Source organism: Humulus lupulus, chromosome 3, assembly GCF_963169125.1.
Source record: "Humulus lupulus chromosome 3, drHumLupu1.1, whole genome shotgun sequence".
Taxonomy (NCBI): domain Eukaryota; kingdom Viridiplantae; phylum Streptophyta; class Magnoliopsida; order Rosales; family Cannabaceae; genus Humulus; species Humulus lupulus.
Genome location: NC_084795.1, coordinates 34,044,844 through 34,113,076, shown reverse-complemented (window position 1 = coordinate 34,113,076; position 68,233 = coordinate 34,044,844). Strand labels below are relative to the sequence as shown.

Sequence of the window (68,233 nt, the reverse complement as noted above, 5' to 3'; positions counted from 1 at the left end):
GTTATTTACAACTCAAAATGGTCATTACTGTTTCAAATTTACAAACCCGCCGACCTAAGTGGCAAAAATAGGGTAAACCCCCTAGTTCCTCCGAGAACTCCTTGGCCGTGGTGGTCAAGTGGCCGCATATGTACACATCACCACCTAAGCTCTCCACTCAAGGCTGGGTGAGCTTTTCTTTCCCTTTACCTGCACCACATAGCACCCATGAGCCAAATCCCAACAAGAAAACACAGTATTGCATATACACATTATCAAATGATTATCATTATAATCACACAGAGCTTATAGCTCTTAAACAGATGAGTGAATATCACTTGAGGTTCCGATAAACCATAATGAGTGACTGATAAGCAAGTCACTAATTTAAACAGTTGAGTGATTGCTGGGTAAGTCACTGGCTTGAACAAATGAGTGACTGCTGGGTAAGTCACTAGCTTAAATAGATGAGAGACTGATGGGTAAGTCTCTAACTTGACAGATGAGTGACTGATGGGTAAGTCACACAAGCGCTTTTAGTTTTCATCGAACTTGAGGTTGGTCCGGCATTAACGCTCTTCCGAGTCATTTAATGTAGATGTCGATTAGATCTAATCTTTATTGGCTTGCGTTGAACATGCTAAGGCTGTCCTGACTTATAAGTCAGCACTGTGTGACCAGTGACCAGTGACCAGTACCACTGCCGAACTTGACTAATAAGTCACAGCTTCACAGTTGATACTGACACATTTGCCAATTCTGACTAATTAGTCAGTACCATGCACAAGTGAGCAAGATCTGCTAAGCATTCAATAACCAATCCATGTCCACATTTACACAACCAACATGTCTCATGAACAACCATGCATGTCACATATGGGGTGCAGTTCTCTTACCTTTGGTTCCAGCGAGAAATATAATAAGAACAACTCATGAGAACGATCGATCTTTGATTCCTTAGCGGTTACCTAATCATAACCAATTATAACCTCCATTAATGAAATTCAACAATGAAAGGGTCTTAACCTAAACCCCACTCTCGGGTCCTCGAAACATGCCCACACGGTGAGTAGATTCGATCCCCGGCCTTAAGGATTGAAACCCCAAGCCAAAAACCCTTAAAAACACCCAAAACGGGACTTTGAAGGAACAGAGTAGCGCTACAGCGCTGCTCCCTAGCGCCCCAGCGCTATTCTCAGGCACCCCAAAACGCCCAAATGCCTCCTGTGTAGTGCTGTAGCACCCTAGGGTAGGCGCTATAGCGCTACCTCCAGACCAGGTACCCCTTGAAACCTCCTTCTTCAACTCCTTCGATTCTAACTCGATTCCAAAGCTTCCAAATCCCATTTTTGGTGCCAAATGAACCCAAAAACCATCCTAACACACCCCAAACATCACAACCATAAGAACCCTAGCCAAACCTCCCAACAAAACCAAGTATTCAACCTAGAAATCTCAACTGCAAAACAGAACTAAAACAGGGCAAACCAGAGATTTCAATGGTTAGAAACTTACCCAAAGCTCAGCTTATGATGCTCTTCAATGGAGGAACACTCTCCCAAACTCCCAAGGCTTACTTCCCAAGCTTGAATCCTCAAGAATGGTCCAAAAATCTCAAAGGAAAACTGAAGAAAGAAGATACGGGAAAGCTTCAAGAACCTACTCTGTTTTTCCCATCTTTCACAGCCTAAAATGGCTTATATCTATCCTAGGGGTAAAAAGACCATTATACCCCTAGGTCAATTAAAATTTTCTAAAGGCTCCCAAGGGAAAAATTGGTATTTTCCACCTATCTCGTTAATCATAATTAACGCTCTCCAATTCCCGCTATTCTCGATAACCTCAAACACCAATAATTCATATTCCGTTACCCTTTAATTCTCGGTAACGCTCTAATTATTAAAATCACCCCGAGACTCATCCCGAGTCCCGAACTTAATCTTGTTATGACTAGACCGCTAACCAATAATCCAAGATTGTCTCATACCGAATAGCTCGAACAAACCCACATTATAATGTGGTCTCAACAATTTATCACCGACATGCATACAAATATACAATTATACCTTCAACGGGCCAATTTACCATCACACCCCTGTAATTAAAATATGGATCCACATGCATGCATATAACATTATATTATAATATAATTCACATATACATGCATATTATCAACTAATGACATAATTAAGCAAGTATGGCCCTCCCGGCCTACTAATCCCACCATTAAACAACATCGGAGAATTCAGGGCATTACACGGGCCAAATTGGGAAGGGCCTTACTAGATTGATGAATTCCTTCACCCAGGCACTTATAAACTTGCCTGCTTAAACGGAGATCTCGTTCCTCGCTATTGGAATGGAGAACACCTGCGCAAGTATTACCAATGAATAATTCTTCTTAAAGAATTGGCTTGTACAAATTTTACTTTTTGCAAGTTTCGGAAAAGTGTAAGATCTTATTGATCACTCGTAAAGACATGTTTAGTCCATTTATTACGACAAATAAAAGGGATTGTGCTCAGCCAGTCATTTCTTTCCAACTATTGTATTTATTACAAGTATTTGCTCATTATGTGTAATGCCCCAAATTTCCTAATGAGGTTTAGGACCTTGATTAGGAGGCCGGGAGGGCCATAATTGATTTATTATGGTATTTAATGATTATATGCATGTTTACGTGAATTATATTATTATATGATGGTGGATGCATGCATATGAGTTCATATTTTAATTATGAGGGCATTTTGGTAATTTGGCCACTATGGGCGTAATTGTGTATTTTGGGTGCATGATTGTGATTAATTAATATAGCCACGTTATAAGGTGGATTGGTGCGAGCTAATCGGCATAAGACGATCATGAGATGTAAGTGTTCGGTCTAGTCATAAGGGGTTTAAGTTCGGGGCTCGGGGTGAGTCTCGGGGTCATTTTGATGACTAGAACATTACCGGGGATAAAAGGGTAATGGGATATGATTTATTGGTATTTGGGAATATTGAGAATAGCGGGAATTTGAGAGCGTTAATTATAATTAACGAGATAGGCGGGAAAGGACGGTTTTACCCTCGGAAGCCTTTAGAGGGATTTATTTGGCTTAAGGGCATTATGGTCTTTTGACCTTAGGGATTTATATCAGCCTTTGAGTGTTTAGAAGACTGTGGAAAATAGAACAAAACAGAGCCCATCCTCATCTCTTCCTTTCTCTCCCGTACAAGTTCTCCTTCATTCTTTTCTTTGAATTTTGAGAGCCCATGTTGAGGAAGCAAGCTAGGGAGTCAAAGCTTAGGGAGTATAGTTTGAGTTCAGCCATTGGGAAGGATTCAAATCAAGCTTGAGGTAAGTTTCAGCCATGAATTTTATGGTGTGCTCTGTTTTTGAGCTTTAGTTTTCAGCTTGAGAATCTCTTGTAGAAAGTTTGGATTAATAGAAGTTTGGTTGATGTTTATGTTGGGTTTTGATGAGGGTGAATTGTAGATGATGTTTGGTGGTTGAATTGGGTGTTAGGTTGAGGTTTGGGACAGGTTTGAAGGGCTTGGTTCCAAGGGAAAACGCGGGGGAGGCGAGCTGGTGCGAACTGAGTTTTTGGCTGAACAGGGTATTGAGCCGTGGCATGGCTGTGGTGCGCCGCGGCTCAAGGCGTTTGGCAGGGAGGGTTGTCTCTGTCTGGGGGGCGCGCCGCGGCGCAGCTAGGGTGGGCCGCGACCCTTAGTGACATTTTGGACAGAATGGTGTTTTTAGCTTGGGGATTCAAGCCTTAGGCCTCGGGGTTGAACCTAGTACCCGGTATAGTGGGGATTGATGTCCCGGAGGCTAGATATTGGTTTGGGAACTTACGTTGATCATTTTTATTGATGGTATCTTATATTTGGTTATGACTAGGTGACCGCTAAAGGACTAAAAGTTGATCGTTCTTAAGGGTCGTTCTTTAAATCATTCTAGCTCGACTTTGAGGTATGAGAACTGCACCCCATATGTAACATGCATGGTTATGTTTGATGCATGTTGAATGTTTAAATGTAAACATTGATAGCATAATGAATGCTTGGAAATCTTGCCCATTTGCATATGATTATTATTGAGGCATGCTGGATGATTAAGTGTGATGCATGTGATGCACGAGATACATGAGGTTAAGGCATGCCATGAATGATGAATATGAGATTGGTCAGAGCTTGAGCCTCTGAGTTTGTGCATGATCATAATTATGCTAGCAACTGTTTAGTAAGCATGCTGAATGCCCTATTCTTGGATAATTGGCATATGATACACATTGATAGCATTGCTTACTTGTGCATGGTACTAACTAATTAGTCAGATTTGGCAAAGGTGCTAGTATTAACTGTGAAGCTGTGACTCATTAGTCAGGTTCGGCAGTGGTACTGGGCACTGGTCACGTTGCACTGACTCATTAGTCAGAACGGCCTTAGCGTGTATCACGCAAGCCATCAATGATTAGATCTAATCGACTATCAGCATTGAATGACTCAAAGAGCATTAATGCCAGACCGACCTTGAAGGTCGATGGATGAAATAAGCGCTTGAAGGCTAGAGGCTTACCCAACAGCCACCCTTCCATTTGAATTAGTGACTTGCTTGTCAGTCACTCAGTATGGTTTACTAGAACCTATTGAAGGCTAGAGGCTTACCCAACAGCCACCCTTTCATTTGAATTAGTGACTTGTTTGTCAGTCACTCAGTATGGTTTACCAGAACCTATTGAAGGCTTGAGGCTCACCCAACAGCCACCCTTCCATTTGAATTAGTGACTTGCTCGTCGGTCACTCAGCATGGTTTATCGGAACCTCAAGTGTTGCAACACTCATCTGATTAGGACTGACTTGGTAGTCCTCCAAACAGAAGGCCAGGATTTCTTATCCTGGATACCCCGGCATTTGTTTGAATTCGTTTGCATGCTGAATAGATCTATGAATGCTAGGCATGCCAGATATGATTTGAGATCATGATATGACTGTTTATGAGCATATGAGTTTTCTTGCTGGGCTTCGGCTCACGGGTGCTTTGTGGTGCAGGTAAAGGCAAAAGGAAGCTGGACCATCCTTGAGTTTGAGAGCTTAGGTGATGACGTGTACATATGCAGCTTCTCGACCAATACTTGGGTGAGGTTTGAAGGAGGAACTAGGGTCGAACACTATTTTGCCGCTTAGAACGGCCTATTGTAAATATCTTTCTGTAATAGACTTTAAAACTACGTTTTTTTGGGATCCCAATGTATATATTAAACGTTCTAGTGAAACGTTACATCTTAACCAAAATGTTTAATCCCTAAACTGCTAATCATACTTAGTTACACGTTTTTGGCCAAATGACTCGATTAGCGAGTCTAGCACTGTTTACAAGGCACACTGTAACGGTCCCTGGAGTTGGGGCATTACATTATGTGTGTTGTTTTGCTGTATTATAATGCTAATCATATTGCTCCAAGCAGTAATGTTCGAGCAGGTTCTAGTCAAGGCAAGTGACCAAGGACCTAAAGCTCCCCGATCACTTGAGGGGCATACAAGGTACAAGTAAGCAAAGCATATCGTTAAAAGGTATGTAAACACATGAGCAAAATAAGTGAAAACATGCTAGGGCACTTAGAGTATTTTTCAAAATTTTGTTATTTTGTTAAATCAAACCAAAGTGCTATGCTAAGTTCGGTCATGCGAACATATGTTATAATAATATGCAAATATATTATAATATCAAAATGAATCCTTTTACACCGCAAGCAGTAACTGCTTGGATGTAATTGTTCAAGTAAAAGTAAAAACTGCCTGTGCAGCAAACAAAAAATTATATTGTTTTTACATCACGACACATGGGTCGTGTAGTTAAAAAAGAAAAAACATAAACAGAAAAGACTAAGGAGCTCAAGGATTTTGAGGAGCCGGAGGATCTTGAGGAAGGTTCTGGTCGACAACACTCGCAGCCTCGTTGTCTGCCCCGTCCACCCCAGTGGCCAGTGAGATTTCAGCGGAAGCCGGAGCCCTCGATCTTTCTTCCTTAGCCAGCTGTGCAGCACAGCGAGCAAGCTCAGCATCTCTCGCATTCTCGGGATGGTAGTCGAAGTTGGCACCCTGATTGTGCTTCTAGAAATCATAGAAGCATCGAAGAGTGGCATTCTTGTACCTTTCCAAGTTGCCGGCGTTGGCCTTCTCCAACTCCTCAATCCGGCCCTCCAGAGTTGTGGTCTCCTGCCTGCTCGCAGCCAAATCCGCCTTAAGCTGTTGGGCCATGCGGTAGTTAAAGCGGTTGGATTCCTTAAATTAGTCCCTCTGCTCGCGAAATTTCTCCAGAGACCTCTGCTTCTCCTCCAACTCCTTAGCCAGTTGGGCCTTTTCCTCAACCACCACTGCCAGCTGTTCAGCATGTTTGGCCTCAGCAGCTTTAAGTTCATCCTCGTGCCATTGCTCAGAAGTTCTGGCCTGCTCGGTGACGGCACCCAAGCGGATTCGGCCGGCAGTAAGGGTCAGCATGGCTTGCAATCAGAACAGAAGTTAGGCAAACAATAAACTAAAGAAGACATGTTTCCGTAGAAAGAGATGACTTACACTGGTGAACTCGTTCAGGGCACGGTTCAGGATCGGGTCAACTCCCATCGTCTCCGTAGCAGCCATTTCCTATTGGCAACGGTCGTGCTTCGCAATCTTGGTGATCCTCTCCTTGATCAGTTTAAAGGCGCGACCAACCATCTCGCCCCCGGTTGAAGCAGGGTCAACCTGCTGAGGTTGGTCGGTCGGGGCCGCGGGAGGAGGAGTTGATCTGGCTGGAGCAGAAGGAGTCTGCTGCTCGCGAGGAGAAGGTGGAGTCGTGGTGGCGGAGAGCCTATCCTCCGAAGGGCTTGTGTTCCGAGCCTTCTTCACCTGAGGCACTTTGCTGCTCTTCCCGTGGTGTCTCTTGCTGGTTTTCTTCTTGGTTGGGGGAGCTGCGGCAGCCTCTGGAGTGTTGTAGATGTCGAACACATTGACGGATTCCATGTCTGAAAAAAGAAGAACAAAGTTGAACCGTGAGATAGCATGAATGACCAAGTACATTCCATCAGAAAAAGAAGCAAAAAAGGATTGCAAAGTCAAATACCCGAGCTATTATTACTGGTCGCTATCCTATAGACTCTACTAGTCTTATACTCACTCTTTGACATGAAGAAGTCTGGACCTAAATGTGGAGCATATTTAAAATTGTTGTCCCCGTCGAATAGATGACAGGGAATTGGCAAATTGTCTAAAAGCGAAATAATTGTACCATTATCATCCGACGAATCGTCAGAGAGTTCGACAGGCTCGGTGGCCTTCTTTTTTCCTTTCCCTAAGGGGGCCGAGGGCCTCACTGCTGGGGGAGTGCCAGTAGGTTCCCTGATCGTGACCCCAGTCGGTCTCCTTCGTCGAGGTGACGTTGGAGGTTACTGCTCGGGTTCCTCCTCGGCAAAGGCACTCCCTGCTGAAGGCACCCTCGTGTCCGGTTGAGGGGCCAAGAGGCCAACCAACCTAAGGTTAGCCTCCATAACCAGATGCTTGACGCTATTTTCTGCGTTAGACATGCTAGCTAGGAGCACCGATCTCAACTCCATGTCTGGAGTTGGGTCTGGTCGCAGCCATGGGCCTGGAAGACATTAACAGTTTAAGAAAATGTGGAGGGGAACACTAAGTGAAGAAGTAACAGCCAGTGATACGAAATTTTTACCTCCTTGTGCGAAGGCCAGGTTGTCTGCGATCATGTCAGTTGTGAGGAAGTACTCCTGATAGTACCTCCCGACATTTGAGATATGGGTGGTGTCAGTCAGGAAGGTGCGCCCAGTTTCCTGATGACAGAAGTGAAAAAACCCTGTGCCTTCTTGGTTGGGGTTGGATTTGAGGTCGAACAAGTAGTTGACCTCATGAGGCGTTGGCACAGGCCATTTCTTGTGGCTGTACAGGATATAGAGTGCAGCGAGCATCCTATATCCGTTTGGGATTATTTGAAAGGGGGAAACTCCAAAATAGTTGGCCACCCCCTGAAAAAATGAGTGAAGAGGCAAGGTAGCCCCTGCCTCGATATGAACCTCGACCAGGCACTGAAGGCGCCTCCAGGAAAATTCGCCCTTTGGTCTTGGTTGGGTCTGACTAGGGTCACCCCTGTGAGACCGTACTTCCTTATATAATTGGCGATCATTCTGATCGTCACTCTACTCTCAGGAACTAAGTGCCACTCAACACGGGGTCGAGCGAGTCTTTGGATGTTAAAGTCAGGAGCACTTTCATCTCAACCACTAGTCGAGGGAGCATCAGCCGAAGGAGCAGGCTGATGAGAAGGATCGGAGGTTCTCCTTTTTTGGGCTTTGGTTTTGGTGCGAGCCATATTTTGAGTCAAGACAGGGGAAGTGTTTGGATTGGCACGAGAAAATGGGATTTCGAGTATCAATGATGAGGGTTGTTCTTCGTCCTCGAGCAGTTGAGCTAGTAGGTCGTCGTCGATGGATTTTTCTCCTCCCCACGGGCCTTGCATGTAAACTGCAAACAGAGAAAGGAGGAGATAAGACGCACATCTTGGGAGCTTATGTTGAAAGTTGGAATAACGTTGCTCACGTCTACGACCAACAGCATTCTAACTGAAACACTAAGTTTTATGCGAATAGTTTGAAAAACGAATCAAAAAGTGAAAGTAAAAAAAAATTCTGGAAAAAGCTTTTTCAACTCCAAAGGGGCAGAAAAAACCCAGTTTTTCAGCTAGCCTAAAAATTGAATTTTTACTTCAATTTTACGCACTAAACCTATGATCCTGACTATCAAACTGGGTCCTAACTCCTACAGAGCGAAATTACACTACCCTATCAAGCATAATACGGTATACATAAAATCCTCACGAATTTTTACCCAAGAACACAAAGTTTCATAACTCAAAAGCATTATGCATGGCATCTCAAAGGGTTTAAAAGTTGAAGAAATTTACCTAGATGAAGGTTGGAGGTTCTGAAATGGAACAACTTTGGGCATGCAAACAAAGGATCCTTAGAAAAGCGACGGAAGACCTTCGAAGTTTTGAGCTCTTAGATGGAGTTCTTGAGAGTTCTTGGCAAGAAAATGGCGAGTAAAAAGTTAAAAGGTAAATGAGAGGATTATTTATAGAAGCTGAGATGTGTTGAAAAGGGGTAATCATGAGTTACCTTTTTCAAGGCATGGGGAGTGTAACAGCCGTTGGAAAGGTTACTTGGAAATCGAAAAGGCATGATTGGACGTGATTAGGTCACAGTTTTCGAGAACGCACGAGAGGCTCTGACAGATTTCGTGGGGTTATACGAAAAGTTAGTTTTCTAAGTTTACTTATTGTTGGTCGCAATAAATAAACTTGGGGGGCAAATGTTTATCCAAAAAACAGCTCTTGATGACGTAGTAAGAATTTTCGACACGTGGCCAACACGTAGCAGAGATACTGCTCACCTATCGACCAGAAATATTTCTACATGCGGAGATCAAGTTTTATATACGACCAGACTAGTCGTATACTCCGTTCATTTATGTAAAGATCTGTACAGTTGTAATGATATCCGAGAATATCTCTTCATTATGACCTGAAGATCTGTTTATTAAGGGAAGATATTATTACTTGACTAATGTAACCCTTCTTGAGCCTATAAATACACAAGAAATAACTTAAGGAGGGAGAGCTTTTTCTCTTTTTCCGAATTATATTACTATTATCCATCGTTTGTATTGTTTTCTTCTTCTAAGGTCTGTGAAACTCAGGAACCCTAGTTCTTTGATCACACCTTTGGAGCTCAATAATAATAGTAATATCAAGTGGGCGTAGGTTATTACCAATCATTGGAGCTGAACCACTATAATTCTTTGTGTTCTTTATTTTCCATTAGATTGTTTTCTCCAGCTTTATATTATTTTTGTCGTTTTCTTGACTCTGTGTTGTTGACCAAAACGAGGGTCAACAAATAGTTGGGATGTGAACTATCCATTTGTGTAATTTTTGTGAATAAAATATCCAAATAAATAAGTATGCATATTGGTGACTCTTGATCCTTCCCACTTGTTACCTATTGTTACATCACACTTTAGTCTATCTTTATTTCTAATATTTAAATCTCAAAAACAACAAAAATATCACTTGTTCTATTTTCCTCATATTATTTATCTCTAAACTTTATTTATTGATTAACTTTATTTCTTTGTCTCCTTGTGGAGTCAATCGCCCGATCTATACTACAATCACCGCTTAGTGGATGCACGTTTTGGGCGTTAAACAAATTTTTGCGTCGTTGCCGGGGATGTAATAGTAAAAAAAAAAATTCAACAAATTTTGCAAAATAGGTGAGTAATTCTATCATTTTCTTTTTGTGTATATTTCTCTAGGATTTTTTTTAGATTTATATTATTTACCCTTAAAAAAAGTAAAAAAAAAAAATCACTATCATCATTTTTTTTATTGTTCCTTTTTAGTTAGTTTTTCATTTTTTTTGTCATTGTTGTGCTAAAAGAAAAAAAATTGCTATCATTTCTTTTCTAGGATTTGTTAGTTTATTTTGTTATTTTTTGTCTTTTGTTAGTTTTTTTTTTTCTCTCTTGTTATTTATTATTGTTGTAAAAAAAAATTAAAAAGAAAAAAAAGAGCTTGTTGTGTGTGTAGTTAGTTTTTTTTTTTTTTTTTAATTTATTTTTGGGTAGCTTATTTTATTTTATTTTTTTATTTGTAGTAAAAAAAACTAAAAAAAATTGGTTGCTTATCTTTTGTTAGTTTAGTTTTCATTTATTTATTAATTTTTTTTAATTATTTGTGTTTAGGATTTGTTACATTTTTTTTTCTTACTTTTGTGATTTTTTTTATGTGTTTGTAGGGTTACTTTAGTTTTTCCTCTGTCTTTGAAAAAAAAATGTTACTTTCTTAGATTTTTTTTGTTTAGTCCTTTTATTTATTTGTGTTTTATTTTCTATAATATTATTTTAGGCTTTGTGAGCATCTTATTTCTTGTGTTTAGATAATTTTTTTTATTATTATTGTTAGATTTGTCTCTTTATTTAAGTTTTTGTTATTAGTTTTTTTTTTAATTTTTAGGTTTTAAATCTTAAAAAAATCATAAAATACAATAATAATAATAATAACAACAACAACAAAACTTGTTTTGTCAATATAAGCAATTTTTGTTTAAAGACCAATTTGAGTAAAGTTCCATCCATGCTTACTTAATAACATCGGGGAGTTCTAGTAAGTGTTGGTTGTAAGATGATCGTTTTTGTGAATTGTGACCCCTCCACAATTATCTATGAACATTGGGGAGTTCTAAATAAAGTGTGGGTCTTAAGTGAGACTGTTCTAAAAACCTCAAATCGACTTAGAAACAAGTAAAACAAAAAAAATCACAAAAGCAAAACAAATTAAAAAAAATAATGAATGCAGAAGAAAAGAAATGTTTTGAGATGTATTTTCCAATGTATTATTCTTTATTCGGAAACAATCATAATTCCAGTGCTACTGAGGGTACTAGCTGTTTTAGGAGTGCATACAAACTTAGTGCAAGAGAATATCGAGAACTTGAGGTCTTAGAAACTATGTTTGATAGAGAAAGTTACAAGGTTTCCGAGGTAGATTATGATGAATGTTATTGTGACTTTGCAAGAGTCGACCATAGGAATCATAATTCTAGTTGGACCAACCCCGTAGATTTTAGTTGGAAGCATGAGTACAACTACCATGCACCGCCTCACATGAATTTTGAGCATAATTTTTCTAACTTCCCCCATGAACCTCAATATAATGTTTGGACTAATAGGAATTCCTTAGAGGACACTTTACCTACATTTATAGAGGAGCAAATAGAGTTCAATAGACAATTTGTGGAAGATTTTAGGGAAACTAGTACTCAACTTTCAGAATTGACCAACGCTATTAATGCACATGCTCTAAGTCAATTACCATCTCAACTTGAAACCATAACACCATCATTTACTCCCATTCCTAAACCCGATGAGGATGATGCTATTACCATTTGGAGTGAAACTATTTCCCATATAGAAATTCTTCCAACCACTCCAAAGAAAAATGAGAGCTATCATATTGATGTGATAGACTTAATCGTTGAGGAAATCATACATATATTTGCAATGAAACATTCACCCAATTTCCGCCATAATTTTGAACCCAAACATTTTCTTATCCTGAAAATGTTACTAACACTTCTATTTTTGAGATGCAGGATAAAAGAGAATTCATTTTTGATACAAGATAGTACGGAAATATGTAGTTGGTAGACTTACCTGAGAGCGATGCTTTTGTCTACCAAAGACTGATCAGGTTTTATCTTTCTTTTTAGTGTGCTTTATTTTAATTTGTATCTTTATTTTCTATTGCAAATTTTACTTTTTGGGATTTTGTTTTTGTTTGTTTTATGGTTATCATATTCCATTTTGCTCCCACAATGGGCTTAACTTTAGACATTGAGGACAATGTCTTATTTAAAGTTGGGGGTAGTGGGCAGATTCATGTGTTGAAATATATTTTGATTACCATTTTGAAATTTTGAGTTAAATTTTGCAAAATTCATGAAAACAAAATTTTTGTGAGATAGTTTTTGCTATATTTACTATTAGGAAGTAATTTGATGCACAACAAAAAAAATAGACAAATAAAAAAAATTGTTAACACATTCAATTGAGAAAAAACCTATAGTTTAAAGCTTTTAATTTTTTGTGAGTTGTGAGAATAAGAAAACAACTTTGAAAACTTTTATTAATCATTTGAGTTGGTCAATTAATTTTTGGGAATTTAAAATATGACATTTACTAGAGGGATAATTTTTGTTTTAAAGAGTCTTTGTTGTATTTTATTGTAATTTTCCTTTTAATTTCTTGTAATTTTTTTTTCTTTATTCTTAGTTGTCTCTTGTCAAAAAAAAATTATATATAAAAAAAGAAAAAAAAGAAAGAAAAAAAATACATATAAAAAAATGAATGAAAAAAAAGAACAAGAGCAACATTTTTCATCTTCATCTTTTGTAGTTTTGTTGAAAAAAAATTTGTCAAATAAAAAAAAAACAAAATCAACATTACTACATTTGTTTTCAATTTATGTAATAAAAAAAATTTGTGTATTTTATTTTGTTCTTTATTTTGGCTCTTAATATCATTTTGTAAAATCCTGAAGGTTCTTATGCCATTTAGATTTCAATTAATTGATTAGCCTATCTTTTGATCAATATTCGTTAACATTGTTTGTCCTAAAGCGATAACATCCATTTTTTAGTGTTAATCGATAAATTTTCAACTCCAAGAATGTCAACCATCTTCCATAAAAATACTTTCAATACATTTGTGAGGATTTGGAGTTGAGACTTTATTCTTTGGTGATTTTTCAATATTGTGTGTGTTATAAATTTTGGAAAGAACGATATGGTTTGGTGCACACACACAAAGCTCTTGAATTACAACTTTGATAGTTTTAAATAGCATTTTATAAAATCTCACTAAACATTTTGTTAAATGATTTTGCATAATTTAGTTCACTAATTTATCTTGGTAATAATTTTTATCCGTTTGAATTGCTAGGGACTAGCAATAAGCTAGTTGGGGGTTGTGATTAGTGCCCAAAAATGTCAATTTATTAGTTTTATAGTGTAAAATAGAAGTTTTAATTAATATTTTCATGAATTTATTGTAATATATTGCATAATTGAAAATATTAATTTTAATTTAATTTGTGTTTAATTTTTAGGAAATAAATTGCATTTGGAAACTAATAAAAAGAAAGAGAAAGAATGAGTTAAAACTGAAAAAAGAAATGAAGAAACTGATATTTTTTTGAAGTAATGAAGCTTAGGCCCATTTGGCCCAAGCCCAACAATTGCCACTAGCACCAGCCCTCCTCAGCGCCAGATGGCGCCATTGCAGTGCGCCACGCGACGCCCAAGCCCAGCTGTAGCTGCCTCTGACCCGCGAGCTTCCCACGTCCAGCCTTCTCCAGCAGCCCGAGACCCGGCCCAATCTGAAGGCCCAACTCCTACCCTTCTCCTCTCCCAACCAGCCTAGACACATGGCGTGCCTCCATTGGTGCGACCTGGTCAAAGTCTTAGCCAACTTTCAACCCAATTTTTGTGGATTTTGGGCCTTCCACCTTTCTTTTTTGAGTTCTTAAGCTCATATTTTGTGGTGTTTTAGAAAAAGGGAAAAATGACCATTCACCAAAATAGCTAGCTTAATATTAATAATAAGATTTGATTTTTCAAAATCATATTTTATTATTAATATTTCAAATTTATTTTGTAAACCTCATTTGTTGTGTAATTTCTTTTTAGTCATTTTCTCCCTCTATAAATAGGGACTTTTCTTTCACATTTACCATGTAATTTTTAGGTAGCAAGACTCTACCAAATTTTAGTCTCATTTCTCATATTTTCTCTCTACAATTTCATGAGAATGTCTAGCATAATAGGCTAACATTCTTCGGAAGGTTTTGATGATCCTATATGTACTATGACTTTGTTTGGTATTTTTTATTCACAATGTGCTTTGATTAGTGGTGAAAAATGCATATTTATTGATTTTAATGGTCAAAATAAATTAAGTTTAAATAATATTTTCATGGAATTAATATAATTTCTTTTATAAATGAAAATATTTTATTATGATTTAATTTATTGTTATTTTGTAGGAATTAAAGTTACATTTTGGCATAAAGAAAAATAAAGAAGAAAGAAAGAATCAAAAGTGAAAAAAAGAGTTGAAAAAGTGGCATTTTTAAAGGGAATTATGCCCAAAATGAGCCCAAACAAGCCCAAGCCCAAGCTTGCCATCACCTGGACACATGGCGCGCCTCTATTGGCTGCACTTGGTCAACATTTTCAGCCACCTTTCAACCTAATTTTTGTGGGTTTTGGATCTTTCACCTTTCATTTTGAGCTCTTAAGCTCATATTTTGTCGTGTTTTAGAAAAATGGCAAAATGACCATTCACTAAAGTAGCTATGTTAATATTAATAAAAAGATTTTATTTTTAAAAATCATATTTTATTATTAATATTTCAATTTATTTTGTAGACCTCATTTGTAATTTAATTTCTTTTTAGTCATTTTCTCCTTCTATAAATAAGAACTCTTCTTTCACACTTTGTATGTAATTTTTAGAGTAAAGAAACTATAGCAAATTTCTACTCACTTTCTTCTCATATTTTATTCTTAGAATTTTGTGAGAATCATGAACATAATGACCTAATCTTCCTAGGAATGTTAGGGATGATTCCATATGCTAGTGGTTTTATTTTGCTACTTTGATTTACTATGTTTTTATTGCATTGTATTTGAGTTATTTATGTTCTTTCATCCCCATCTCTATTTCGTTATCTTTATTTACTTGTGCTAATAGTATATATGATTAGTCATGCTCTTTCTATGTGCTTCTAATTAGTAAAAGTAATATTGATACATAATTTTATGTTTAATCTTTTATTGCATTATTGCCCTTGGGTATTTTGTCATTTTTAGATTTTTCACAAGATTAGCATTGTGCTTTTAAAGTAAAGAACTTTATAACTCAAATTGACTTTTGTTAGAAAATAATATGAACTTTAATGTTAGATTTTCCAAGTAAATGTTGGGATGTGAACTATTTACTTGTGCATTTTTGTAAATCAAGTAACTAAGTAACTAAACAAGCATATGGATGATTCTTCAAACCTTTCTATTTCTCAAACTCTTGATTACCCTTACTTTTATTTCACTTATCTCATTTTATCATTTCATCAAAAAGACAATACCAAAATCTCAAATCTCTTTTCATTTCAATTTTTTTATTTATTTCATGTTACTAACTTTTTGTGTTATTTTCTACTAATCTTTTGGTTTTAGGTTACCTCCTCGTGGATCCACCGCTCGATCTATACTACAACCACCGCTTAGTGGTTGTCACGATTTAGGCGTTAAACAAATTTTGGCGCCGTTGCCGGGGAGGTAGTTTTCAAAAGTTTTAGTGAAATTTTTACCAAAATATTAGTAACTTTATTTGTATTTTTTTTTCTTTTTGGTATGAATATTATGTTAGTATAGTTTTTATTTTTTTTATTTACTAATTTTTAGTTAATTTGATTATTATTATTACAAAAAAAATTAAAAAACAAAAAAACAAAAAAAAAATTAGTTATTTACCTATTTATATATTTTCTTTCTTCCTTTTTATTTTCGGTAATTTTTATATATATATATATATATCTATATAAAGAAAAAAAAACGTAAAAAGATATATATTTATTTTTTTATTTTTTTTCTTTTCCTTTCTTTTTGTTACAAATCATATATATATATATATATATTTTCTTTTTCTTTATTTTGATTACAAAAAGAGAATCATATAAATATATATAATTTTTTTTTTCTTTTTAGTTAATTTTTATTCCATTTCTCTTTCTTAATTTGTTTTTATTTTTTTTAGTTTAACAAATATTTGTAAACAAAAAAAAAGATATTAAGCTTGCTATTTTATCTTCACTTCAATTCTTTTTTTTCTTTACTTTATTTTTGTGTTGATTATTTTGTTGCTTTAGGTTCCTTAGTTTAGGTTTTTCAAAAAACATAAATTGCATAAAATTGTTCATAAAATTTCAATCATAATACACTTAGTATTGGGAACAATTGTGTAATATTACAAATGATAGAAACCGATATTGTTCTGTCTAGAAAGAATGGTTGTTAAATAAGGTTTGTGATAGTGATTCCCTCCACACTTACCTGGGAACCTCGGGAAGTTCTGTCTAGGCAAGTGTGGGTCTAAAGCGGTAGCTTGGCAACCTTCCCAATCAGCCTGGGAACATTTCGAGCATATACTTTGCACTATTGCATTGTTGAACTTATTACTATAAGAAAATCAAGCTTGTTCTGTCAAAATAAGCAATTTCACTATGCTTAAAGGTTGTTGGTCGAAAATGTTAACTTGTGATCCACCATACTTACTCAATAACCTCGGGGAGTTCTAGTAAGACATTGGAGATCACCCAAAAACCTCCAAATCTACCTCGGGTAGTAGCCACGTGTAGAGTCCAAGAACTTTACTTAGCTAGTTAGATAGTAGTATTATAGTATTTATAGTATTATCTTTATAACTGTGGATTTTTGGTTCAGACCGGGATTTATTTGGACACTCATAGTAGTACTTGTAGATTTTCTAAGTTTAACCTATAGTTTAAGAATATTAATTTTAACCTAAGGTTTGATTAATATGACTGATATTAAGGATAATATTTATTATACTATAAGGTTTAGATAAGAACCAATAGGATTTTAAGCACATGTTATGTATGGGTGATTAAGGATTAAGTATTTTGAGGATTAAATTTAATAAGGGTAAAGTTTGAATGCTCTAAGGTCAGTCAGCAGCTTTGAATACGTTTGAGGGCTTAGTCAAGGTTGTTTACTCAATTTGAATTAAGCTAAAAATGTGTAATTTCGTGTTTAAATAATCAGCGAATGCCGATACATCGCAGCTATAGGGGGCGATATATCGCAGCACGTAGATACGGAAAACACGAAACGATGCACGTTTGCCTCGGGCATAATGGTCTAGGCGATATATCGCCTATAGGGGGCGATATATCGCCTCCTTCAGCATATTTTGAAAAGTTTTGAAATCGTTTTCCATTCAGCCCTTCAACCTCTTGATAAGTCTAGCACCTTTTTGAACGATTCTTCAGCCTCTGCTGAACGATAATTCAAATTATTTTAACTTAAAAAGCCATTATTTTTATTCAAGTTAAATTAAGATCTTTTCATTTCTAAACTCTATAAATAGGACCTAGTACCCAGCCATTATTCACCTTTTACTCTAAGTTCAGAGGCTGCAAGTTGCTAGGTGAGTGTGAGAGTGTAAACACTTGGGTGGGGAAATCATAAGCTTGATCATCATAAGCTTATCAAACACTTGGGGAAGTAAGGTTTCATAGTATTTCGGTTCGAGGTTTAGATTGGTCTTACAAGTCTTCAAGGTATTTCCACACTCTAGTTCATTGGTATTATTTTCTTTAAGTTCTCATAATCTTTTACCAGCCTTCTAACCTTATTCTTATTTTGGTTAGGAAATCTAAGAACTTGCACATAAGTTTTTGGAGTGTTCCAAAGTCCCAACTCTGTCCTCTTATCCCGGTATTTTTGGTAAGGAAAATAGGGTAGAATTCATATGTTATATGTTTTATATGTTATCTTATGTCTTATGTTATGAAATATGTTATAAAATATGTTATGAAATATGTATGTTTGTAGGCTTGGACATATGACCCATATGACTAACAAGCCCCAAATAGATTATGGGCATATGACCTGCTTAGCTAGTAGGACCCCACTAATCTAATGGGCATATGACTTGTTTAGTCTATGGGACCCCAAGTAATAATGGCCATTATAGTATGTGTATGATATAAGTGTAATGTTATGTTATGTTATGTTTTTTTTTATGTTTCTTATGAATTTATGTATATGAACTATGTGTTAGATTTTCCTTGCTGGGCATTAGGTTCATTCCTTTTTGTTTATATGTGCAGGAAAATAGCTATAGTGGCGGGAAAAATTCGTGGATGCTTGGGGAATGTGTATCGGTGATGAATGGATTCAAGGAGTCGAGAGTTCGATTTCGAGGATGTAGTCTTTATTTATGGTTTATGTGTATTTTCCGCACCTATTTATGTAATCTCTTTTCATTTCAATTAAGATATGTTTTCTTTTTAAAACAATGGGATCCCATATCCTGCTTTGAGTTATGTAAGTTTGAATATTGGTTTTTACAAGTTTTTAATAAAGTATGATCTTTTTCACTTGTAAGTTATATTAAAGATTAGGGTCTATGTATAGTTTTCGTTAATGATCCAAAGTCTAGAGTAGTTGGGTCATTACACCACGTTCTATAACCGAGCCAAAAATGTCGATTCTATGCGATTGAAGTTCTTCCCTTTCTCCTTGAAGGACAAAGCCAAAAGCTAGTTATACTCTTTAAGCCCTAGGGCTATTGGAACATGGGAGGAGATGACCAAATCCTTCTTTCTGAAGTACTTCCCCAGCCATAAGACCAACAGTCTAAAACGACAGATTTCCACATTCTCCCAAAAGGACAATGAAACGTTTTATCAAGTCTGGGAAAGATTCAAAGATCTGTTGATTTAGTGCCCGCACCATGGCTATGAGAACTGGCGTTTGGTCAGTTACTTCTATGAAGGCCTCATGAATCGTGATGACCAGTTTGTAGAAATGCTATTGTAATGCCCCAAATTTCCTAATAAGGTTTAGGACCTTGATTAGGAGGCCGGGAGGGCCATAATTGATTTATTATGTTATTAAATGATAATATGCATGTTTAGGTTATTAAATATGCATGTGAACCCATTTCTGATTAATTAGGTGATTTTCATATTTTGGCCATTTCAGACATATTTGGCATATATGTGATATGTGTGTGTGGTGCTTTATTATTATTTGGTTATGCCAGGGTTACCCACCACGAGACGATCCTAGGAAAAAAGCTAGTGGGAAAGTCACAACGGGATTTATGCTTAACTTGGAGTAAGTTAAAGCATTACTGGGTTATTGGGTAATGGGAATAAATATTTGGTGATAAATTGGGAGTTAGTAAGATCAAGGGGAAATTCTGGAGGTTTTGACTATTTTGTCCCCGGGGAGTGTTTTCGGGACCCCAAGCGTTAGGATTTGTTTGAGGCTACTTAAACTTGAAGTAACCTTTAAAAGAATAAAAGAACGATCTGTACGTTCTCTCTCCCTCAAAGTTCTAATTTCGTCTCTCGATCGTATTTTCGAAGGTAACTTGAGTTCTAGGACTCAGATTCAAGCGAGGATCGAGGCACAACAATCCTAGGGAAGATTAGAAACTTATTAGCCGGAGGATTTAGTTGGGAATAACTCAATCGGAGGTAGTTCAAGTTTTAAGTTTTTTAAAGTTTTTAAGCTTGAATTGAACTTTGTGTTTTGATGAGTTTTTGGATGATTTGAGACTTAGGTTTTATGAGTTTTGGATCATGAGGATGTTTGGGAACTTTGATTTTTGAGTTTGGCGATGTTTGTATATGTTTTTGGGAGGTTTTAAAAGGTTAAAGTCGGAGAAAAATTGATGGTCCGAGGTCGGGCCGCGGCCCTGTTCTTGGGCGCCGCGGCCCAAGCTCGATGAAGCAGGTGGAGTGTTTGGGAGCTCTGGGGGCTGCGGCACTAGGTGTAGGGCGTCGCAGAGCTTGCCCCTAGTTTTCTTGTTTTGGCTGGGGGCCGCGGCTCAGGGTTTTGGGGTCGCGGCTCTTGAGGGTATTTATGGCCGAAATGATGTTTTAAGCTTGGGAACTCAAACCTTAGGCCTCGGGATCATTCCTACTACCCGGATTGGTGGGGTTTGATGTCTCGGAGGCTAGGTTTTGGTTCCGTGATTGGTTTTAGAACTTGAACTTATTGGATCACCATTTATGGTTGTGACTAGGTTATCACTAGAGGCTTGGAGTAAGGATCGTGCTTGTGACTTGTTTATTGGTAACCTGTGCTTGGACCAAAGGTAAGAAAACTGCACCATGTGTATATATGACATGCATGGTTATTCTTGATGCATGTTGGATGTTTAAATGTGACATGCATGGTTATTGTTAAGGCATGTCAAGTGATTAAATGCGTGCATCACATTTAATCACCCATCTTTCTCGTGCATCACATGCATCACATTTAATCACTTGACATGCCTCAACAATAACCATGCATGTCACATTTAATCACCCAACATGCCCTAATGACATGTTTCTCGTGCATCACATTTAATCACTTGACATGCCTCAACAATAACCATGCATGTCACATTTAATCACCCAACATGCATCAAGAATAACCATGCATGTCATATACACAGGGTGCAGTTTTCTTACCTCGGGTTCGAGCAAGAATTAGTAAAAGAACGACCCTTGAGAATGATCAATCCTTTGATCATTTAGTGGTCACCTAGTCATAACCAAATATGAAATTCCATCAATAAAATAAATCATAAAAAGGTTTACAATCTAAAACCTCACTCCCAGGATCCATCCCGCACTCTCGGGAATCTCAATCTACCCAAACCGGGTAGAGGAACCAATCCCCGAGCCCTAAAATAGGCTTGCTAAAAAATTCACTAGCACTGGGGTGCTGCCTAGTGGCGTTGGGGCGCTGCCCCAAAGTCAGAAAAGCCCAAAACCTGCCTTGCCTAGCGCTGGGGCGCCAGGAATGGCGCTGGGGCACCATTAGCAGACCAGAAACTTTTCTGGTCTTCTCCCCTGCGATCCCCCTTGAAAACCAAGCATCCAAATCAATCCCAAACATCCAATTCAACCCCTAAACTTCATCTACAACACACCCTCATCAAAACCCAACCAATCAAACTCAAAAACTTAAATTCATGGATGTAATCTTACCTCAAGCTTAATTTAGACCCCCTTCAATGGTTGAACCAAGGTCCTAAGCCCTCAAGCCTTGCTCTCCTAGCTTGGATCCTCAGATTGGCTCTCAAAAATTGAAAGGAAGAAGGAGAGAAGAATAGGTACGGGAAGGGAGGGATGAGGATGATAATGATGCTCTGTTTTATTACATTTTCTACAGCATTAAGGATTGATATATATCCTTAGGCTGAAAAGACCTAAATGCCCCTAGGCTTATATTCTTTCCTTAACAACCCTAAAGGGCAAAACCGTCATTTCCCGCCTATCTCGTTAATTATAATTAACACCCTCCAATTCTCGCTATTCTCAATATTCTCAAATACCAATAATTAATATCCCATTACCCTCTAATTCCCGGCAACGTTCTAATCACCAAATTATCCCGAGACTCACTCCGAGCCCCGAACTTAATCTCGTTATGACTAGACAGAAAACTTGCATTCCATGATCGTCTCATGCCGAATGACTCGAATCAATCCACATATAATGTTGTATTATTTATAATTCACCCACATGCATGAGAATACACAATCACACCCTCAACGATCCAAATTACCAAAATGCCCTTATAATTAAAAATGAACCCATATGCATGCATTTACCATCATATAATAATATAATTCACATAAACATGCATATAGTCATTAAATATCATAATAAATAAATTATGGCCCTCCCGGCCTCCTAATCAAGGTCCTAAACCTTATTAGGAAATTTAGGGCATCACAGGCATGATCAGTTCCATTCTTGATAGTATGGGACTGGTAGGTCACGATAGGGTGGCTTGTGCGACATTTGTTTTGCGGGATGATGCCCGGACGTGGTGGGAGGTAGTATCCCAGACACGAGATACAGCTGTGATGGACTGGAAAGAGTTTAGGCAGTTGTTCAATGAGAAGTATTATTGTGATATAGCCAAGACCGCTAAAATGAATGAGTTTCTGAATCTCGTTCAGGGTAATGCAACAGTAGTCGAGTATGTTAACAGATCTGAAGGATTGGCCAAGTTTGCTTTAGACATGGTACCCACAGATATAGCTCGGAAGGAAAGGTTTGTTCAAGGATTGAATCCTGGAATAGCTCAGGGCATTAGAGTTGCCCCAGTGTATGAAATCTCTACCTATGCTCAAATGGTAGAGAAGGCTCTTGCTGTTGAGAGCAGGAGAAATGAGAGGAAGAGTGCTAGTGAGCACGGACTCGGATAGTGGTACGTCCAATTATTGGAGCAAGTAAGTATGAAAGCTAGAAGAAAATTTATCCAATCTACACTCGGTGCAAGAAGCGTCATCCGGGAGAATGCCGAGCAAAAGCATGTTTCGCATGTGGCATGGTTGGGCATATTTTGAAGAATTGCCCAATGCTAAGAGAAGAGGAGCAAAAGGGGATGAACAGCTCGACTCTAGCTCGAGTGTTTATTCCAAGGCAGTCAGAGTCTGAGACTGAGACTAGTTCCTCAAGGGTGGTAGGTCAGTTTTCTAGTTCTGATTTCTAAGTTATGTTGATTGGTTTTGGTGCCATGCTGTTCCTTTGTTTGTTGCATATATAGAAGCATAGAGTTGTTATGCAAATCACATGGTTATGTTGTGATGGGAAGATGGTATTGTATTGGTGACTTAAGAGATGAGTTGGATTACGATGAAAAGGACTCATCAGTGGTTTTGATGAAGCTGGTTATGACTGGCTTCGGTATGATCTAGGATATGGATTGGTTAAGTAGATGTGTGGCAATTTTAAATGGCAAGGAAAGTATAGTAACTCTTGGGTTTAAGAGTGGGAAGCTTTGTGGCAGTTGGCACTGTGCATAGATTTGGTATGATTATAACATCTGTAGTGAGAGCTAGAGTTTTATGGTAGAGAGATGCATGGAACTCTTAGCTAGTGTGGTGGATACCACTTAGATTGTGCCAGTGGGATCAGGACATACTGGATTAGTCTGTGAGTTTCTGGATGTGCTTCCAGGGGTTCCTTTATGTGAAAAAGGATAGAGTGGTGATTGGATTGGTGCCAGGAATGGATTCAGGTTTAGGGCACTGTTTTGAATGGTTCAACGGGGTTGTAAGAACTTAAGGTTTAGTTACTGAGTAAGATGGTATTCTCTAAGGTGAATCTTGGATCTGGTTATTACCAGCTAGAGATCAGGGAGAAGAATATGTAGAAGACTGTTTTATATCAGATAAGGGCACTAGGAGTGCTGAGTATGTCTTGAGAATTTGTTTAATGCCAAGTGTTTATGAATCAGATGAACAGAGCATTCAAAGATTATTTGAATGGGATTTGTGATCGTCTTGGACGATGGTATTGCGGTGTATTTTCTGCAAAAATTTGCCAAGGTCAAGGAATGCCTTAGGGGCATGAGTTTCCTTGGGTGGTAAGGATATTACAGGTGCCTTGGGAAATAGTTCTGGGTCTTCTTGCAGATCAGAACCAGTTAGTAGGTTGTTATGACACCTTAGTAGCATGAGAAGTGATTGCTTATGCAACATGTTGGTTAAAGTATCTGACCAGAACTAGAGTAGAGTTTATGGTGGGCCAGGTGGCCAATTTTCTGTTTGAAATTATCATTTCGGAAAGGATTAGAAGGAAAGATGATTAAGTGAACCACGGATAAGAAGGATTGAGTGGCAAGTCTTAGCTGAATTAGCCAAGAATTAAACAGTGTCAGGTATGAATTTATTGAGATATAAGGATCAGATTTGGAATCCGATGGACACTGGGGTTAATTGGGAGATCTTGGATGAATCTCATATTACTCTTTTATTCTCTTCATTCAGGCATCATATCAGTGTATCAGAGTTTGAAAGCATTATAGTGGTGGCCTGAGATGGAGATGGGCATAATGGAATGTGTGGCAAAGTTCTTAATTTGTTAGCAGGTCAAGACAGTGTATCAGGAATCAGCAAGGCCATTGCAGCCTTTGAGTATTTTGTAATGGAAATAAGGAAACATCGCGATGGGTTTCGCAGTGGAATTTCCCAGGTTAATGGGTCAGCGTGAATTATTTTAGGTCATTGTAGACCAGTGTTTTAAGTGAGTTTATTTTTGTCAGTAAGGATGAATAATACAGTTAATCAGTATTCGAATCTCTATGTGAGAGAGAGATAGTGCGCCTTCATGGAAATTCAAGGTCTATCTTATCAGATGAAGACTCTATTGTTACTTCTAGGTTTTGGAAGGGTTAAGGAAGGCCATAAGTATATAGGTGGAATTCAATACAGTTTATTATTCTAAGACTGATGGTAAGTCAGAGAGAGAAAAGGAGAGTTATCCAGTATTGGAAAAATACCTTATGAGATAAGGTATGATAGAGAATGTTTATCACCAATGGAATGAGATGGGTGAGATGTTATATTTGGATCCTGAGGTAGTTCAGGGGACTATTTAGATTATTAGAGGTTGAAGCTTGGATGCTCACTTCTCAAAGTAAATGGAAAAGTTTTACTGAATTGAAAAGTAGGAACATAGAGTTCCAGGTAGAAGGTTGTATCTTCCTTAAAAGTATCACCATGGAAAAGGATGAAGAGTTAAGGGCAAGTGAGCCCTAGATTATTTTAACAGTTTGAGTCCTAGATAGGACTGGTTAGGTTGATTTTGGTTCGACCTTATCTTTGGCACTGTTAGTTGTACATAGTGTATTATGCATTTCCATGCTGAGGGCATGGGTTAAAAGAAACTCATGAGTTGAGTTATGAAAATCAGGGGATTTGAGGCTAAGTTATCTTGTAAAGAATAGCCAGTCCAGATATGAGCCAGGAAGAATAAGGTTCTGAGGAACAAAGTTATACTTTGGGTTAAGGTATGATACAGAATCAGTGAGGTCGAGGAAGCGACCTGGGAAACTGGAATCAGTTGTGTGGAATTCTTATTCCGGGCTGTTCAGATAAATTTCGAGGGCGAAATTTCTGTAAGGAGAGGATAGTTGTAATGCCCCAAATTTCCTAATAAAGTTTAGGACCTTGATTAGGAGGTCGGGAGGGCCATAATTGATTTATTATGTTATTAAATGATAATATGCATGTTTAGGTGTATTAAATATGCATGTGAACCCATTTCTGATTAATTGGGTGATTTTCATATTTTGGCCATTTCAGGCATATTTGGCATATATGTGATATGTGTGTGTGGTGCTTTATTATTATTTGGTTATGCCCGGGTTACCCAGCACGAGACGATCCTAGGAGGTAAGCTAGTGGGAAAGTCACAACAAAATGTATGCTTGACTTGGAGTAAGTCAAGGGGTATTTAGAGCAATACTTGGTTATTGGGTAATGGGAATAAATATTTGGTGATATATTGGGAGTTAGTAAGATCAGAGGGAAATTCTGGAGGTTTTGACTATTTTGTCCCCGGGGAGTGTTTTCGGGACCCCGAGCGTTAGGATTTGTTTGAGGCTACTTAAGCTTGAAGTAACCTTTAAAAGAATAAAAGAACGATCTGTACGTTCTCTCTCCCTCAAAGTTCTATTTTCGTCTCCCGATCGTATTTTCGAAGGTAACTTAAGTTCTAGGACTCGGATTCAAGTGAGGATCGAGGCACAATAATCCTAGGGAAGATTAGAAGCTTATTAGCCGGAGGATTTAGTTGGGAACAACTCAATCGGAGGTAATTCAAGTTTTAAGTTTTTTAAAGTTTTTAAACTTGAATTGGACTTTGTGTTTTGATGAGTTTTTGGGTGATTTGAGACTTGGGTTTTATGGGTTTTGGATCATGGGGATGTTTGGGAACTTTGATTTTTGAGTTTGGCGATGTATGGATATGTTTTTGGGAGGTTTTAAAAGGTTAAAGTCGGAGAAAAATTGATGGTCCGAGGTCGGGCCGCGGCCCTGTTCTTGGGCGCCGCGGCCCAAGCTCGATGAAGCAGGTGGAGTGTTTGGGAGCTCTGGGGGCTGCGGCACTAGGTGTAGGGCGTCGCAGCGCTTGCCCCTGGTTTTCTTGTTTTGGCTGGGAGCCGCGGCTCAAGGTTTTGGGGCCGCGGCGCTTGAGGTTATTTATGGTCGAAATGATGTTTTAATCTTAGGAACTTAAACCTTAGGCCTCAGGATCATTCCTACTACCCAGATTGGTGGGGTTTGATGTCTCGGAGGCTAGGTTTTGGTTCCGTGATTGGTTTTAGAACTTGAACTTATTGGATCACCATTTATGGTTGTGACTAGGTTATCACTAGAGGCTTGGAGTAAGGATCGTGCTTGTGACTTGTTTATTGGTAACCTGTGCTTGGACCAAAGGTAAGAAAACTGCACCATGTGTATATATGACATGCATGGTTATTATTTATGCATGTTGGATGATTAAATGTGACATGCATGGTTATTGTTGCGGCATGTCAAGTGATTAAATGCGATGCATGTGTTGCACGAGAAACATGTGATTAAGGCATGCTATGAATATTGAATATGAGATTGTTCAGAGCTTGAGCCTCTGTGTTTATGCATGATCCTAATTATGCTAGCAATTGTTAAGTAAGCATGTTGAATAATCTGTATTCGAATATTTGACATATGATATATGTTTGGTAGCATTGCTTACTTGTGTATGGCACTGACTAGTCAGGGACGGCACTGGTCGCATATTATTGACCTGAGAGTCAGAAACGGCATAAGCGTCCTGAACGCAGGGATGATAAAAGATTAGATCTAATCGATATCAGCATTGAATGACTCTAGGAGCATTGATGCTGGACAGACCCTAAGGTCGATGAAAATTATAAGCGCTTGACTAGTCTAGGCTAATTACTCAGAGCCAGGGCCAAAGGCCTATGTGACTGCTTGTCACATGGCTAAGGAGCGGAATCCCACAATTGCGACTCTATGGTCATGCGGTAGGTTATCTTGGTGACTAGTTCATCAAACACCTATCTTGTTTAAGCTAGTGAAATGATCACTTATCTATAAAGCCCCGGTGACCCTATCGTCACATGGCTATTGGGAACGGAACCCACCTTAGTGATTATTACAACTGTCACTCTTCTATTTGGGGCTAAAAGTCCGGGATGATTATTATGATCATTGGTTGATGTTGTATATTCATCATTACGTGAACTCATTTGCCTGCTTGAATATTGCTATATCTGCTAGGCGTGTGCCTTATGATTTGATGTCATGATATGACTGTTCATGAGCATATTGAGTTTTCTTGCTGGGCTTCGGCTCACGGGTGCTATGTGGTGCAGGTAAAGGCAAAAGAAAGCTAGACCATCCTTGAGTTATAGAGCTTAGGTGATGATGTGTACATATGCAACTACTCGACCACCACGGCCGAGGTTTGAAGAGGAACTAGGGTTAAACCCTGTTTTGCCACTTAGATCGGCTGGTTGTAAATATTTTCTTGTAATAAACCTTTAAATTATATTTTTGGGATCCCAATGTATATAATAAACGTTCTAATGAAACGTTACATCCTAACCAAAATTTTTAATCCCTAAATCGCTAATCATACTTAGTTACACGATTTTGGTCAAATGACTCGATTAACGAGTTAGCACTGTTTACAAGGCACACCGTAACGGTCCCTGGAGTTTAGGGCGTTACAACTTGGTATCAGAGCTTGCCAAGGTTTATGGTTCCTGAAGACAAGCTGGGCATGTACACTCGTCACTGAAGATAGCTTCACTCAGGGAATGGTAACTATTTATGTAGTTATGTGTTAAATACTTAAATAGAATGTAAATGCTTTACTTGCACATTGTATTAGGGAGCATGAGGTTCTGATAGAGCCTGGCTCTTGACTATATGATTATATGATCCGTGAATATATATATGAATATGATCATATAATTACCTGCTCCATGAATATATAATTGTAATATTTGCATGCTGGAGTTTGAGGCATGGTTGGAGGAACCACTCAAATTTCAGTTGGAGAGATTCCAACCAAGCTCAATCGTCTGGAGGCCAATTGTTTAACGCCCAAACGTGACTTCCACTTAGCGATAGTCGTAGTATAGATGGGCGGTCGATTCCATTAGGAGGTAAAGAAACAAGTTAATCAATAAATAAATGTTGGAGATAAATAATATGAAGAAAATAGAACAAATGATATTTTTTTTTTGTTTTGGAGATTTAAATACTAGAAATAAAGATAGAAAAAAGTGTGATGTAACAATAGGTAACAAGTAGGAAGGATCAAGAGTCACCAATATGCATACTTATTTATTTGGATCTTTGATTCACAAAAATTACACAAATGGATAGTTCACATCCCAACTATTCATTTGAAAGATTAACATTGAAGCACAAATATATTTTACACAAATGCATTCAAGTGATTATTATTCTTTACTATGGAATGATGAGATAAATCTTATGAGAAATCTAAAAATGACATTATACCATTGGCAATAATGCAATAAGAGATTGGACATAAAACCTAACACAAATATTACTTTTACTATTTATAAAATATATAGAAAGAGCATAATTAATTCTATATAGATTTTAGGAAAAGTAAATATATATGGATGAGATGGAGAAAATGATAAAGATATTATCTATATTATTTTCACTAATTTGATAATATATAGAAAGTGCTTGACAAAATCTATATACTATTAGTAAACATAAATATAGATAACAAGATGAAGAAATAGAGATGAAAGAAAATAAATCACTCAAATATATAAACTTTAAGCACATAGTGAATCAAAAATACCAAACAAAGTTATAGTGCAAATAGGATCATCCTAACCTTCCTAAGAAGGTTAGCCTATTATGCTAGACATTCTCATGAAATTCTAGAGAGAAAATATGAGAAATGAGACTAAAATTTGGTAGAGTTTTGCTACCTAAAAATTACATACCAATTGTGAAGAAAGAGTCCCTATTTATAGAGGGAGAAAAGGATTAAAAAGAAATTAAACAACAAAATGGGGTTTACAAAATAAATCTGAAATATTAATAATAAAATATGATTTTGAAAAATCAAATCTTATTATAAATATTAACCTAGTTATTTTGGTGTATGGTCAAATTGCTCATTTTCAAAAACACCAAAAAAGATGAGCTTTAAAGCTCAAAATGGCAATGTGCATGGCCCAAGGTGCATGAAAGGTTGGGCCAAAGGTGGCTGGTTGGGAGCTGGTCCATTGACCAAGCCCAGCCAATCAGAGAAAGCCATCTAGGAGGTTGGATGCTGAAGGAGGCGAGTTGGGCCTACATTGGGCTTGGAGGCTACGCTGGAGAGAGAGAAGCTGGCTTTGGGCGAACTGGGCCTGCTGGTTGCTGACTTTGGGCGTTGGGCGTTGGGAGAGATGGGAGAAGCTGGAATGGTTGAAGGGTGATTACGTTGGAGGAGGTTGAAGGGGACAGGTGGCGCAAGCTGGAGGCAGCAGCTGGGCACCTAGGCGACGCATGGCGGCTTCTGGCGAGGACACCTGGCGGCTGGGCAGGGAGAAAAATGGTAGATGTTGCTGGGCTTGGGCCTTCGGATCGGACCTTTTCTTTTTTGCCAATTTTCTTTCATTTGTTTCAAATTTAATTCTTTCTTTCTCTTTTCATTTCAAAGTGCCAAAATACAACTTTAATTCTTACAAAATAACAATAAATTAAATCATGATCAAATATTTTAATCCATAAAATATATCATATTAATTCCATGAAAATATTAATTAAAACTTAATTTATTTTGACATTTAAGATTAATAAAGTTGCACTTTTCACCTCTAATCACCAATGGAGAAATGAGCAACAAGTTCAACCATCAAAGTCGTATTTTGCACCTCAATATAATGCTCATCCACAACAAAATTCTCTCGAGAATACCCTTCATGCATTCATAGAGGAACAATCCAAACTAAATCGCCAAATGATGGAAGAAATCAAGGAAATGAATTTCAATTCTCAAAATTGACTGAATCCTTGGCCATTCCAGAAAAAGGCAAACTTCCTTCCCAACCGAAATTCAATGTGCAAGGCCAACACATGACCCAATCTTAAAATTCTAATGATCAAAATGTCAAGGAAGTAAATGCCATCACGACCAGAAGCAGTAAAACTTTGCAAGATCCACCCATAAAATCCAACTCTCCCAGTACTCCAAAAGTTATTCTCGAAAATCCACCACTCAATGCTTCTCCAAAAGTACCATTTCCCCAGGCTTTGAAACCTGTTGGGAAACTTCCTGATAACTAAGCTGAAATCATTGAGCACTTGACATAAGTGAAGATTAATCTTCCTTTGCTTCACATCATAAAACAAGTGCCGGCTTATGCCAAAATCATCAAGGATCTATGCACTGCAAAAATGAAGCACCATGTCAAGAAGACTGCTTTTAATGGATGTAGTAGCAGCTACAGGTATCCAAATCACTCCAACAACTTGTTATGTTATACTGTTGGGTACAGGTGGAAAAGTTTGAACTAAAGGAATTTGTGCTCAAATCGAGCTGGAGTTAGGCGCTTTGAGGGTGGTAATTGATTGTCTGCCATTGGATTTAGGGGGACAGATGCAACGCCCTAAACTCCAGGGACCGTTACGGTGTGCCTTATAAACAGTGCTAAACTTGCTAATCGAGTCATTTGGCCAAAATCGTGTAACTAAGTATTATTAGCGGTTTAGGGATTAAAAATTTTGGTTAAGAAATAACGTTTCATTAGAACGTTTACTATATACATTGGGATCCCAAAATATAATTTAAATGTTTATTACAACAAAATATTTACAACCAGCCGATCCAAGCGGCAAAACAGGGTTTAACCCTAGTTCCTCTTTCAAACCTCGGCCGTGGTGGTCGAGCAGCTGCATATGTACACATCGTCACCTAAGCTCTCCAACTCAAGGATGGTCTAGCTTTCTTTTACCTTTACCTGCACCACATAGCACCCGTGAGCTGAAGCCCAGCAAGAAAAACTTAATATGCTTATGAACAGTAATAACATGTCATCAAATCATAAGGCACATGCCTAGCAAATATAGCCCTATTCAAGCAGCAAATAAGTTCACGTAATGATGGGTATCCAGGATAAGGAATCCTACCCTCCTGAGTGGATGACTATCAAGTCAATCCTAAACAGATAAGTGATTTAACACTGGTGGTTCCGGTAACCATGCTGGGTTATAGCCCTAAATAGAAGAGTGACAGTTGTAAAAGTCACTAAGGTGGGTTCCGTTCCCATTGGCCATGTGACGATAGGGTCACCAGGGCTTTGCAAATAAGTGATCCTTACACTAGCTTAAACATGGTAGGTATTTGATGGAACAATCACCAACATAAACCTCCAGAGTGACCACAGGGTCACTAACATGGGATTTCGCTCCCTTAGCCATGTGACAAAACAGTCACCTAGGCCTTTGGCCCTGGCCCTGAGTAACTAGTCCTAGACTAGTCAAGCGCTTATAATTTTCATCGACCTTCAAGTCGGTCCAACATTAATGCTGCTAGAGTCATTCAACGTTGATATCGATTAGATCTAATCTTTTATCAGCTCTGCGTTCATGACGCTTACGCCATTTCTGACTCTTAGGTCAGTAAAATGCGACCAGTGCCGATTCTGAATAGTCAGTGCCATACACAAGTAAGCAATGCTACCAAGCATATATCACATGTCAAATATTCGAATACAGGGCATTCAACATGCTTACTTAACAATTGATAGCATAACTAGGATCATGCATAAACACAGAGACTCAAGTTCTGATCAATCTCATATTCAATATTCATGGCATGCCCTATTCACATGTTTCTCGTGTATCACATGCATCACATTTAAACATCCAACATGCATAAAGAATAACCATGCAAGTCATATACACAGGGTGCAATTTTCTTACCTTTGTTCCAAGCACAGGTTACCAATAAACGAGCCACAAGCACGATCCTGATTCCAAGCCTCTAGTGATAACCTAGTCACAACCATAAACGGTGATCCAATGAGTTCAAGTTCTAAAACCCAATCCTGGAACCAAGACCTAGCCTCCAAGACATCGAATCCCACTAAACCGGGTAGTAGGAACAATCCCGAGGCCTAAGGTTTGAGTTCCTATGCTCAAAACATCACTTTGGCCATAAATGCCCTCAAGCGTCGCGGCCCTTAGCCAAAACAGAGGTGCCAACATCAGGCATCAGCACCAAGCGCCGCGGCGCTACTATTCAAGGGCCTTGGCCCCCAGACCCCTTCAGCAACCTTCGCCTGCTTCTTCGAGCCTGGGCCGCGGCGCCCAAGAACAGGGCCGCGGCCCAACCTCGAACCAGCCATTTTTCCCCAATTTCTCCATTTTAAAACCTTCCAAAAACCTATCCAAACATCTCCAAACTCAAAAATCAAAGTTCCCAAACATCCCCATGATCCAAAGCCAACAAAACCCAAGTCTCAAATCATCCAAAAACTCATCAACACACAAAATCCAATTCAAGCTTAAAAACTTTAAAAACTTAGAATTTAAAACTTGAATTACCTCCGATTGAGTTGTTTCTCAACTAAATCCTCTGGCTAATAAGCTTCTAATCTTTCCTAGGATCACTATGCCTCAATCCTCGCTTGAATCCGAGTCCTAGAACTCAAGTTTCCTTCGAAAATGCAATCGGAAGACGAAAATGGAACTTAGAGGGAGAGAGAACGTTCTGCACAATCTTTTTATTTCTTAAAAGGTTACTTCAAGCTTAAGTAGCCTCAAACAAATCCTAACGCTCGGGGTCTCGAAAACTTCCCCGTGGGCAAAATAATCAAAACCTCCAGAATTTCCCCCTGATCTTACTAACTCCCAATTTATCATCAAATATTAATTCCCATTACCCAATAACTCAGTAATGATCTAAATACCCCTTGACTAACTCCGAGTCAAGAATAAATCCCGTTGTGACTTTCCCACTAGCTTACCTCATAGGATCGTCTTGTGCTGAGCAACCCTAGCATAACCAAATAATAACAAAGCACCACACACATATCACATATATGCCAAATATGCCCGAAATGGCCAACATATTAAATTCACCCAGTTAATTAGAAATGGGTTCGCATGCATATTTAATACACCTAAACATGCATATTATGATTTAATAACATAATAAATACATTATGGCACTCTCGGCCTCCTAATCAAGGTCCTAAACCTTATTAGGAAATTTGGGGCACTACAACAGATGTGATACTCGGTATCAAGTGGCTGGAAACCTTAGGCAATATCCAAGTTAATTGGAGGATGATGGTCATGGGTTTCGAGATAGCGGGTGCGTGGGTAACGTTACATGGTACCCGAGACTTTGCAAGTCACCGATATCCCTTAAGGCAATGATTCACACTGTCGAACATGACGGATTGAGTTTTTGGGTTCAACTGGGGCTCTCAAGGCAAAGGAGACCACGGGTAACATGTCATTCCTCAAGGTGTATCAGACCTTCTGGAGCATTTTGGAGCAGTATTTTCGATGCCAACTGGATTACCGCCTGATGGAGCCAAAACAGGTATGTTTTAAAAATGTATAACTCGCAAGCGCACGAATCGTATATAAAGTATAGTATTCGTGTAAGCACAGGATCGAACCCAAATGAGTTGTCTAAAATAAAAAAGAAAAGTATTTTAAACAAAAATTAATAAATTCTAACCTAGCTCCAAAGATTGATGAGATTTAATGTCATGAACATAAAATAAAAGATTTAAAATAAAGTTATTTAAGAGAATAAAAATAAATCAATTATGATTTGAAAATAAGTGTTAAAATGAAAGATTATTAAGATACTAGAATCCACAAAATGTAAGTTTAATAATACTTATTAGTATATTGATTCCTAAGTTTTAGTGATAGTTAAAATAAGTCAAACTATCATTTTCCAAATAGATTTATACTTTTAAGAATAAATTATTTCTAAAAAGATAGGATTTTTCTTCACTTTTCAAAAAAGTATAATTTCAAAGTATTTAATGTGAATCAACCTAATGAAACAACAAAAAATCAAATAACATTATTTATAAGGCAAAACATAATATTTTTGTTCTAAGCATTGGATGTGTACAATTTAATGACACATCAAGAATATTATGTTTTGCAAAATGAAGAACAAAGTGCAATATTATCTAACAATAAAAAATATGAGATATTAAAGATGAAAGACAAATGACTTACTGATATTTTGTAAGGGGTCTCTGTCATCAGTTAAGGTCATTAAGAATGTGCTTAGGGAGTTTAGCTCTGTAACAGGTCTGCACATAAATGAGAACAAATCTCAGATTTTCTTTGGAGGAATTTCAGATGCTGAAAAATTGCATCTGTCTGTTGAATTGAAGCTGACAGAGGGATTGTTTCCTCTAAAATACCTTGGTGTCCCTATGAGACCTACCAAATGGAAGCATGAGGATTGTGATATCATTATTCAGAAAATCAAAATGAGATTACACACTTGGGCTAGTAGGCACCTGTCTTTTGCTGGCAGAATGCAATTGATTCATTCGGTGTTGTTTGGGCTGAGGAACTATTGGATGAGTATTTTTGTTCTCCCTCAAAGCATAATAAAAGAAATTGAGAGACTCTGTCGTGGTTTTCTTTGGGGAGTTAATGGGAATAGATGCAAGATTCATATGGCTTCATGGGAAAAAGTTTGTCTTCCTAAGGTGTTTGGGGGGCTCGGCTTCAGAAATGGACAGAGGTGGAATCATGCTATTTTGGCAAAGTATATCTGGGCGATCTCAGAGAAGATGGACTTGCTGTGGGTGAAATGGATAAATTCCATTTATTTGAAAGGCTCTGATTTTTGGACCTATAAACTACCTCCGGATACCAGCTGGTACTGGAGAAAATTATGTAATCTGAGAGACAAATTCAGTAGGGAAGATGTTAAGGTTGCTGGTTTAACTGGGAAGTTTTATTCTTCCATTATATATAACAACTCTCTGTGTCATCAGCAGGTTGGATACTACAAAGCAGTTTGGTGTAGATTATCTCTGCCTAAGCATAGATTTCTGTTATGGCAGGTAGTCAATGCTCAGCTACTTACATTTGATAACTTGCTTCATTTCAGAGTGCCTTTAGACTCCTTACTGTGCCCAGTTTGTGGTGATTTTGAAGAGAGTCATTCCCACTTGTTCTTTGAATGTTCACTGTCTAAACAGGTGTTGGATCACATTTTTGGTTGGATGGATTGCAATACTTGGCCTTATGAGTTTGACAGATGGAGGACATGGATTTCAAACAGAAACAATGGCTTCATTTTTCATTTGGCTATCATGATATTAGCGGCTACTGTATATAGTATCTGGAGGAATCGTAACAACTGTATTTTTTATCATTTCTTTAAGTCTGCTTCGAGTATAGCTTCGGAAGTTAAGTCTTTAACTCATCATAGGCTGATCAGTATTAGTAAGCAGAAGCTTTCTGCTCAGGAACAAAGAGTATTATCTCGTTTTGTAATGTTTACCTGAGCTGAGCTTTGGAGTTCAGATGAGTTTGTTTTTAGTTTGTTTTGTTATTTTGGTGAGGCTTTTGTACTTAGCCTCTGTTAGCTATTATTTTGGTTTGATGTTTGTACTGTTCTTGTTTGATTATTGAAGTAAATCCATTCTTCTTGATCAAAAAAAAAAAGAAGATGAAAGGCATATATGAAGAAGAAAAATCCATAAACTTTGTTGCATTACAAGGGAAATCAACATACAACATAAATATTATCTAGTTACAAGTTGTTTCATCATAATCCTAATAATCTTATGAAAAATATTAGAAGCACATAACTAGAATAGAAATTACAAAATAAATAAAATACATACTTGAAAATGCTCTTGAAAAATACCAAAATGGAAGAGAGAATGGTAGAAAAGATGATGGTTACCCAAAAATTAAGCACCCCAAAATGGTCTTGAAAACCCTTATTTATAGCCAAAATGAGATTATTAAAATAATCAATTTAAATTGATTAAATAAATAATAATATGGCAAGTAGAGGTAAATTGTAGGGGTGATGATGATTTTTGTGGTGAAAATGTGTAGAAAAATTAGGTAAAAATTGGCATTTTTGAACAAAGGGGACAAGGGAACATTTTTTTTGGGCTCAAGAGGACCAAAGAGGTGGCTGGGCCAGGTGGTTCAGGCGACTGGTGGGAAGCAGGCAGGCTGCTAGGCCGAAGGGTGCTTGGATTGGGCCTGGTGTGGGCTGGGAAGGAGGTCAGGCGGTGTGGGCTTTTGGAGGTAGGCCCAGGCGTGGGCCTGTGCCTACTGTTGGGCTCGGATGGCCGTGTGGTTGAGGAGCAGCAATGGCTTTGGGCTGGACTGAGGAGGCACGGGCCTGGATGGGGGCAGCTGGAGGAAGGTTGTTGGTGCTCGGCTGGGTGAATACAGGAGTGGGCCGAAAGCAGCAGGCCCAAGTGGTGGGAGGAGGTCTGGGCTGAGAGGAAGGGCAGAGGCAGGCCTGATGCGTGATGGGCCTGGGGGCTTGGACTGGCTAGGCAGGTGGGAGGCTTGGAGAGCTTTTCATAAATGCCACATTTTCCTTCTCTTTTTTTAGTTTTAATTCTTTTCTTTTCTCTTCTTTCCAAAGTACCAAAATGCAACATTCTTTCCTACATAATAATCATAAATTAAATTAAAATTAAATATTTTCACTAATAAAATATACCATATAACTTCCATGAAAATATTAATTAAAATTTAATTTACATGACATTTATTTTCAATAAAATCATATTTTTAGCATTCCAACTAACAACACTAATTTTAAATAATTAAATTACAACATTAAACAATAAAGTATCTATAAAAACATATAAAAATATAGAAAATTACAATAATATTAATAACTACAAAGTTACTTAAAAACTTAATAAATTAATTAAAAACTCAAGAACTAAGCAACAATTATCATATAAAATATGGTAAAATAACTATATTCTGTAGAGTTATCACCGCCAAGCAGATACAAAGAGCATTCGATTATCCTACGCGATGGGGTGGGACCGATATCGGTGAGACCATATCGATACGCACAAGTGCAGAAAGATGAGATAGAAAAGTTAGTAGTGGAGATGATTCGAGCTGGGATTATTAGGCCAAGTACAAGTCCTTTCTCTAGTCCAGTGTTATTGGTCTGGAAAAGGGATGGTAGCTGGAGGTTTTGTGTGGATTATCGCGCTTTGAATAGGGAGACCATTGCTGATAAGTTTCTGATTCCGATGATTGATGAATTGTTAGATGAGTTGCACGGAGCTAGAGTATTTTCCAAGTTGGATATAAAGTCCGGATATCACCAAATCCGAGTGGCTGAGAGGGATATTGAGAAGACGACATTCCGCACGCATGAAGGGCACTACGAGTTCTTAGTGATGCCCTTTGGCCTTACTAATGCCCCTTACACCTTCCAAGGTTTGATGAACAAGGTATTCCGAGAGTTTCTTCGAAAATTCGTCTTAGTTTTTTTTGACGATATCCTTGTTTACAGTGCATCAAAGGAAGAACTTGTTCGCCATTGGGAGCTGGTTTTGGAAAGGCTTACTCAACATTGCTTGTATGCCAACAGAAAAAAATGTTTGCTTGCCCAAACTAGTGTGGAGTACTTGGGTCACATAATTTCAACTCAAGGGGTCGCTGCAGATCCGAGTAAAATTGAGGTCATGGCCATTGGCCCATTCCAAGGACAATCAAGGCATTGAAAGGGTTCCTTGGCCTCATGGGATACTAATGGAAGTTTGTTAGAGGGTATGGGAAAATTGCACGACCACTTACAGACCAGCTGCAGAAATATGCATTCGAGTGGACCCCAACTGCTCAGGAAGTGTTTATACAACTCAAAGAGGGTATGTGTGCAGTACTAGTTTTGGCTCTCCTAGACTTTTCATCTCCTTTTGTTCTTGAAGTCAATGCTTCTGGGTCGGGCCTAGGTGCAGTTTTGATGCAGAACGGACGACCTATTGCATTTTATAGTCAGGTTTTGTCTCCCCGAGCACGCACCAAGTCAATTTATGAGTGAGAGTTGATGGCGATAGTCTTGGCAATTCAGAAATGACAACCATATTTGTTGGGGCGGAAGTTCTTGGTGCGTACCAATCAAAGAAGCCTTAAGTATTTGTTAGAACAAATATTAGTTGCTACTGAACATCAGAAATGGCTAACGAAGTTGTTAGGATATGATTTTGCGATTCAATACCGGCCTAGGTTGGAAAATAAAACAACAGATGCCTTATCCCGAGTAGACAGTGAAGGTTCATTGGCTACTATCTCCGTTCCTCAAGTACTGTCTATACTTGACTTGAAAGCACACATAGCCTCAAACCTGACCCTTTCTAAGGTGATACAGGATTTAGAAAAGGGCAAGGACACAGGGGGCTACTCGTTGGTTCAGGGCTGCCTCAAGTTTAAGGGTCGCTTGGTGCTACGAGCAACATCACCCTTTATACCATTATTGCTCCAGGAATATCACAACAGCAATGTGGGGGGGCATTCGGGTGTCTTCAAGAATTTTTAGAGGATGGCGGCTGATTTGTATTGGGTAGGAATGCGTAATCACCCGCGGGATTGCTCCAACCTTTGCCTATTCCATCTCAAGTTTGGGAGGATATTTCACTGGATTTCATAGGGGGTTGCCGAATTCGAATGGTTTTGACTCAATCTTGGTGGTGGTGGACCGCTTAAGCTAATATGGCCACTTTATTCCTCTTCGGCATCCGTTCTCGGCCACTACAGTAGCTACCATTTTTGTTCAGGAGATTGTCAAGTTACACGGTGTTCCTCGTTCTATTGTATCAGACAGGGACAAGATTTTCCTTAGCCTCTTTTGGAAGGAACTCTTCCATCTACAAGGGACAATTTTGAAGCAAATCACCGCGTATCATCCACAAACGGATGGGCAAACAGAAGTGGTTAACCGCTGTCTCGAGACATACCTTTGTTGCTTTGTTAGTTCCAAGCCTAACTAATGGTCTAAGTGGCTTCCGTGGGCCGAGTATTGGTATAATACGACATTTCATTCCTCTACTGGTATGACACCATTTCAGGCCCTATACCATCATGATCCCCCACCTCTGGTCCGTTTCGAGCCTGCTAACACTCGAGTTTCAGCAGTTGAGCCCAATCTGCAGACCAGGGATGACATACTTGACTTGCTGAAATTGAATCTTCATCGTGCCCAACAGAAAAGAAAAGACGGGATGTTCAGTTTGAAGTGGGAGACTTAGTTATGTCAAGCTAAGACCGTATAGGTAGCAGACAGTGGCCAAAAGAATGAATGAAAAATTGGCACCACGATTTTTTGTTCCTTTCAAGGTGATTGCTCGAGTAGAAGCAGCAGCATATCAACTCCAGCTTCCTCCGGATGCATCCATCCACCCCGTCTTTCATGTCTCCATGCTCAAGCCAGCCCTTGGACCAAACCAACAAGCTTCAGTGTTACCTCCAAGTCTTACAGTAGAGTTAGAATGGATTCTTAAGCCAGAGACTATGTTAGAAGTTCGGTCGGGCACACACAAAGCAACACCACAAGCCCTAATCAAGTGGGCAACCTTCCTTCATTTGAGGCCACTTGGGAGGACTTCCCAATCATTCAAGAGCAATTCCCTCACTTTCACCTTGAGGACAAGGTGGGACTTCGGGTATTGTGACATACATGTACGTGCACAAGAGCAGGAGTGGTAAAAGTAGGGGAGCAGCAGAGAATAATTATGCTAGGTTGGGTATTAAGTTGTTATGAGAGTGAGTTTAGGGTGTGTGCAAGAACATGGTACCAGCCTAGGCATTAGTATTTAGCAGAGGTGGAGAGCCCATTAGTGGGTGTGTAGTATTTGGTAGGGTGTAAACTTTTGTGGGAGAGATCTAGGCTCTCGAATTCCTAGGTATTCCAATAGAGAAACTCACAATTTCTGCTTCTATTTCTCTGTTTTACCAACCACTGTACAGGTCCATCCTACTAATCCCCTGTAATAGGTTAGAATGGGCCTCCATTAACTAAGCCCATCCAGACAGTTCTCGGATTTGGCCCACTCACAACCGTGGCGGTGGTCAACACCCAATAATCAGCCATTACACATACTAACTAGATTGAACATTATAAGCGTCTATATATTATTTTCTTTTTAAAACGAAGGATAATAATCTTATGGCTGAACTGAAGTGAAAAAACAGTAGTAGAAGTAGTAGTAGCGTGTGTGTGTATAGCATAGGCATGGCGGCATCGACTAGACTAGTTCTACATCTACATGCCACAACCACCGCAACTGTAGTGGTGCCTATTCCCAAGTACAAGCTTAGATTATCCACCGCCAAAGCTGCTAATAGCCGCTTTCGTAGACCCATCTTCACATGTAAGGCTACCTCTAATACTACCACTCCCGTTTATCAAGGAGTCTATGGTCCTTGGTCCGTCGATTCCTCCGACGTTCGAGAGGTCATATCCTACCGTTCTGGGCTGGTCACGGCTGCAGCCTCTTTTGTGGGGGCAGCCTCCGCAGCTTTCTTGCCTGAAGACACTCAGGTTGGGGCCTTCATACAACACAATCTTGACCTGTTTTATATTGTGGGTGGCGCTGGACTTGGGGTGTCTTTGGTGTTGATTCATATATATGTCACCCCAATTAAGCGAACTCTTCAAGCGCTTTGGGGGCTTGGCGTGGTTGGATCCTCGCTTGCATACACCAACCTGGCTGCGCATTCTGGGCAGGGGCTGGTCCAGTATGTTGTTCACAACCCCGCCGCTGTCTGGCTTGTGGGTCCACTCTTTGCAGCCCTCACTGGCCTTGTCTTCAAAGAAGGTAAAACTACACTCTTTATTTATCTATTTGTTTGATTTTTTTTCTTTGTTTCAATGATGTTGGATTGGATGGAATGGAAAACTTGCTATAACAGGTCTCTGCTATGGCAAGCTAGAAGCTGGACTTCTCACTTTCATAATACCAACTCTTCTTCTTGGCCACCTGGTTCGTATTTCAACCTTTATATTCTACGTATATTGTAATGTAATGAAAATATTGAGTGTTCAAGTGGGTTGTTTTACCATCATGAAATAATGCATTGGATGACCTTGGTTTTCAATTTGAAACGCAGACTGGTTTGATGGACGATGGAGTGAAACTCCCTCTGCTTGGGGCCTGGATGATACTTTTTGTGATATTTGCTGGAAGGAAGTTTTCTCAGCCAATTAAGGTAGCTACCTAGTACTACCTAAATACTAACTATACTTGGTACAACTCATTTTCACTTATTTTATTTATAATAAAAACTTCTGTGGTGTTTTTTTTTTGCTAGGATGACATTGGTGACAAATCCGTCTTCATGTTCAATTCCCTTCCGGAAGATGAGAAGAACGCTTTGATCGAGAAGCTTGAGCAGCAAAAGTCTTGATTAGAAAAACAAAAATTTAAAGAACAAGTCAAAAATGCATAATATATATGCGTTGACAGGACTGTACTGTAGAATAATATGTAGATAGTGGCTATTTTTCATTTTGCATGACATTACAAACCAAAAAAATGGATAGGTTTCTGATTTTCACTAAAAGTGATGTGTGGTTGCCTGCATGTACTGCAACAGACCCTTTTGGAATGAGAAAACTTTAAATACATAAAGGAAATCTAATGTGTATAAAGCCAAGGAAAATGCTAAAATGTTTGATCAAGCATTTCAAAATGGGAGCTAAGCTCAGCTCAACGAGTATCGAATCATATGGCAGCTACTATTTTAGCCCTCGGGCTCCTTCTGATTGGTGTTCCAACATCTCCAGTTCCAACCTTCTTGCGCTTAAGATTCTGTCTTTTAGGTTTGCTTTCTCCTTTGGGGGATGCTTGTGGTTTTGGTTTCTCACCCTTAACCGGAATGTCTGTCTGCTTCTCATTAGTAGCTTTAGGTTTCTCACCCTTAACCAGAATGTCTGTCTGCTTCTCATTAGCAGCTTTAGGTTTCTCGGGGGAGGATGTCTTAACCTCTTTTAAGGGACTGCCAACAGTTTCTTTCTCTTCCTCGGCCTCGGGGTTCAAAATATTTTCTTCCACTTCCTCTTTCTCCTCCTCTTCCTCTTCCTCCTCATCTTCTGCCTCAGCAGTTACCTCTTCTCCTGTCTCAGCAGCTACCTCTTCACCTGTCTCAGCGCTTTCTTCAGCCTCTTCTTCTTTTTGCTTTAGCGATTCTATGACACCCATTAGTTCTCTATTAACCTGCCAAAGAAACAAAAAATGGGCAAAAGAAGAAAATTTACTAATTGTTACTCCACAATATTTCTATTTGTGCCAATAGACAAGTACAAACCAAGAGTCAGCTATTTTCCCAAGAAAATGCTCAAATATACAACTCTGCTATAGCTATACATATGAATATTTCAGTAAACATGCATCAAGGTGGTGCGACCAAGATACAAAAAAAAAAAAAATTGTAACTTGGTATAGAAACAAACAGTTGCAACAGCAGCCTAATAATTAACATTACCTGTGGGTTCTGAAGAAAGTCAGCAATGTCATTTGTACAGCATGGACATTTCATAACATTCTTCTGAGCCCGCAGTGTTCTTCTGCCTTGACATGTCCTCTGCTTCACAGCAGTTTGACCAGCAAATACACCCTCTAGGCAACCCTTGCAGAAGTTATGAGCACAAGGGGTAGTGATTGGGAGAGTCATCACCTCCCGGCAAATTTGGCAGGAAAACTCTGCACATATAACTATTTGTTAAAGTGCTTGTACAAATACAAATAGAGCTGCAAAGATGATAGAAAATGCTCAAAATTTGTTAGTAAGAAAATTATGCCTTTCAAAAGCTTTTTTCTGGCAGACATTTTGTTAACTATTTTAGATCTCTTCCTCGCAGTTCCAGAATCATCAGCATGCACACGTTTTCTACTAGGTGGTGGAGGCTTCTTCCACATCCAACGACCTTTTTCCTCCTACCAAACATGATAAACGATAATAGTAAAAAAGAGAAATTATATATACATATATATAACAAGCTAACTAACTTATTTTGACAAAATAAAATGTTAATGCGTAATTAGCTGTGATGAGAGGAAAAACATCATAAAATTTTAAGTGCTTGTAACTTACATCGTAGTCCCAGAACGGAGCTTCTTTCCTTTCAGTTAGATCCATTGCTTTATTTAACTCTGGCACTACAGGCAAGGGCCTTGGAAGGTCCCCATGATCATTACTGAAGATCATTTAAAAAAAAAATTAGTGGTTGGAGAGAGAGGGACTGAGAGGAAAAGATGACTATGAGCAGACCTTGTCCATGGAGCTGGTTCATTGTCACATCTAATGAAAAGGTATCTGCATACAAGATGGCCCTAAAACCACAGAAATTATCAGTTGATATAAACAAATACATAGCCAAATTGAGTGTTGAGGGCTAAGTACTACATTAACATGACAAGCATTATCTTACTTGCCCTCCTTTCTTGCGCCAGCATTTCTCAATTCTGTAAACTCCATCATACCGCACTCCCTCTTCTGGGGCATAAGCCGAGCGCTTCTCCTTGTGAGACCTGTCAATCAGAAATCTGAGAGAAGAGAAAGCACTTGCCCTACTACGATACCAAGAATGAACTTAAGAGAAAAATTCAGCAATTGTGCTTTATTTTGCAATCCTAATATCAGCTGCTACCAATTTCAAACTTTAATTTAGCATCAACAAACCTCACAACTCGAACTGGATAACCTTTTCGGCAACTAAATCGCAGTGCCTCATTCAACTTTTCAAACTTCTGATCAAAAGAATGAGCCTTATTTGTCCGTTTATTGCCACTGAGATCTCTCCCACCACTGTACATTACAATTGAGAAGTTGGAGATTAGACATCTTAACATTAAACCTAAAGAAAACACCAATAAGTTTTCCTAGTCTAAGACATCAAGCAATGTAAAAATATTTAATCCCCATTAAGTAAAAGGGATTTGCAGAAAACCAGAGAAACATGTACGACGAATTGAAGATACAGGCTTCACAACTTGGCAATTGAACATACAAATACATGTGAAATAAATAAGAATAACAGTTGAACAATCAATACCTCCCAGTGTAAAGAAACCACTCGCCGTGATCCTCATCATCTTCATAACCACCAGAGAGAGCCACTGACTGGGCGCCATAAGTCGACTGCCCAGCAATCCCAGAAACATGAGGCAAATGGATTCCCCATTGTCTACATTCCATCCTATCTGTCCAGGATTCCCCAACTAATACACCCTGATCTCTTTCAGGATCATTTTCTGCAGGAATAGGCCCAAAGTGATCAGGAGCCGTTGTCACAAATATCTTCCCACTGCAAGCATTAGCCAATCCACTCTTCTTTGCACGGTCAGTTGTGAAAGCTTTGTCTGGGCGATTTTGATTGTGGATAAAATGCTGAGGCTTGCTTTGCCCCACTTCAGCATTGGATGTTGTCGCCCTTGCCATTCTGATTGCAATGACAAGCGCAGAGTTGATTCTGGGGTTGCTTGCCACCCTGTTTGGGATCGGGCGCCGGCAATTGGCACAGGTACGTTTCCTCTGTCCAATCCATTTCTCGAAGCACTTGAGGCAAAAATTGTGGCCACATGGTGTCTAAAATCACAAAGCAACGACACATAAGTTTGAACCAAATAAGAATCCATCTTTCAAAGAAAAAAATAACCCCACCATAGAACCCTATGCATCACTCTTCTGACAATTATCGTGATGAGGAAAACAAAAGGCAAAAACAAGCATTTGTTTCATTTGGGTTATGTATAAAATTATTAAAAAAAACACTAAGCCCCATACATGAAACGGCTGCTCTCAAGGATTGAATTCAAACTAGTTTTTATGTCAATAACCCAAAAAAGACAAAACATTAAAAGTTTGGACCTTTTTTTCCCGAAACGCTTCAGTATTCAATCTAGGAAAAGGATAAAGACAAAAAAGCCTACCGTTACAGGTCTATCCGGCAGTTGCATGCAAATCGAGCAGTTCAAGTTACCCCCAAGAAGATCAAGAAGGTCATTGGTCTTGGAAGGTCCGCCATCGGATGGTCCAGCCTGGTCGCGCTTGCACATGAGTTGCTGGCGCTTCTGGGCCTTCTCCCGCTCGGTCAATGAGGTATCGGACTGAATGATCCGGATGGCGGCCACCAAGTCGGAAGCAGAAGCGATTGGGTTGGTCACAGGGTTGGGATTGGAGAGGGACGAACAGTCGGGGCAGTCCCATTTGACAGCCTCCCCCATGGTTTCGGGGCGGGAAGAGAGGCAAGCGACATGCCAGGGAGTGGCGCAGGTGTAGCAATGGAGGGTCTCATCGGCGGAGGGCTTGGTCTTGCAGACCATGCAAAGGCCATCGCCGTCGCAGGGGAGGTCAGCCATGGTGGTGGGGATGGTGGAGAGAGGTAGAGGGAGTAGTCAGTGACTGAGTTGAAGAGTGAGCGAGTGGGTAGTGTGTGAAAAAAGGTGGGGATTTTATGGGATTAGGAAAGTGTGGGGGTTTGTATGGGCGGCATTTTGAAAATTTCGTAAGCTTTCCCTCTTTTTCTTTTTTCTTTTTTCTTTTTTTTTACCAAAAACAATTCATGTCTGTCATTCCCTTATTTGCTCCATTTTTCCTTTTTTTTTTGTTTTTTTTACAAACGTTTTTCCATTTTCTATAATATTTATTGTCTATTCCATATTCATGTACCCATTCACTTTTTTTTTCATTTCTCTAGATATCTCTCTATTTCCTTCCTTATTAGCAAAAACATTCTTCAATTTTTCCTTAAAAACATCTATTAGGTTCGTGTATGTCTTCCATCTGGATTTTTTTTTATGTTTATCTTCATTTTAAAAAAAATTCATGATGCACATTTTTCTTAGTTTGAGTTATGAGGCATATAAAAAATTTAGTGATCAAATTGAAATTAAATTTTCAATTTTAGGGATATGATTCTAAAAATGACACATTTGCAATTAAAATTTAATTTAGCTAATTTTGAATTTAAGAAATAGAATGTTTGCTTATATAATCATTTTGGGTTTCCATATTGTTATGTTTCTATTGTTTGGGCTTCTTTTTTTATCACTACATTATTGATCATATAGATTATTAAATAGTTAATAAATCTTAACTCAAGTGTTTGGGACGTTCAATTTTAGGGATATGATCATTACTCCAAGAGGAAATTATATTTTATATGAGATTTTTAATAGAGCGTGCAAAAACATGACTTTTTAAAAATAAAAAAAAAGTTAATTTATAGCTTTTTTTAAAAAAAATTCATTTTTATGAGTTTATTTTCTTATATTTTTTTTATAAAAGTTGGTTTATACCATAATTTTACTCTTAATCAAGTTTTATTAATTTGGAAATGTACGTTTATTATTTTATTATTATTTTTTTATCTTATTTGTTTTTTATATTATTTTTATATAACTAATTTTAAATTAAATTTTCTTTGGTTGTTTTGCCATTTTTTTTCTATTTTTCTCTTTTGTAATACGAATTGTGTTCATTTTTTTTATTTATTATAAACATTTTTTTTCCTTTTTTTTAGATTGTACGGTTCTTTTTTCAAATCATGGGTATGGTAATTAGTTACTTGATTGATCTTTGACAGTTATATAAAAAAAAATCTTAGAGCTATGTTAAATAACATGTACCAGGAGGGATACCCAGTTACCCTGAGAGGAGTAACCTTCTGCCATAAGAGGGGTATCTAGTTATTGTAAGAGGGGTGATGGGTTACTCATATTAAATATGAAAAGAAACATCAAATTTGAAAGAAAAAGAGGAAGAACACTTCATTAAAAAATAAAAAAGAAGTAACTATGATTTTAATAATATAGGTAACTAGTTACCATAAAGAACCCATAAATATACACATACGTCAGAACATGAAGGTAACCAGTTACCACAATAAATATACACACAAAGAATGTGAAGGTAACCAGTTACCCCAAAAAATATACACACAAAGAATGGGAAGGTAACCAGTTACCACTGACCTGGAGATAAAAAAAAAAAAAAAAAACAGATCTACCCCATTTCTCTCTCCCCCTCTTCATCTCTTTCTTCACCAAGAACCCTAGTCGTCGCCTGCCTCTCATTGCCGACCCTCCACTCTGACCACCTTATTGTATCACCTCGAAAATAGAAAAAATATTCAGAACTAAAAATGGTTGGTAGTCAGGGTTGGGACTCGCCTAGGTGCGACGAGGCTAGGGTGGAGCTTTCGGGTTCTTGGTTCTTGGCTTTGAGTGTTGGGTCCGGGGTCAGGTTGTAGAGGGGTGGCGATGGATCTCGGGATCGATGATGGAGATGGAGATGATGAGGGCGGTTCGCGTCTAGGTGTGGGTTGATGTGGGGATGGGCTCGGAGTTACGCCGCAGAGGAGGTGTGAAATCGCACCTAGGTTCAGATGGTGGGGCTCGGGCGGAGTTGGGGTCTCGAACGGTTGGGGCTCTCGACGGAGGGTCACCAGTGCTAGATGGGGTCGCGGTTGGGGTCGCCGGAGCTGGAGGGGATGGTGCGAATGGGTTTTGGAGAGATAATGGGTTTGTGTGGCTGGATTTGGAGAGAGAAAGAGTTTGTGTGACTGAGGTTTGAGAGGGAGAAGGGTGGATGCTAATTTTACAATAGTACCCATGTTTGGTTGATATGTTTTTGTTTTAAATTTAGTTTCCATATTAAGTTAGCTAATAATTGTCTTTCCCATACTTTGTTTTTACATTTATAAATTTTCTCATATAAATTAACAAAAGTATAATCGACATAAAAACCCTATTTTTTAATTAGCCCAAGTGTTTAGGATAATGATTTGATTGGAAAGGCAACACGTGTATAACTTTCTATAATAATTTAATCTTGTTGTCAATCATTTTCTAAATTTATATATTCATTTATTAGTGATAGTTATCACATAACTAACTCGATTGGCGTCGTGTATCTCCTTTATTTTTTTGGTATGAACTGGTTTCGTTAAATCATAAACCAAGTGTTTAGACCGATGATATGAGTAAAAGGTTACAAATGGTAATTGCACAAGAAATTTTAAAATTATTTGAAACATTGTAATACAACTTTATATAACAAGTTAATTGTATTTTCAATCATTTTTCTAAATTGGTGTATTCATTTATTTATAATATTTACCACACAACTAACTTAATTAGAGTCATGTATCTCTTTATTTTATACTTATTTAGTAAAAAGGTTTATACTTTTTTGGACCTGTGTTTTTTCTCATTACATGTTTGTACTTTGTGTTTTGACAAATTATTTTTTAGATCCTGTGATTTGTAAAATGGTTAAAATAGAATCCTAAACCTAATTTTGGTCAATATTTTTTCAACTAAAATCATAAATAATTTACCAAACTAATAATTCAGAACAAAAATAAAATCATTCTGCTTAAAAATTATGTTGTTATATTTAATTTTTTCTTTATCAAAATTGAGTTTAGGATTCTATTTTAATCATTTTATAAAATATAGGGTCTAAAAAGTAATTTGTCAAAATACAGGGTCCAAACAGATAATGAGACAAAACACAGGGTCCAAAAAAATATAAACCCTTAGTAAAATTGATCCAAGTGTTGAGGAAAATTATTTGATTATAATGTAGCACGTGGACGTTATTTGAAACATTATAATATAACTTTCTTTAAAAATTTAATTCTATTGTCAATCATTTTCTAAATTGATCTATTCACTTATTAATGATATTTATCACATAACTTACTTCATTGGCGTTATGTATCTCATTAATGATATTTAGAATGATGATATGAGTGAAAGGCTACAAATGGTAATTGCACCAGAAATTTAAAATTATTTGAAACATTGTAATGCAACTTTATATAACAAGCTAATTGTATTCTCGATCATTTTTCAAAATTTATGTATTCATTCATTAATATTATTTATCACGTAACTAGCTTAACTGATGTCATGTATTTATTTATTTTATATACTTATTTATTTAAATCTTAGCCCTAGTATTGAGGAGAATGATTTGATTGGTAGGCAACACGTGGCCATTATTTTTTTGTAAATACATATATACGGAAGTTTTCTTGCAAAAATAAGGTGATTATATTTTCAATTTATTAATATATAACTTTTAGGTTTTATTTCAAAAATATTGTTTGCAAGTCATATTCGGTCTCCCACTCTTCCTTCTACACGATATCCACCTCTCCTATCTACACGATCTCATATTCTCTTCTCTACTAGCTCCGGTGACGCCTATTGCTAAAGCTGTAAACCTTCGAAAAGCAACCAGAAATCTCCTCTCGTCAAATCCAAATCACCATGTCAACCTAGTTCACATTGAAAATTCGAAAAACCAACAAAATCTCAGTAAAATCTGTAATTAGGTTGAAATCCTATTGAATTATGACTTCAAAAAGAAACCCAACCACTCAAATATTTGCAACTTTCACATAAGTTCTTATTACTGTTGTTGCTCTATTTTTTTTTGTTGGATGTTTCAAAGGTTGCTCTGAATATTGAAAATGTTTTTATGGGTTGCTCTGAATATTGTACATGTTGTTGAATATGTTGCTTCCTAGTTGTTGAAGGAGTTATAAATGTTGCTGAAAAGCTTGCTTAAGAGTTCTTTTATTTGTTGTGCATGTTGTTTACGCATTGCTAAAGTGTAGTAAAGATTGTTGTATTATAATGATTGTTAATTGCTGAATAGGTTGCTTAAATGTTTCTTTATATGTTGTTTATGAGGATTATAAGTTTCTTTAAGGGTTGCTAATAATTAAATTATAATAATGATGGTTGGTTGCTGCATAGGTTATTTTTTAGCTGCTGAGGTTGTTGTATATGCTCATTATAAAAGGATGTGGTTTTTTTATTAGGTTGTCTATTAGTTGCGTAAGTGGTTATAAATGTTGCTGAAGAGGCTGCTTAAGAGTTCTTTTATTTGCTGTGTATGTTATTTATGGGTTGTTAAAGTGAAAGTAAAGATTGTTGTATATATTGCTTATAATGATACACAGTTGCTGAATAAGTTGCTTAAATGTTTCTTTATATGTTGCTTATGAGGATTATGAGTTTCTTTAAGGGTTGCTAATAATTAGGTTATAATAATGATGATTGGTTGCTGCATAGGTTGTTTTATAGTTGTTGAGGTTGTTGTATATGCTCATTATAAAAGTAAAAGGATGTGGTTTTTCGACTAAGTTGCTTAAGGGATTATAAATGTTGCTGAAGAGGTTGCTTAAGAGTTCTTTTATTTGTTGTGCATGTTGCTTATTGGTTGCTAAAGTAATAGTAAAGATTGTTGTATATATTGCTTATAATGATACGCGGTTGCTGAATAGTTGAAATGTTGCTTCAAGGGTTGTTTTATAATGTCACTTTATAGTAGAAAGTGTAACTTCAAGGGTTGCTTAATAAGTTGCTTATAAGATTTATCTTGGGTGTAGGAAATGGATGGCATTACAGTCAAAGTGGATATAACAGAAAGACTTGCAAAAACCCTCGACAAAAAGAATAGATATTGACTTACAAAATCATACATTACTGCTTCATTTTTTTTTTTCAAAACAATATGAAAAGTTCAATTATTTGATCTATGCAATGGTTTTGGTTCATTTCCCTTATGTTTTACTTCAAAATTACTGATAATTTCTTTAATATACAAATGTTATTTACTCAACAACTTTATTGTTAATTAATTTCATTAACATGTTGCTTAGGTTGTTTTTGAGTTACTGTACATGTAAGCATATAGAGTTGCTCACAATGAAGCATTATATGTTACTTTGGGGGATAACGGGTTTCCTTAAGGGTTGTTAATTTTTTTGTTATAATAGAGATTATGGGTTGTTTAATAGGTTCCTTAAGGATTGCTTAAATAATTATAAAGGTTGTTGTATATGCTGATATAAACATTGTGGATTACTAAATGCTTAATGTTTGCTTAAAAGGGTTGATTTATGTGTTGTTTTGGGGGATTATAAGTTGCAAGTTGATGAATAGGTTGTGTTAAGAGTTGCTTAAAAATGTTGCTTTATATGTTTGCATATAAAGTTGCTTAAAAATTTGAAGGGTTGCATATCATGTTACTTTATGAGTTGCTTAAGAGTTTTCGTAGTTTTTTGACAGGTTACTTTTTATGTTATTTATGATAATTGTGGGTTGCTTAAGAGTTGAATGTGTTGCTTACAAGGGGCTGCTTAATGGTTGTTTAAGGATTGTTGAGTAGGATGATTAAGGGTTGCTTTATATGTTGATTTTAAATTTTCATTTGGAAATCATCAAAAAAAGACATTAAATTATAAAACAATTATAATTTGAAAAGTACATCTTAAGTACAACAAATAAGCATTTTTTCTTGACAACAACAACTATATTAATAAAGTTTTCCCATTGTCTTATTGGTTGTGCCTTGCTAGCTGCATAATCACGACAAGCATACTCTCATGCACTCTCATATCCACATCAATGCTTTCCCATTGCATATGAGCACAATAAATAAGTAAGCCTAGATCTATGACATTCGACATCAAAATTAGATCTGGGAATCTCTTTCCCGCCAATGAAATACTCATCAAAAGAGAACATATATATCGCACTATCTCTACACAAACACAAAGAAAAAATAACATAAGTTATATCCTAAAAACAACATATTAAAATATAAAAAAAATATTTAAGATTTCTAAAAATTAGAAAGAAAGAAAAACTCACATAGATGACCCACAAGGAATGTCATCATCCATAACTACTTTAAAAGAAGCAACTTGAGGTCTCCCAACATAAGGCTCACAAGAGAAGTCTATATCGGTACTCGCATAAAATCCAATGATAGACAAATAAGAAGGTAGCAACACAAGCAATGGTTCTATAACTAGCAAGGCAACATGATCCTTACGATCACAACTCAAAGTATTATATACATGAATCAACCTATCCTTGAAAGACAATATAGCAAGGAGCCAATGCTTTTCACTCTTAACTAAAATAGGAAAAAGCACATGATTTACTTGTAGCCAAGAAATGTTGCAACTGAATGCTAAACCCATCATAACCTCAGCAACAACATGGTTGTGATTCATTACCCCATGATCGCGATTCTTCCTTAAAAAAGAATCATAAATGGCTTCAATCCTCTTTTGAAAGGTAGTATCAGTTATAGTGGACTTCAAAATAGTCGAGTCACAATACATACCTTTCTTACTCAAATAATAAAAGACTACATCAATATGCTGCAAAGAAAATCAAAATCTATAATACATTTTAGCAACTAAATAAAGAAAGTAAACTAAAAAAATAAATTAAATAGCACAATATAAACAAAAAATAAAAGAAAAACAAGAACACTTACTGATTTTGAAATAGGTTATCCACTATATTGAAGTGCATGGAACCACATCTTTTTAGTAATAACATCAACCCCAAGTTGCAACCCAAGAATGATTAGGTTGTCCTCCTTACAATACAATCTCGATCTATTAAAAATCAAATAAACAAGATACGATTAGAAAACTTAGAGAAATAACCAAAACAGAGATAAGAAGAAACTAAATGAAACACATCACTTACTTATTATTACTTTTCATTCCTTTATCAAGCCATTCGTAGAATTCTTGAATGGCGATAATGTAGAGTCCAAAGAACTTTAATTAGCTAGTTAGATAGTAGTATAATAGTAATAGTAGTATTATTGTTATGACTGTTGATTTTTGGTTCAGACCGGGATTTATTTGGACACTCATAGTAACACTTGTAGATTTTCTAAGTTTAACCTATAGTCTAGGAATATTAATTTTAACCTAAGGTTTAATTAATATGACTGATATTGAGGGTAATATTTATTATATTATAAGGTTTAGATAAGACCCAATAAGATAATAGCACATGTCATGTATAGGTTTAATAATGATTAAGTATTTTGAGGAATAAATTTATTAAGGTTAAAATTTGAATACCCTAGAGTCAGTCAGCAACTTTGAAAACGTTAAAGGGCTTAGTCAAGGATGTTTACTCAATTCAAATTAAGCTAAAAATGTGTAATTTCGTGTTTAAATATTCAGCGTATGTCGATATATCGCAGCTATAGGGGGCGATATATTGCAGTACGAAGATACGAAAAACACGAAACGTTGCACGATTGCCTCGGGCATAATGGCCTAGGCGATATATCGCCTCCTTCAGTGTGTTTTTGAAAGTTTTCAAAAACGTTCTCATTCAAATCCTTAACCTCTTGATAAGTCCAGCATCTTTCTGAACGAGTCTTCAGCCTCTGCTGAACGATAATTCAAATTTTTTTCACTTAAAAAGCCATTATTTTTATTCAAGTTAAATGAAGATCTTTTCATTCCTAAACTCTATAAATAGGACCTAGTGCCCAGCCATTTATTCATTCTTCAAGCTAAGTTCAGAGGCTGCAAGTTGCTAGGTTATTGTGAGAGTGTAAACACTTGGGTTGGGGATCATAAGCTTAATCACTATAAGCTTACCAAACACTTGGGAAGTAAGGTTTATTCACATTTCGGTTCAAGGTTTAGATTGGTCATATAAGTCTTCAAGGTATTTCCAAACTCTAGTCCATTTCTGTATTATTTTCTTTAAAGTTCTCATAGTCTTCTACTCAGTATTCTAACCTTATTCTTTATTCTTGGTTAGGAAATCTAAGTTCTTGAGCATAAGATTCTTGGTAAGTGTATTTTGATGGTATAGTTCCTTCATCACTTCCATCCCTTTTCTTCAATATACTCACCCTGTTATAAATGGTTTTTAGGAGTGTTCCAAGGTCCCAAACCTATTCTCGTATCCTGGTAATTTTGGTAAGGAAAATAGGATAGGATTTATGTGTTATATGACTTTATATGTTATCTTATGATTTTATGTTATGTAATATGCAATGTTAAGTATGTTTGTAGACTTGGGCATATGACCTATACAACTAACAAGACCCAAATAGATTATGGGCATATGACTTGTTTAGTTTATGGGACCCCAAGTAATAATGACCATTATAGTATGTATGTGACATAAGTGTTATGATATGTTTTATGTTTCTTTATGAAATTTATGTATATGCTTTATGTGTTAGATTTTCCTTGCTGGGCATTAGGCTCACTCCTTTTCTGTTTATACGTGCAGGAAAATAGCTTAGTGGCGGGAAAGGTTCTTGGAAGCTTGGGGAATGTGTATTGAGGTAGAATGGATTCAAAGACCCGAGAGTATCGATTCGAGGATGAAGTCTTTACTTATGGTTTTATGTGTATGTTTCCACACTTATTTATGTAATCTCTTTTTAATTACCATTATGTTATGTTTTGTTTTTAAAACAATGGGATCCCATATCCTACTTGAGATTTTATGTAAGTTTAACATTTGTTTTTACAAGTTTTAATAAAGTTATGATCTTTTCACTTGTAAGTTCTATTAAGGATTAGGGTCTATGTGTAGTTTTCATTAATGGTCCAAAGTCTATAGTAGTTGGGTCATTACAGATAAAGTCAAACAATTCACAAATTTTGTCATCCAATGGGAAAAGTCCTTTGACAACCTTGATCCCTCCTGTAGATCGATGTAGCGTCTCCGAATTTTACTTAGCTAGATAGTAGTAGTAGTAGTAGTAGTAGTAGTAGTAGTAGTAATAGTAGTAGCTCAGTATTCTAGTTTTCGTGGTTATTGGTTCAAGCCGGGATTTAGGTGGAAACTCGTAGAGATAGTTATGGATTTTATAAGTTTAGCCTATAGTTTAGAAATATTAATTTTAACATAAGGTTTGATTAATATAGCTGGTCCTAGAAATATTGTTAATTATAACATAAGGTTTATATAGGATAATTAACAACGTGACACTTGTCACATGTATGATTATTAAGGATTTTAGATGAATAATTTAATAAAGGATAAACCTAGGAAGTCTAGAACCTTCCCTCAGCTGTTAGGATCACGTTTTACTCTGTCAAAGTGGTTTTAAACAAATTGAAGTATGCTGAAAGTGTGCAAAAACGTGTTTGATTTATTAGCGTATACCGATATATCGTAGTTATAGAGGTCGATATATCGCCTATGTTTGATACGAAAAACACGTCGACTTCGTACGAACGAAACCATGAAGGCTCGGGAATATGGGGGAGGCGATATATCGCCTATAGGGGCCGATATATCGGCTCCACACACATATTTTGAAAGTTTGTGAAATCCGAGCTAGAAACAGCCCTTAACAACATGGACTTACTCTTGAACGTTTTTTACCGAGTTTTGGGCATCTGTTGAGCAGAAAATTCAATTTTTATTAATTAATTTATTTATTTTAAAAGGAGTTAGTTTCACTCCTTGAACTCTATAAATAGGACCTTTCAGTTAGCCATTTGCTTCATCATTCAAACATTTTTCGGAGCCTCCAAGTTGCTAAGTTCATTCTAGAGAGAAACACTAGGGTTTTGGGGTTAAAAGCTTTCCAATCTAAGCTTTTCTAAACACTTGGGAAGTTAGATAGAGTGATATTTTGGTATTGAGGTGTAGATCGAAGTTCTAATCTATCCAATGTATTCTTTATCCTCAAGTTTTGTTCATTATAGTTCCTCTTATTCTTTCATTTTCTTCAAAATCCTAACTTGTTATAATGGATTTTGTTTAGGTGTTTGAGTTTCTTGAAACTAAAGGTTTTCGATAAGTTCTCATCTTAATGGTTTAGATTTTCTCTTCATCGTCATTTCTTTAGAAAACTTATGGATCTTACTGTTTGGTTTTAGGAGTTTTCAATCCCGTTCTTGTCTCCAATATCCCAGTTTTTGGTAAGGAAAATATGTTAGATTTTATGTGTTATGATTATGTTTATATGATATGTATATGTATGTATATATGTATATGTTTATGTTGTAGTCCCTTGGTAAATGTAGTTGCTTAGATAGCAAATAAGCGAATCCCAATATTTTTATCATTATCATAGACTGTAGTTGTTAGAGAATATATATTTTATTGTTCAATGGAAAAGTGGAAAAACCAAAAATACAACTCTATGCAAAAATACAATAGACAAGGTAATTGGTTAAATAAATATTACAACTCAATTGCTCAAAATACAAGTAACTAGAAAGATATAAGAGAAGAAGATTACAAACTCAAAACAATAATAATACAAGTAAATAAGATCAATAAGATCAAAAGAATGAAAACACAAATAAACTCTCACACAACCAAAGTGTAGAGTAGTGGGGATCACCAACTTGAACAAGGTTCAAGACCTTTGTCCAAAAGCTTATTTCCCCCTATTCTCTAAGCACTAAGGGATCTCTCAAGGAAATAACTCTCTGGAATAATCAAGCCTCGAGGTGCATTTTTCAGCCAAGTGCTTTGTGGATGAAAAATGGTGTGTCATACAAGTGAGCATTAGGCTCCTATTTATAGAGTTTGAGATACCCTTTGGATTTCAAATTCCACCAACCCCCATGGCTGTTACCAATGTTTAATTGGATTAATATGGAATTAAAATTGAGATTTGGGAGTTATTTGGGTTTTTAGAACCGTTCAACACATTTGGAAAAAACTGAAAATTTGGCCTGAAATGCACCTATGGTCGTGGCCAGGGACATCAGTGGCCGCGGCCACTGCTCTCTGTCCCCCAGGCCGCGTCCACAGCCCATTTTTAGCACTTGAAAATGTGATGTTTTTCCAAACGGTTCCAAATCATTCCAAATGATTTTGTAACTCCCAAAACACATTATTGGGGTTAAAATCATATCTCCAACAGCCATATTTCATAATAGCTTTATGAAATCCAATCTCAAATGTGTAACATATAATATACACATTATTGGGTAATTTTGGGAGTTACAAATTTGTAACTGATTTTGTAACTCCAAAATATGTCACATTTGGGCACACACATGTGTCCAATTTTGTGACTCTCAATAATATGTTACAAGGTGTGACAAATCACATTTGTGTGGAAAATCACATTTTGTCACATTATTTAATCTAATATTATATTATATGAAATAATATAACAGTAGTTATGATTTAACATACCTCAAATAGTAGCAAAAGGACGTAGATGGTTTATCATATTCTATACTGTATTTAAACCTACCTCGAATAGTAGCAAGACGACCTAGATGGTTTCTATCACATACTATGGTAATGAGTTAAAGGCCATTAATATTGTAGTCCTATGTATTATGATTTACGTTTTTACGTCATACGTGTTATGATTTATGTTTTTAGTCTCATGATTTATAATATGTTTTTAGTAGATTTTTCTAGTTGGGCATTAGGCTCATTCCTTTTTATTTTAGACGGTGTAGGAAAATAAGCTTGGAAGGCGGGATGGATTCATGGCAGCTTTGGCATGTGTATTGGGCGAGTGCTGAATGATTGGACTGATGGGAAAGATCAAGGATGACGTTTTGTTTCAAGTCTTTTAATTTATGTATTTATGTTTTCCGCATTTAGTATTTGAACAATTAACTAAAGGTTTAAGTTTTCTTTATGTTTTTATGTAATAACAATGAGATCCCGTATTTTTTATTTTTATAATAAAGTTATATTATTTTATGCATGTATTCCAAAATAGTAGTTATGCTTAGTAGTTTTAATGGTCCGATGTCTTAGAGTTAGTCGGGGCATTACAGTATGTATCAGAGCCCACGATTCATATGCATGAAGTTCTCCTTGATTCACACGCAAAAGCTCCAGATCTAACCCCTAATGTAAGTGTTTATGTTATGAATGATATGTTTATGTTAATAGCTAACGTTTTAGTCATTATGTTTTCAGTCAAAATGTACAGAGCTTTGACTTATCATGATATCCGAGCCATTAAGGCGTTGAAAAGGGTTAGAGAGCCAAGGGATACAATAGGAGTGCTAGAAAGAATCCCTCAAAGATTGTTCCTATTTCACAAGGAGATAGTTCACCTTCAAATCGCTAAGAAAATTATGATGAGAGCCATGAAACAATATGTCCTAATAATTAGGCTTTTTAAGGATTTTCCTACTGTAGTTTCAAAATTGGAAGAATTATGGGAGACTATGGATGATGAAAATGATTTACCGATAGCCATGAGATATTATTTTCTTATGCTTAGGTTTACCTATAGGTTGAGTTTCAATTCACTAATGAACAAAAGCATAATATCCTAATGAATATTCCCCGAGGTAGTTTTGAGGCTCATGATAATGATGATTATGAAGAAATAAATGATTATATGTTAGATGAAGGATCAGATGTAGAAGATCCTGATTTTTAGAGATTTACGTTAGTTATTCGTAGTATAGTTTCTTTATTTTGAATTTATGATTGTAATAAGTGAATTTAGGGGGCCATAGTAGTGGGAACGATTTTACTAATCCCATCCCTGCCTCAATATGGTTAATGTTGGAACAACGACAAGTTTCGAGCTTGAGAATTAATTCATGTAGGGTGGTTAGAAACAGACTTAGAAAATAATAAAGATGACTTAATATTCTAAGTATAGAAACACACCCTAATTTATAAAGAAGGCTTACATAATTTTTCATAAGAAATCATAATTGATAGGTCCGAGTTATGTTTGATTAGACTAAGTTTTGCCTTAGAAGCTATTGGGGTAAGCTCTAACGTGTTTTCTCGATTGTTACAACTTTATTGAAGATGTCGCTACGAAGGTCTGCACACACAAACAACAATGCCTCCAGCACCGCTACCGAGACTCATGAAGCCCCTCCAGTCCGAAGAAGGGGAACGCGTGCTACCAATGTTGCTGCTGATAGAAATGCACCACCACGAGTTGGCAAAACCGCTAAGATTATCCGGCTATGGCAACAAGTAGAAGAACTACTACAGCAACAGCGACAACAGCTTCAGCTACAGCCTCAGCCGCAGCCTCAGCCGCAGCCTTAGCCAACAACTCAAGCACCCTAGCAAGGGAAGAACATAGAATATCTGTATGGGGGATGTTCGGTGGAAAACTATGTGCCTTATCCAGCTCAGTACATAGAGCCAATATATGAACGTTTCCATAAGCAACATGCTCCAAACTTTGAAGGGACAACCAACCCATTTGAGGCTAAAGAGTGTCTCATAAATGTAGAGCCTATTCTAGCACACATGAACCTCAGCAACGTGGATCACATATCCTGCGTTTCCTCCCTACTGAAAAAGGATGCTAGAATCTGGTTGGATTCAGTACAACAGACTCATGATATCACCACCATGACTTGGACTAGATTTGTGGAGCTGTTTCACAAAAAGTACTACAACTCAGCAGTCATCGCTACGAGGGTGGAAGAGTTTGCCAGTCTGAAACAGGGCAATTTTTCGGTAGTTGAGTATGCTCGACAATTTGATCGTTTAGCCAAATTTACACCAGACTTGGTCCCAACCAATTTCTTGAGGGTTACTAAGTTCACCAGGGGACTCAGACCCAAGATTGAGTTAGGTGTTAAGCTGGCAAATCCTGGAAACACTTCTTACGCCGATGTTCTAGAAACGACTATAGAGGTGGAAAGGCTCCAAGCAAATTTTAGTAAGGAGGAGGTCAGCAAGTCTGAACCCAAGCAGCAGAATCAAACTCAAAATGGTAGAAACCACAACAACAACCAGCATAGCAATAATGGGTCGAAAAGAAAGCATCCTGATAATAAGCAAGCCGATGGTGACAAAAGAGCACGGAGTAACAACATAAATAATAGGTCGGGTTATGTAGAATACCCTCAGTGCTCCAAGTGCCAGAAAAGACATCCTGGGGAGTTTCGTGTGAACACCAAGGGTTGTTTCAATTGTGGCCAGAAATGTCATCGGAAAAAGGATTGTCCACAGTTCAAACAAGAAGAAAAAAAGGACAACAAGATGGTTTCAGCCAGAGTCTTCGCCTTGACCTAGGGAGAAGCCGAAGCTAGTAACAAAGTGGTCACAGGTCAGCTTCCTATCCTCGATAATATATGTTCAGTATTGTTTGATTCGGGAGCAACACACTCGTATATCTTGTTAGGAATGATAGAAAAATTAGACAAACCTTGTGAAAGATTTAGAACTAGGTTTGTTACGGAACTGCCTTCAGGCGAAGTAGTTCTATCATCACGAATAGTATGAGGAGTGCCGATCAAAGTCGAGGGCACATAACTAGAAGGAGACTTGATAGAGCTAGAGATCAAGGACTTCGACGTAATACTGGGCATGGACTGGCTAGCAAGGCATGGCGCAACCATCGACTTTAGATGCAAGCAAGTGACGTTCAAAATTCCTGACGGTCAAAAACTATGTTTTACGGGAAAGGTTTCAAGACTACTGTAACGCCCTAAACTCCAAGGATCGTTACGGTGTGCATTTTAAACAGTGCTAAACTCGCTAATCGAGTCATTTGGCCATAATCGTGTAACTAAGTATGATTAGCGGTTTAGGGTTAAATTTTTTTATTAAGATACAATGTTTCACTAGAACGTTTCCCGTATACATTGGGAGCCCAAAACAATATAATTTAAAGGTTAATTACAAGAAAATATTCACAACCAGCCAATCTAAGCGGCAAAATAGGGTTTAACCCTAGTTCCTCTTTCAACCCTTGGCCGTGGCGATCGAGCAGCCGCATATGTACACATCGTCACCTAAGCTCTCCAACTCAAGGATGGTCCAATTTTCGTTTGCCTTTACCTGCACCACATAGCACCCGTGAGCTGAGGCTCAACAAGAAAACTCAATATGCTCATGAACAGTAATAACATATTACTAAATCATAATGTGCATGCCTAGCAATAATAGCCCTATTCATGCATGCAAATAGGTTCAGAAAATGATGGGGGATCATGCCCTCCTGAATGGATGACTATCAAGTCAATCCTAATCAGATGAGTGATTTAACACTTGAGGTTCTGTTAACCATGATGGGGCGTGTAGCCCTAATCAGATGAGTGATTTAACACTTGAGGTTCTGTTAACCATGATGAGGCGTGTAGCCCTAATCAGATGAGTGATTTAACACTTGAGGTTTTGATAACCATGATGGGTGACTAATGAGTGAGTCACTAACGTGGGCTCAACACCCATAGCCATGTGACGATGCAATCACCTAGGCCTTCTGGCCCTGGCTCTAAGTGACTAGCCATTAGGCTAGACAAGTGCTTTTAGTTTTCATCGAACTTGAGGTCGGTTCGACATTAATGCTCATGATGAGTCATTCAATGCATATGTTGATTAGATCTAATCATTTTGACTTGTGTTAAACACATCAGTGTCGTTCTTGACTCTTAAGACAATACCATACGGCCGTTGCCGATTTCTGACTCATGGGTCAGTGCCATGCACAAGTAAGCAATGCAACCAAGCATATATCATATGTCAATTATCAAAAAGTAAGGCATTCAACATGCTTACTTAACAGTCGCTAGCATAATTATGTGATGGATTAGCTTGTACAGGATCTTTATTTATTTTCATGTATATCTAATATTAAACAAATTAATACGAGATAGCCTAAAAAATATTTCTAAAATTGAATTCAAAGAGAAACAAAGAATAGAATACTTACAGTATACGCAGCGGAATTAAAGAGTCATTCCTTCAATTTCTCTAACTCTTGTATCCTCTTTGTCGCAGAGTATTATCAAGAAACTGAACCGATCTTCTATTTTCTTCACAATCTTCCAATGTATCCTTAGAACCACCTATATTAGTGTGGGCAATTCTCAACACATGAGATAGATATAGAGAGAAGAAGAGAAAATAACAAAGTGGCTTAGAAAAGGACTTGTGTTTAGAGAGAATATAAAACTATCAGAAAATCTGACTTGTGACTTATCAAACTTCTGTTTTGACTTCTCTCTAAGCACTCCTTTTATAGACTCAAATATGCCATTTAATTCAATTAAAAAATCAATAAAATAATAGCCATTTTGAAGCCCTAGGTCGAAATTATCATGGGCTATAGGCCCGTGAAATTTCCCATTTGATTATAAGCCCGTTGGACTTAAAATCAAGGCCTGTATTATTTTCTATTGATTTAATTAATTAAATAATTATTTAAATCCTTTATCAAATTAATTATTTATAATTTGAACCTTGATTTAAATTTATTTATTAATTTAGATACCAATTTATCTTAATTAATAAATCTGCCATAATTTTTCTTTTCTTCTCAAAATTACACAACTATGTGAAACTATCCAAAATTGACCTGGTCACCTTTGATAATTCTAATTGATAATTAAATCAATTAATTGAGACTATCTAGATGATTTTATCCAAGGTACAATGGGGACCATGGGCCTATGAAATCAAGCTCCAATAAGTTATCATAAATCTAACAAATAAATTTACTAACTTATTAATTCCTCGTGACTCCACTATAGACTCGGAACTGCACTCTTGAATTCATAGAACGCTCTATAACAAATATAGATACGCTATTAATTATCCATTGTTACAACCATAATTTTCACTCAATCCTCTATAGACGGTCTACAATGAGATAGGACTAAAATACCGTTTTACCCCTCATTGTATTTTATCCTTAAAACACTTAGTTCCTTGTAAATGATATTTCAGTAAACTAATTTAATTACTGAAATGAGATCTCTATCATTTAACACCTTGAACCAAACTAAAAGGAAACCATCGTTTCACTTCTTCATCAGAAGCTATAGATGTTCATATCTATGATTAATACTCCCACTCAATTATACTACCGAGTTCCCAAGATGTAAGTATGGGCTAGTCCGTAGGGTAAGTTGGTAACGAACAAGTCAAAGAACTCAAATAATACAATCAGTTAGAATACTAACCACTCAGAATTGAGAATGAATTGACCTATGGTCAACTATATGATATGACTAGAATAGATAATAACGGTATGTTTACTTATCTTATCAACTGTCAATATCGGTCCTGTCCGATGTAATATATACATCCGATCTTATCTACTTTGCTAATGTCCTGGAAAGAACATAACACTGTAATGTGTAAGTAGATCATATCGTAGATTGGCAAGTCAGTGTAAATCTAGTGCACTGACTAATCTTAGGACTAACTTATTTTGAACATATAATCATATTTATATTCCACTGTGATTACGTCACTATAAATAAGATTAGTTATATGCTCGGGATTTAATAGAAGTTTATATTAAACAAATAATCATGAAAATAAAAAATGTGAGCAAAGTGATTGACCAAGTCAAAAAATGATTTCTATTCTTTTATTAATAATAAAATGAGATTACAAAGAATTTGAGTTTTAATTAGGGCATAAAACCCCAACATTATGATCATGCACAAATGTAGAGACTCAAGCTCTGATCAATCTCATATTCAACATTCATGGCATGTCCTAATCACATGTTTCTCATGCATCACATACTGGGTGTAGTTTTCTTTCCTCTGGTTCGAGCGAGAAATAACAATTGAACGACCCTTGAGAACGACCGATCCTTTGATCCCTTAGCAGTCACCTAGTCATAACCAAATATATCCTCAAATTAATGAAATCAGCAATGAAAGGTTCTTGACCTGAACCTCACTCCGGGACCCCGAATTGTACCCAAACGGTGAGTAGATTCGATCCCGAGCCAAAAACCCTCAAAAGTGCCCAAAACAGGAATCTGGAAAAGCAGGGTAGCACTATCCCCCCTAGCACCCCAACGCCCTTGGCAGAGTGAAATACCCCCTGGCTAGCGCTGTAGCGCCCATGGATGGGCGCTGTAGCGCTACAACCAGGGTTTTCAACCCTGGTTTTTCCCTCCTTCGACTCCTCCATTTCCAACCTGAAAAACCAGCTTCCAAACTTCATCCAAACCCTCAAATGAACCCAAATACCATATACACAAGCCCTAGGCATCATAACCCAAGTAACCCTAGCCAAAAACTCCCATCAATTCCCATTATCCAACTCAAAAATCCAGCTGATACTCAATAAGAAAAACATGGCAACATAGTTTTAATGGTTAGAAACTCACCTCAATCTCTGAATCACACCCTCTTCAATGGTAGAACAGAACCCTAAATCATCAAAGCTTGGTTCCTCAAAAAGAGCTTCAAAATTCAAAAGAAGTGGAAATGATGGTCGGGAGAAGATGAAGGTGATGCTCTATTTTGCTAATTCTATAGCCTTCTAATGGCTAAATATAACCTTAGGGTGAAAAGACCATATTGCCCATAAGCCTAATTAAAACCCTAAACAGCCACCAAGGGCAAAATCATTATTTCCCGCCTATTTCGTTAATCATAATTAACACCCTCCAATTCTCGTTATTCTCAATATTCTCAAATGCTAATAAATCATATCCCATTACCCTTTAATTCCCGGCAATGTTCTAATCCTCAAATTGTCTCGAGACTCATCCCGAGCCCCGAAATTAACCCCGTTATGACCAGACCGATAACTTGCATTCAAAGATCGTCTCATGCCGAATGGCTCGAACAAATCCACATATAATGTGGTATTACTCACAATTCACCAACATGCATGGAAATACACAATTACGCCCTTAACGGGCCAAATTACCAAAATGCCCTTATAATAATATAATGCACATAAACATGCATATAATCATTTAATAATATAATAAATCAATTATGGCCCTCCCGGCCTCCTAATCAAGCTCCTAAACCTTATTAGGGATTTTGGGGCATTACAACTACTGACATCGCTGATTTCATCTCTCAAAGCTTAGAGGATGATAGAGAAAGGATGCCACGCATTCTTAGCAAGCATCACAGATGTGGCACGAGAAACACCATTAAAGGTTGGAGACGTCCGCATTATAAAGGAATTTCCAGAGATATTTCCCGATGACTTACCAGGGTTACCCCTACTCGGGAAATTGACTTCACAATCGAACTAGTACCGGGAATCGAGCCGATCTCAAAGGCACCATACCGGATGACACCTATCGAACTCAAGGAGTTGAAAATGCAGTTACAAGAACTCTTAGATTTGGGTTTCATCAGACCGAGCCATTCGACATGGGAAGCATCGGTTCTATTTGTGAAAAAGAAGGATAGAAGCATGTAGATGTGTATCGATTATCGCGAGCTGAACAAGGTGACAATTAAGAACAAGTATCCGCTACCCCAAATCGATGACTTGTTTGATCAACTTCAAAGAACGACTATATTTTCAAAGATTGATCTATAGTTCGGTTATCACCAGCTCAAGGTAAGGGAAGAGGATATACCAAAGACAACTTTTAGGACTCGATACGGACACTATGAGTTCCTAATCATGTCTTTTGGTCTTACCAACGCTCTAGCCACATTTATGGACTTAATGAATCGGGTCTTCAAGGATTACTTGGACAAATTTGTCGTAGTGTTCATTGACGATATTTTGGTGTACTCCAAGGACGAAGTCGAGCATGAGGAACATTTAAGACTGACCATGCTGCGATTAAAGGAGCATCAACTTTATGCCAAGTTCAAGAAATGCTGGCTATCACAAGTGGCGTTCCTCGGCCATATAGTATCCAAAAATAGAGTTGCAGTAGACCTAACTAAGGTAGAGGTTGTGAAGGGTTGGCCAAGACCTAAGAATGCATCAGAGGTTAGAAGTTTTCTCGGGATAACAGGCTATTATCGGAGATTTGTAGAAGGCTTTTCTAAGATATCCACTCCACTTACCAACCTAACCCGGAAACAACAAAAGTTCAATTGGACGGATAAATGTCAAGAAAGCTTTAAGTTGCTCAAGGATAAATTATGCTTAGCGCCAGTACTTTGTGTACCGACATCCAACGACAAGTTTGTAGTATACTGTGATGCGTCGAAGCAAGGTTTGGGTTGTGTGCTAATGCAAAATGACAAAGTAATAGCCTACACCTCAAGGCAGCTGAAGGAATACGAGCAACGATATCCAATACACGATATGGAGTTGGCAGCGGTGGTCTTCGCATTGAAAATCTAGCGCCACTATCTTTATGGAGAACTATATGAGATTTATATGGACCATAAGAGCTTAAAATATTTCTTCACGCAAAAGGAGCTCAACATGAGGCAGCATAGGTGAGTAGAAATAGTAAAGGATTATGATTGCGAAATCCTATACCACCCAGGAAAAGCGAATGCAGTTGCAGATGCGTTAAGTTGGAAGAGTTATGGAAATCTGGTAGCATTATCCGAAATAGAAAAGTCGTTACAGCAAGAATTAATTAATGTCGGAATAGAACTAGTCATGGGTCAACTGGCTAACTTGTCCATCTAGTTGAGTTTACTATGGATCGAGCAAGGGCATGATGACACGTTAGTATCACATATGGATGCAGTCAAAGAAGACAAGACTACAAATTTCTCTATATCAGGTTAGGGGTTCTTATGATATAAGGGTCGGGTGTGCGTGCCGAATGACTATGGGATTAAGATGAAGATTTTAGAAGAGGCACACACTACCCGATACTCAGTTCACCTGGGGTCTACCAAGATGACTAGCGACCTTAAAACACTATACTAATGGCTGAGAATGAAGAAAGACGTAGCAGAATATGTGTCCAAATACCTTATATGCCAACAAGTAAAGGCAGAACATCAGTGACCCGTAGGCTTATTTCAACCGCTTCGTATACCGGAATGGAAGTGGGAAGACATAGCCATGGACTTCGTGATAGGATTACCACGAACAAATAAGTAACATGACTCAGCTTGGGTTGTGGTAGATAGACTCACCAAGTCAGCTCACTTCCTGCCTTTCAAGACTATGTACACTGCGGACCAGTACGCATACATCTATGTTCGAGAAATTGTACGACTGCATGTAATCCCTAATGTTGACCGCGTTTTTGGCCAACGACGTGAGAACGTCAAAAACGACAAACCTTTAAGAGAATTCAAACGACACAGACAGTTTAATAAAGAAAATAAAGAACACACACAATTTTTATAGTGGTTCGGCCCCAATCAGTTGGTAATAGCCTAATCCACTTAGAGATTTGATTAATTTATCTACACTCAAGATCAGATGAACCTTAGTCAACTGAGTTTCTTCAGTGTAAATTCTCATAATACAAAAGAGTTATCTCTCAAGAAAACGCACTTTCTCTCTCTAGGAAACTCAGACCAAAAATTCAGATTGCCAAAAGTCCCTTTCTGATCCCATCAACCCTCTATTTATAGGCTTGGGATCATACACTGATATCCCCTTAGGATCGGGATATTTTATTATTCGTATTATATTTAAATTACAAGAAATATTCAAAATGTAACAGAATCCTCAATTTGAGCGAAGAATGAGAGATTCCCGCATATGCCCAGACCGATTCTTGTTGATGCCGTTTCTGGGAATTTGACGTAGTCTGGTCTATTTGGTTGATGAATATCGACTTCTAATCGAACACATGCATGTTGGACACACACAAGTGTTGGTCGGTCATATGCATGTTGGACACATGCATACGGACCAGGCCTTTGTCTCACCTCGGACATGCATCCGACCACGCCCTTGGACTGCTCCTCGGACCAAAGTCCGACCACGCCATTGGACTGCTCCTCAGACCAAAGTCCGACCACACCCCTTGGAGTGCTCCTCGGACCAAATTTCGACCATGCCCTTGGACTGCTCCTCGGACCAAAGTCCGACCACACCTTTGGACTGCTCCTCGGACCAAAGTCCGACCACACCCCTTGGACTGCTCCTCGGACCAAAGTCCGACCACACCCCTTGGAGTGCTCCTCGGACTAAAGTCCGACCAGTCACTTGGCTTAGACGTGACACCTCTCAAGCAGTCAAAACTCTTCATTGATGTACTGGGCTACTTGTAAGCCAGCTCACTCCACTATCCTTTGCCACTTGTCATTTCTATTGCCACATCATCATTTTCAAATTTTGGGGATAACATTTGCCCCCCAAGTTTATTATTTGATACTTCACATAATAAACTTTTTTCCTTCACAGTTGACGACATTATAAAAAATAACTGTTCATCTTCCCGCCATGCAGCAGACCACAACTTACAGACCACGATCACTGCAAATAACTGTCCATGATCGTGGAGAGAAAAAATAGCCCAGGAATACCAAGGGTCCAAAAATAAGTGATAACTCCCACTTTTTTTTTCTTTAAATAACCCCTACACTTACACATTCTTCTTTACACAAGAAAATCACATTTAAA

At 37.5% G+C, this 68,233-nt stretch overlaps 3 protein-coding genes and 1 non-coding gene across 4 annotated transcripts; 2 read left to right on the top strand and 2 right to left on the bottom strand.

Moving 5' to 3' along the window:
* Nucleotides 1–19,006: 19,006 nt before the first annotated feature.
* Nucleotides 19,007–19,113, bottom strand: LOC133828263 (small nucleolar RNA R71). The gene has a single exon (XR_009890891.1). It is a non-coding gene; the product is annotated as a small nucleolar RNA R71 (small nucleolar RNA).
* A 14,571-nt stretch (nt 19,114–33,684) lies between these two features.
* LOC133823882 (uncharacterized) lies at nt 33,685–35,728 on the top strand. Its single transcript, XM_062256735.1, has 2 exons — nt 33,685–33,777; nt 34,451–35,728. Exons 1-2 carry the CDS (start codon nt 33,685–33,687, stop codon nt 35,726–35,728), a joined length of 1,371 nt encoding a protein of 456 aa, XP_062112719.1.
* A 4,633-nt stretch (nt 35,729–40,361) lies between these two features.
* Nucleotides 40,362–41,780, top strand: LOC133822499 (uncharacterized). The gene is made up of 4 exons (XM_062254860.1): nt 40,362–41,035; nt 41,130–41,200; nt 41,328–41,426; nt 41,529–41,780. Exons 1-4 carry the CDS (start codon nt 40,450–40,452, stop codon nt 41,622–41,624), a joined length of 852 nt encoding a protein of 283 aa, XP_062110844.1. The 5' UTR covers nt 40,362–40,449; the 3' UTR covers nt 41,625–41,780.
* LOC133822498 (E3 ubiquitin-protein ligase ORTHRUS 2-like) lies at nt 41,640–45,778 on the bottom strand. The gene is made up of 9 exons (XM_062254859.1): nt 45,149–45,778; nt 44,272–44,804; nt 43,899–44,024; nt 43,648–43,747; nt 43,488–43,549; nt 43,311–43,413; nt 43,018–43,153; nt 42,702–42,919; nt 41,640–42,433 (listed from the first exon to the last, which is right to left on the bottom strand). Exons 1-9 carry the CDS (start codon nt 45,575–45,577, stop codon nt 41,942–41,944), a joined length of 2,199 nt encoding a protein of 732 aa, XP_062110843.1. The 5' UTR covers nt 45,578–45,778; the 3' UTR covers nt 41,640–41,941.
* Between the last annotated feature and the right edge of the window lie 22,455 nt (nt 45,779–68,233).

Bases quoted from the DNA above. Each gene is read 5' to 3' on its own strand.
- LOC133823882 (XM_062256735.1), top strand. From the start codon at position 33,685: ATGTCATTCCTCAAGGTGTATCAGACCTTCTGGAGCATTTTGGAGCAG. The intron at 33,778-34,450 runs GTATGTTTTAAA...ATATTTTGTAAG, and splicing joins GCCTGATGGAGCCAAAACAG to GGGTCTCTGTCATCAGTTAA.
- LOC133822499 (XM_062254860.1), top strand. From the start codon at position 40,450: ATGGCGGCATCGACTAGACTAGTTCTACATCTACATGCCACAACCACC. The intron at 41,036-41,129 runs GTAAAACTACAC...TTGCTATAACAG, and splicing joins TGGCCTTGTCTTCAAAGAAG to GTCTCTGCTATGGCAAGCTA. The intron at 41,427-41,528 runs GTAGCTACCTAG...TTTTTTTGCTAG, and splicing joins AGTTTTCTCAGCCAATTAAG to GATGACATTGGTGACAAATC.
- LOC133822498 (XM_062254859.1), bottom strand. From the start codon at position 45,577: ATGGCTGACCTCCCCTGCGACGGCGATGGCCTTTGCATGGTCTGCAAG. The intron at 43,748-43,898 runs GTTTGTTGATGC...TCTGATTGACAG, and splicing joins TATCCAGTTCGAGTTGTGAG to GTCTCACAAGGAGAAGCGCT. The intron at 43,154-43,310 runs GTAAGTTACAAG...CATGTTTGGTAG, and splicing joins CTCCGTTCTGGGACTACGAT to GAGGAAAAAGGTCGTTGGAT.